General features: G+C 45.3%; 2 protein-coding genes and 1 pseudogene across 2 annotated transcripts; 2 read left to right on the forward strand and 1 right to left on the reverse strand.

Moving 5' to 3' along the window:
- The first annotated feature begins 19632 nt into the window (after nt 1-19632).
- LOC125548436 lies at nt 19633-21910 on the forward strand (annotated as a pseudogene).
- A 6091-nt stretch (nt 21911-28001) lies between these two features.
- On the forward strand, nt 28002-29636 carry LOC125544210 (dihydroflavonol 4-reductase). Its single transcript, XM_048707812.1, has 4 exons — nt 28002-28289; nt 28369-28538; nt 28614-28808; nt 28894-29636. Exons 1-4 carry the CDS (start codon nt 28172-28174, stop codon nt 29473-29475), a joined length of 1065 nt encoding a protein of 354 aa, XP_048563769.1. The 5' UTR covers nt 28002-28171; the 3' UTR covers nt 29476-29636.
- Nucleotides 29637-29789: 153 nt separating this feature from the next.
- On the reverse strand, nt 29790-43508 carry LOC125544209. The gene is made up of 8 exons (XM_048707811.1): nt 42934-43508; nt 36711-40416; nt 36519-36582; nt 36273-36343; nt 36128-36193; nt 35937-36026; nt 30184-30360; nt 29790-30009 (listed from the first exon to the last, which is right to left on the reverse strand). Exons 1-8 carry the CDS (start codon nt 43284-43286, stop codon nt 29974-29976), a joined length of 4563 nt encoding a protein of 1520 aa, XP_048563768.1. The 5' UTR covers nt 43287-43508; the 3' UTR covers nt 29790-29973.
- Between the last annotated feature and the right edge of the window lie 28581 nt (nt 43509-72089).

Below are 72089 nucleotides of genomic sequence, written 5' to 3' on the forward strand. Positions count from 1 at the left end.
TTTCCCCCCACTCACTTCTTTCCAGAGAAACTCCTTCTCTAGAAAGGACCCATTCTTAGCAACAAAGATCTTACCTTTGGATCTGTGGTAGAAGGTGTACCCAATAGTTTCTTTAGGGTATCCTATGAAGATGCACTTCTCCGATTTGGGTTCGAGCTTATCAGGTTGCAGCCTTTTGACATAAGCGTCGCATCCCCAAACTTTAAGAAACAACGGCTTAGATTTCTTGCGAAACCATAGTTCATATGGTGTCGTCTCAGCGGATTTAGATGGTGACCTATTTAACGTGAATTCGGTTGTCTCTAATGCATAACCCCAAAATGATAAAGGGAAATCGGTAAGAGACATTATAGAATGCACCATATCTAATAAAGTACGGTTACGATGTTTGGACACACCATTGCACTGTGGTGTTCCAGGTGGCGTGAGTTGTGAAACAATTCCACATTATTTTAAATGAAGGCCAAACTCGTAACTCAAGTATTCACCTCCGCAATTAGATTGTAGAAACTTTATTTTCTTGTTACGATGATTCTCCACTTCACTCTGAAATTCTTCGAACTTTTCAAATGTTTCAGACTTGTGTTTCATCAAATAGATATACCCATACCTACTCAAATCATCTGTGAACGTCAAAAAATAACGATACCAGCCACGTGCCTCGGCACTCATCGGACCGCATACATCGGTATGTATTATTTCCAATAAGTCATTAGCTCACTCCATTGTTCCAGAGAACTGAGTTTTTGTCATCTTACCCATGAGGCATGGTTCGCAAGTATCAAATGATTCATAATCAAGTGATTCCAAAAGTCCATCTACGTGGAGTTTCTTCATGCGCTTTACACCAATATCACCTAAACGGCAGTGCCACAAGTATGTTGCACTACCATTATCAACTTTGCATCTTTTGGCATCAATATTATGAATATGTGTATCACTACGATCGAGATTCAACAAGAATAGACCATTCATCAAAGGTGCATGACCATAAAAGATATTATTCATGTAAATAGAACAACCATTATTCTCTGATTTAAATGAATAACCGTCTCGCATTAAACAAGATCCAGATATAATGTTCACGCTCAACGCTAGTACCAAATAACAATTATTGAGGTCTAAAACTAATTCCGAAGGTAGATGTACAGGTAGCGTGCCGACGGTGATCACATCGACCTTGGAACCATTCCCGACGCGCATCGTCACCTGGTCCTTAGCCAATTTTCGTTTATTTCGTAGCTCCTGCTTCGAGTTACAAATATGAGCAACCGAAGCAGTATCAAATACCCAGGCGCTACTACGACCATTAGTAAGGTACACATCAATAACATGTATACCAAATATACCTTTGTTCACTTTTCCATCCTTCTTATCTGCCAAGTATTTGGGGCAGTTCCGCTTCCAGTGACCATTTCCCTTGCAGTAGAAGCACTCCGTTTCAGGCTTGGGTCCAGCTTTGGGTTCCTTCATGGGAGCAGAAATTTGCTTGCTATTTTTCTTGAAGTTCCCTTTCCTTCCCTTGCCCTTTTTCTTGGAACTAGTGGTCTTGTTAACCATCAACACTTGATGCTCCTTTTTGATTTCCACCTCCGCTGATTTCAGCATCGTGAAGAGCTCGGGAATTGTTTTTGTCATCCCTTGCATATTATAGTTCATCACAAAGCCTTTGTAGCTTGGTGGCAGTGACTGAAGAACTCTGTTAATAACACTCTCAACTGGAAGATCAATTCCCAGCTGAGTCAAGTGGTCATGATACCCAGACATTCTAAGTTTGTGTTCACTGACAGAACTGTTCACCTCCATCTTAAAGCTATAGAACTTGTTGGAGACTTCATATTTCTCAACCCAGGCATTAGCTTGAAATATCAACTTCGGCTCTTGGAACATCTCATATGCTCTATGGCATTCAAAACGTAATTGAAGTCCCGCTTCTAGGCCATAAAGCATGGCACACTGAACTATTGAGTAGTCATCAGATCGAGTCTTCCAGACGTTCATAACATCTGCAGTAGCTCCTGCAGTAGTTCTATCACCTAGCGGTGCATCAAGGACATAATTCATCTATGCATCAATGAGGATGATCCTCACATGATGGACACAGTCCGTGTATTTGCTACCATTATCTTTCTGTTGGGGAATGTAGTAATTTCAAAAAATTCCTACGCACACGCAAGATCATGGTGATGCATAGCAACAAGAGGGGAGAGTGTTGTCCACGTACCCTCGTAGACCGAAAGCGGAAGCATTAGAACAACGCGGTTGATGTAGTCGTATGTCTTCACGATCCGACCAATCAAGTACGGAACGCACGGCACCTCCGAGTTCAGCACACGTTCAGCCCGATGACGTCCCTCGAACTCCGATCCAGCCGAGTGTTGAGGGCGAGTTTTGTCAGCATGACGGCGTGGTGACGATGATGATGTTCTACCGAAGCAGGGCTTCGCCTAAGCACCGCTACAGTATTATCAAGGTGGACTATGGTGGAGGGGGGCACCGCACACGGCTAAAAGATCAAATCAATTGTTGTGTCTTTGGGGTGCCCCCTGCCCCCGTATATAAAGGAGCAAGGGGGAGGTGCGGTCGGCCAGGAGGAGGCGCGCCAGGAGGAGTCCTACTCCCGCTGGGAGTAGGACTCCCTCCCTTCCTTGTTGGATTAGGAGAAGGGGGAAAGAGGAGGGAGAGAGGAAGGAAAAGGGGGGGGCGCCGCCCCCCTCTCCTTGTCCTATTCGGACTAGAGGGGGAGGGGCGCACGGCCCTGCCCTAGCCGCCTATCCTCTTCTCCACTAAGGCCCACTATGGTCCATTAAGCCCCCGGGGGGTTTCGGTAACCCCTCGGTACTCTGGTAAAATCCCGATTTCATCCGGAACATTTCCGATATCCAAATATAGGCTTCCAATATATCAATCTGCATGTCTCGATCATTTCGAGACTCCTCGTCATGTCCGTGATCACATCCGGGACTCCGAACAACCTTCAGTACATCAAAACTCATAAACTCATAATATAACCGTCATCGAAACTTTAAGCGTGCGGACCCTACGGGTTCGAGAACTATGTAAACATGACCGAGACACGTCTCCGGTCAATAACCAATAGCGGAACCTGGATGCTCATATTGGCTCCCACATATTCTATGAAGATCTTTATCGGTCAGACCGCATAACAACATACGTTGTTCCCTTTGTCATCGGTATGTTACTTGCCCGAGATTCGATCGTCGGTATCTCAATACCTAGTTCAATCTCGTTACCGGCAAGTCTCTTTACTCGTTTTGTAATACATCATCCCGCAACTAACTCATTTGTTGCAATGCTTGCGAGGCTTAAGTGATGTGCATTACCGAGTGGGCCCAGAGATACCTCTCTGACAATCGGAGTGACAAATGCTAATCTCGAAATACGCCAACCCAAAAAGTACCTTCGGAGACACCTGTAGAGCACCTTTATAATCACCCAGTTACGTTGTGATGTTTGGTAGCACACAAAGTGTTCCTCCGATAAACGGGAGTTGCATAATCTCATAGTCACAGGAAGATGTATAAGTCATGAAGAAAGCATTAGCAACAAACTAAACGATCGAGTACTATGCTAACGGAATGGGTCAAGTCAATCACATCATTCTCTAATGATGTGATCCCGTTAATAAAATGACAACTCATGTCTATGGCTAGGAAACTTAACCATCTTTGATTCAACGAGCTAGTCAAGTAGAAGCATACTAGTGACACTCTGTTTGTCTGTGTATTCACACATGTATTATGTTTCCGGTTAATACAATTCTAGCATGAATAATAAACATTCATCATGAAATAAGGAAATAAATAATAACTTTATTATTGCCTCTAGGGCATATTTCCTTCAGTCTCCCACTTGCACTAGAGTCAATAATCTAGTTCACATCACCATGTGATTAACACCCATAGTTCACATCGTCATGTGACAAACACCCAATGGGTTTACTAGAGTCAATAATCTAGTTCACATTGCTATGTGATTAACACCCAAAGAGTACTAAGGTGTGATCATGTTTTGCTTGTGAGAGAACTTTAGTCTACGGGTCTGCCACATTCAGATCTGTATGTATTTTGCAAATTTCTATGTCAACAATGCTCTGCACGGAGCTACTCTAGCTAATTGCTCCCACTTTCAAAATGTATCCAGATTGAGACATAGAGTCATCTGGATCAGTGTCAAAATTTGCATCGACGTAACCCTTTACGACAAACCTTTTGTCACCTCCATAATCGAGAAACATATCCTTATTCCACTAAGGATAATTTTCACCGCTGTCCAGTGATCTACTCCTAGATCACTATTGTAATCCCTTGCTAAACATAGTGTAGGGCATACAATAGATCTGGTACATAGCATGGCATACTTTATAGAAAATATGGTTGAGGCATAGGGAATGACTTTCATTCTCTTTCTATCTTCTGCCGTGGTCAGGCTTTGAGTCTTACTCAATTTCACACCTTGTAACACAGGTAAGAAGTCTTTCTTTGACTGTTCCATTTTGAACTACTTCAAAATCTTGTCAAGGTATGTACTCATTGAAAAAACTTATCAAGCGTCTTGATCTATCTCTATAGATCTTGATGCTCAATATGTAAGTAGCTTCACCGAGGTCTTTATTTGAAAAAACTCCTTTCAAATACTCCTTTATGCTTTCCAGAAAATTCTACATTATTTCCGATCAACAATATGTAATTCACATATATTTATCAGAAATGTTGTAGTGCTCCCACTCACTTTCTTGTAAATACAGGCTTCACCACAAGTCTGTATAAAACTATATGCTTTGATCAACTCATCAAAGCGTATATTCCAACTCTGAGATGCTTGCACCAGTCCATAGATGGATCGCTGGAGCTTGCACATTTTGTTAGCACCTTTAGGATCGACAAAACCTTCTGGTTGCATCATATACAACTCTTCTTAATAAAACCATTAAGGAATGTAGTTTTGACATCCATCTGCCAGTTTTCATAAAATGTGGCAACTTGCTAACATGATTCAGACAGACTTAAACATCGCTGCGAGTGAGAAAATATCATCGTAGTCAATCCCTTGAACTTGTCGAAAACCCTTCGCAACAAGTCGAGCTTTATAGACAGTAATATTACCGTCAGCGTCAGTCTTCTTTTTGAAGATCCATTTATTCTCAATGGCTTGCCGATCATTGGGCAAGTCAACCAAAGTCCACACTTTGTCCTCATACATGGATCCCATCTCAGATTTCATGGCCTCAAGCCATTTTGCGGAATCTGGGCTCACCATCGCTTCTTCATAGTTCGTAGGTTCGTCATGGTCTAGTAACATAACCTCCAGAATAGGATTAGCGTACCACTCTGGTGCGTATCTTACTCTGGTTGACCTAAGAGGTTCAGTAACAACTTGATCTAAAGTTCCATGATCATCATCATTAACTTCCTCACTAATTGGTATAGACGTCACAGGAACCGGTTTCTGTGATGAACTACTTTCCAATAAGGGAGCAGGTATGGTTACCTCATCAAGTTCTACTTTCCTCCCACTCACTTTTTTCAAGAGAAACTCCTTCTCTAGAAAGGATCCATTCTTAGCAATGAATGTCTTGCCTTCGGATCTGTGATAGAAGGTGTACCCAACGGTCTCCTTTGGGTATCCTATGAAGACACATTTCTCTGATTTGGGTTCGAGGTTATCAGGTTGAAGCTTTTTCACATAAGCATCGCAGCCCCAAACTTTAAGAAACGACAACTTTGGTTTCTTGCCAAACCACAGTTCATAAGCCGTCATCTCAACGGATTTCGATGGTGCCCTATTTAACGTGAATGCGGCTGTCTCTAAAGCATAACCCCAAAATGATAGCGGTAAATCAGTAAGAGACATCATAGATCGCACCATATCTACTAAAGTACGATTACGACATTCAGACACACCATTACGCCATGGTGTTCCGGGTGGCGTGAGTTGCGAAACTATTCCGCATTGTTTCAAATGTAGACCAAACTCGTAACTCAAATATTCTCCTCCATGATCAGATCGTAGAAACTTTATTTTCTTGTTACGATGATTTTCAACTTCACTCTGAAATTCTTTGAACTTTTCAAATGTTTCAGACTTATGTTTCATTAAGTAGATATACCCATATCAGCTTAAATCATCTGTGAAGGTGAGAAAATAACGATACCCGCCACGAGCCTCAATATTCATTGGTCCACATACATCAGTATGTATGATCTCCAATAAATCAATTGCTCGCTCCATAGTTCCGGAGAACGGCGTTTTAGTCATCTTGCCCATGAGGCACGGTTCGCAAGTACCAAGTGATTCATAATCAAGTGGTGCCAAAAGTCCATCAATATGGAGTTTCTTCATGCGCTTTACACTGATATGACCTAAACGGCAGTGCCACAAATAAGTTGCACTATCATTATCAACTCTGCATATTTTGGCTTCAACATTATGAATATGTGTATCACTACTATCGAGATTCATCAAAAATAGACCACTCTTCAAGGGTGCATGACCATAAAAGATATTACTCATATAAATAGAACAACCATTATTCTCTGATTTAAATGAGTAACCGTCTCGCATCAAACAAGATCCAGATATAATGTTCATGCTCAACGCTAGCACCAAATAACAATTATTTAGGTCTAATACTAATCCTAAAGGTAGATGTAGAGGTGGCGTGCCGACGACGATCACATCAACTTTGGAACCGTTTCCCACGCGCATCGTCACCTCGTCCTTGGACAGTGTTCGCTTAATCTGTAGTCCATGTTTTGAGTTGCAAATATTAGCAACAGAACCAGTATCAAATACCCAGGTGCTACTGCGAGCTCTGGTAAGGTACACATCAATAACATGTATATCACATATACCTTTGTTCACCTTGCCATCCTTCTTATCCGCCAAATACTTGGGGCAGTTCCACTTCTAGTGACCAGTCTGCTTGCAGTAGAAGCACTCAGTCTCAGGCTTAGGTCCAGACTTGGGTTTCTTCTCTTGAGCAGCAACTTGTTGGCTGTTCTTCTTGAAGTTCCCCTTCTTCTTCCCTTTGCCCTTTTTCTTGAAACTGGTGGTCTTATTGACCATCAACACTTGATGCTCCTTCTTGATTTCTACCTCCACGGCCTTTAGCATTGCGAAGAGCTCGGGAATCGTCTTATCCATCCCTTGCATGTTATAGTTCATCAGGAAGCTTTTGTAGCTTAGTGGCAGTGATTGAAGAATTCTGTCAATGAAGCTATCATCCGGAAGATTAACTGCCAGTTGAATCAAGTGATTGCAGTACCCAGACATCTTGAGTATATGCTCACTGACAGAACTATTCTCCTCCATATTGCAGCTGTAGAACTTATTGGAGACTTCATATCTCTCAATCCGAGCATTCTTTTGAAATATTAACTTCAACTCCTAGAACATCTCATATGCTCCATGACATTCAAAACGTCGTTGAAGTCCCAGTTCTAAGCCATAAAGCATGGCACACTGAACTATCGAGTAGTCATCAACACGCGACTGCCAGGCATTCACAATGTCTGCAGTTGCTGGCGCAGGTGGTACACCTAGCGGTGCTTCCAGGGCATAACTTTTCTGTGCAGCAGTGAGGATAATCCTCAAGTTACAGACCTAGTCCGTGTAATTGCTAACATCATCTTTCAACTTTGCTTTCTCAAGGAACGCATTAAAATTCAACGGAACAACAGCACAGGCCATCTATCTACAAACAACATAGACAAGCAAGATACTATTAGGTACTAAGTTCATGATAAATTTAAGTTCAATTAATCATATTACTTAAGAACTCCCACTTAGATAGACATCTCTCTAATCCTCTAAGTGATCACGTGATCCATATCAATTAAACCATAACCGATCATCATGTGAAATGGAGTAGCTTTCAATGGTGAACATCACTATGTTGATCATATCTACTATATGATTCACGCTCGACCTTTCGGTCTCAGTGTTCCGAGGCCATATCTGCATATGCTAGGCTCGTCAAGTTTAACCTGAGTATTCTGCGTGTGCAAAACTGGCTTGCACCCGTTGTAGATGGACGTAGAGCTTATCACACCCGATCAACACGTGGTGTCTGGGCACGACGAACTTTGGCAACGGTGCATACTCGGGGAGAACACTTTTATCTTGAAATTTAGTGAGAGATCATCATATAATTCTACCGTCAATCAAAGCAAGATAAGATGCATAAAAGATAAACATCACATGCAATCAATATAAGTGATATGATATGGCCATCATCATCTTGTGCTTGTGATCTCCATCTCCGAAGCACCGTCATGATCACCATCGTCACCGGCGCGACACCTTGATCTCCATCTTAGTATCATTGTCGTCTCGCCAATCTTATGCTTCTATGACTATCGCTACCGCTTAGTGATAAAGTAAAGCATTATAGGGCGATTGCATTGCATACAATAAAGCGACAACCATATGGCTCCTGCCAGTTGCCGATAACTCGGTTACAAAACATGATCATCTCATATAATAAAATTTAGCATCATGCTTTGACCATATCACATCACAACATGCCCTGCAAAAACAAGTTAGACGTCCTCTACTTTGTTGTTGCAAGTTTGACGTGGCTGCTACGGGCTGAGCAAGAACCGTTCTTACCTACGCATCAAAACCACAACGATAGTTTGTCAAGTTGCTGTTGTTTTAACCTTCGCAAGGACCGGGCGTAGCCACACTCGGTTCAACTAAAGTTGGAGAAACTGACACCCGCCAGCCACCTGTGTGCAAAGCACGTCGGTAGAACCAGTCTCGCGTAAGCGTACGCGTAATGTCGGTCCGGGCCGCTTCATCCAACAATACCGCCGAACCAAAGTATGACATGACGGTAAGCAGTATGACTTATATCGCCCACAACTCACTTGTGTTCTACTCGTGCATATGACATCTACGCATAAAACCTGGCTCAGATGCCACCTTGGGGAACGTAGTAATTTCAAAAAAATTCCTACGCACACGCAAGATCATGGTGATGCATAGCAACGAGAGGAGAGAGTGTTGTCCACGTACCCTCGTAGACCGAAAGCGGAAGCGTTAGCACAACGCGGTTGATGTAGTCGTACGTTTCACGATCCGACCAATCAAGTACCGAACGCATGGCACCTCCGAGCTCAGCACACGTTCAGCCCGATGACGTCCCTCGAACTCCGATCCAGCCGAGTGTCGAGGGAGATTTTTGTCAGCACGATGACATGGTGACGATGATGATGTTGTACCGACGCAGGGCTTCGCCTAAGCACCGCTACAGTATTATCGAGGTGGGCTATGGTGGAGGGGGGCACCGCACATGGCTAAAATATCAAATCAATTGTTGTGTCTTTGGGGTGCCCCCCTGCCCCCCTATATAAAGGAGCAACGGGGGAGGTGCGGCCGGCCAGGAGGAAGCGCGCCAGGAGGAGTCCTACTCCCACCGGGAGTAGGACTCCCTTCCTTCCTTGTTGGGTTAGGAGAAGGGGGAAAGAGGAGGGAGAGAGGAAGGAAAAGGGGGGGTGCCGCCCCCTCTCCTTGTCCTATTCGGACTAGAGGGGGAGGGGCGCACGGCCCTGCCCTAGCCGCCTCTCCTCTTCTACACTAAGGCCCACTATGGCCCATTAAGCCCCCCGGGGGTTCCGGTAACCCCTCGGTACTCCGGTAAAATCCCGATTTCATCTGGAACATTTCCGATATCCAAATATAGGCTTCCAATATATCAATCTGTATGTCTCGATCATTTCGAGACTCCTCGTCATGTCCGTGATCACATCCGGGACTCCGAACAACCTTCGGTACATCAAAACTCATAAACTCATAATATAACCATCATCGAAACTTTAAGCATGCGGACCCTACGGGTTCGAGAACTATGTAGACATGACCGAGACACGTCTCCAGTCAATAACCAATAGTGGAACCTGGATGCTCATATTGGCTCCCACATATTCTACAAAGATCTTTATCGGTCAGACTGCATAACAACATACATTGTTCCCTTTGTCATCGGTATGTTACTTGCCCAAGATTCGATCGTCGGTATCTCAATACCTAGTTCAATCTTGTTACCAGCAAGTCTCTTTACTCGTTCCATAATACATCATCCCGCAACTAACTCATTAGTTGCAATGCTTGCAAGGCTTAAGTGATGTGCATTACCGAGTGGGCCCAGAGATACCTCTCCTACAATCGAAGTGACAAATCCTAATCTCGAAATACGCCAACCCAACAAGTACCTTCGGAGACACCTGTAGAGCACCTTTATAATCTCCCAGTTACGTTGTGATGTTTGGTAGCACACAAAGTGTTCCTCCGGTAAACGGTAGTTGCATAATCTCATAGTCATAGGAACATGTATAAGTCTTGAAGAAAGCAATAGCAACAAACTAAACGATCGAGTGCTATGCTAACGGAATGGGTCAAGTCAGTCACATCATTCTCTAATGATGTGATCCCGTTAATCAAATGACAACTCATGTCTATGGCTAGGAAACTTAACCATCTTTGATTCAACAAGCTAGTCAAGTAGAGGCATACTAGTGACACTCTGTTTGTCTATGTATTCACACATGTATTATGTTTCCGGTTAATACAATTCTAGCATGAATAATAAAAATTCATCATGAAATAAGAAAATAAATAATAACTTTATTATTGCCTCTAGGGCATATTTCCTTCACTTTCAACTTAACTTTCTCTAGGAATGCATTAAAATTCAATGGAATAGTAGAACGGGCCATTTATCTACAACATAGATTTGCAAAGACTATCAAGACTAAGTTCCTGATAAATTAAGTTCAATTAATCAAATTACTAATGAATTCCCACTTAAATTAACACCCCTCAAGTTATCTAAGTGATACATGATCCAAATCAACTAACCCATGACCGATCATCACGTGAGATGGGGTAGTCATCAATGGTGAACATCTCTATGTTGATCATATCTACTAAATGACTCATGTTCGACCTTTCGGTCTCCAGTGTTCTGAGACCATGTCTGTACATGCTAGGCTCGTCAAGTTTAACCCAAGTATTTTGCTTGTGCAAAACTGGCTTACACCCGTTGTATGTGAATGTAGAGTCTATTACACCGATCATCATGAGGTGCTTCAAAATGACGAACTTTAGCGATGGTGCATACACGGGAAGAACACTCTTATCTTGAAATTAAGTGAAGGGGTCATCTTATAATGCTACTGTCGTTCTAAAGAAAATAAGATGCATAAAGGATAAACATCACATGCAATCAAAAATACGTGACATGATATGGTTATCATCATCTTGTGCTTTTGATGTCCATCTCCAAAGCATCGGCATGATCTCCATCATCACTAGCATGACACCTTGATCTCCATCGTAGCATCGGGGTCGTCTCACCAACTATTGCTTCTACAACTATTGCTAACACATAGTGATGAAGTAAAGCAATTACATGGCGCTTATTGATTAACACAGATGTCATACAATAATTAAAGACAACCCTAAGGCTCCTGCCGGTTGTCGTACTCATCGACATGCAAGTCGTGAAATTATTACAAAAGATGATCATCTCATACATCAACATATATCACATCACATCTTGACCATATCACATCACAATATGCCCTGCAAAAACAAGTTAGACGTCCTCTACTTTGTTGTTGCAAGTTTTATGTGGCTGCTACGGGCAACTAGCAAGAATCGTTCTTACCTACGCAAAACCACAATGGTGATATCAAGTTTGCTGTTTTAACCTTCTGCAAGGACCGGCCATAGTCAAATGTGATTCAACTCAAGTAGGAGAAATAGACACCTGCTAGCCACCTTTATGCAAAACAAGTTGCATGTTAGTCGGTGGAACCGGTCAGTACGTGGACATGTAAGGTTCGTCCGGGCCGCTTCATCCCACAATACCACCGAATCAAAATAAGACGTTGGTGGCAAGTAGTATGAACATCACCGCCCACAACTCCTTTGTGTTCTACTCGTGCATATCATCTACACATAGAACTGGCTCATGGTGCCACTGTTGGGGAACGTTGCATGGAAAACAAAAAAATTCTACGCACATGCAAGTTCTATCCATGGAGATGTATAGCTACAAGAGGGGGAGCACATCTACATACCCTTGTAGATAGCTAAGCGGAAGTGTTTATCAATGCGGTTGATGTAGTCGTACACCTTCACGATCCGTCCCGATCAAGTACCAAACGTACGTCACCTCCGCGTTCAGCACACGTTCAGCTCGATGACATCCTCGCCTTGTCGATCCAGCAAGAGAGGCGACCTAGTAGATGTGTTCTGGCAGCACGACGGCGTGGTGGCTGTGCTGGTGAAGAACAATCTCCCCAAGGCTTTGCTAAGCACAACGAAAACTATAGCGGAGGATAAACTAGAGGGGGGTTGCTGGCACACGTCCTAGTGAATCTTTTTGTGTTCCGGGTGCTAGCCCTACGCTTATATTTATATGTTGAGCCCTGGGGTCGTTTCTTGGATAAAGAGCCTCCTCGAAGTCGGTTTAGCCCGCAAGGCAAGAGTCCTTCTCGGACTCCGGGACCAAACACCATGGTTCCCGGTGTCTATCCCAGACGCCATGGGCCTCGGCGTATGGCCTAGGGTCCCTGGCTTCAGGTCCCTGACCTCTGCAAAACTTTCTTTTGCACCAACCTAAATCCCCATGGGCCTTACCCCTTGGCCCAACCATATCATCCTATATATAAATCTTTACCTCTGGGCCATTCCGGAGCTCCTCATCATGTCCGGATATCATATGGGACTCCAAACAACATTCGGTCACCAACATACTCATATAATACTATATCGTCAAAGAACGTTAAGCATGCGGACCCTACGGGTTCGAGAATGACGTAGACATGACCGAGACGCTTCTCCGGTCAGAAACCAATAGTGGGACCTAGATGCCCATATTGGTTCCTACATATTCTATGAAGATCTTTATCGGTCGAACCTTTAAGACAACATACATACTTAGTTCCCTTTGTCGGTCAGTATGTTACCTGCCCGAGATTCTATCGTCGGTATCTCCATACCTAGTTCAATCTCGTTACCGACAAGTCTCTTTACTCGTTCCGTAATACATTATCTCGTAACTAAATCCTTAGTCACTTTGCTTGCAAGCTTCTTGTGATCCTGTATTACCGAGAGGACCCACGGTTACCTCTCCGTCATACGGAGTGACAAATCCCAATCTCGATTCATGCCAACTCAACAGACACCTTCGGAGATACCTGTAGAGCATCTTTATTATCACTCAGTTATGTTGTGATGTTTGATAGCACACAAGGTATTCCTCCGGTATCAAGGAGTTGCATGATCTCATGGTCAAAGGATTATGTATTTGACATTAAGAAAGTAGTAGCAATAAACTGAACGATCATATGCTAAGCTAACGGATGGGTCTTGTCCATCACATTAATCTCCTAATGATGTGATCTCGTTATCAAGTGACAACACATGTCTATGGTTAGAAAACCTTAACCATCTTTTGATTAACAGGCTAGTCTAGTAGAGGCTTACTAGGGACACGGTATTTGTTTATGTATCCACACATGTGTTTAAGTTTCCGATCAATACAATTCTAGCATGAATAATAAACCTTTATCATGACTAAGGAAAAATAATAATAATAACTTTATTATTGCCTCTAGGGCATATTTCCAACAGTGATCATGCCCCTATCCTTTGGGACTCTGGGATGGGACAAATCCCTAGAGGTAGTAGTTATAAGATGGAGAAACCGTGGCTCCTGAGGGGAGACTTTTCTAGTTTAGTGTTGGGGAACGTAGCATGCAATTTCAAAAAAATTCCTATGATCACGCAAGATCTATCTAGGAGATGCATAGAAACGAGAGGGGGAGAGTGTGTCCATGTACCCTCGTAGACCGAAAGCGGAAGCATTAGTTTAATGTGGTTGATGTAGTCGAACGTCTTCTCGATTCAACCGATCAAGTACCGAACATACGACACCTCCGAGTTCTGCACACATTCAGCTCGATGACGTCCCTCGAACTCTTGATCCAGCAAAGTGTCAAGGGAGAGTTTCATCAGCACGCTGGCGTGGTGATGGTGAAGTGATCCGCACAGGGCTTCGCCTAAGCACTACGACAAATATGACCGGAGGAGTAAACGGTGGAGGGGGCACCGCACACGGCTAAGAACAATTGATGTGTCTTAGAGGTGCCCCCCGCCCCCATATATAAAGCAGGGAGAGGGGAGGAGGCTGGCCTAGGGCGCGCCAAGTGGGGGGGGGTCCCACTTGGACTCCTTGTCCAATTCGGCCCCCCTTTCCTTTTACCGGAAGGGGAAAGGGGGAAGGAGAGGGAGGAGGACAAGGAAAGGGGGGCCGCGCCCCCTCCCCTAGTCCAATTCGGACTCCTTTCCTCGGGGGGGCACCCCTTGTGGACTGCCTTGCCTCCCTCCTATGGCCCATGTGGCCCATATTTTCCCCCGGGGGGTTCCGGTAACTCCCCGGCTACTCCGATACTTTCCGAAACACTTCCGATGTCTGAATACTATTGTCCAATATATCAATATTTACCTCTCGACCATTTCGAGACTCCTCGTCATGTCTGTGATATCATCCGGCACTCCGAACAATCTTCGGTCATCAAAACACATAACTCATAATACAAATCGTCATCGAACGTTAAGCGTGCAGACCCTACGGGTTCGAGAACTATGTAGACATGACCGAGACACCTCTCCGGTCAATAACCAACAGCAGAACCTAGATGATCATATTGGTTCCCACATATTCTACAAAGATATTTATCAGTCAAATCGTAATGACAACATACGTCATTCCTTTTGGCATCAGTATGTTACTTGCCCGAGATTCGATCGTCGGTATCTTCATACCTAGTTCAATCTCATTACCGGCAAGTCTCTTTACTCGTTCTGTGATGCATCATCCCATAACTAACTCATTAGTCACATTGCTTGCAAGGCTTATCATGATGCGCATTACCGAGAGGGCCCAGAGATACCTCTCTGATACCCGGAGTGACAAATCCTAATCTCGATCTATGCCAAACCAACAAACACCTTTGGAGATACCTGTAGAGCATCTTTATAATCACCCATTTACGTTGTGACGTTTGATAGCACACAAGGTGTTCCTCCGGTATTCGAGAGTTGCATAATCTCACAGTCAAAGGAATATGTAAAAGTCATGAAGAAAGCAATAGCAATAAAACTTAACGATCATTATGCTAAGCTAACGGATGGGTATTGTCCATCACATCATTCTCCTAATGATGTGGTCCATTTCATTAAATGACAACACATGTCTATGGTTAGGAAACTTAACCATCTTTGATTAATGAGCTAGTCTAGTAGAGGCATACTAGGGAAAATTTGTTTTGTCTATGTATTCACACATGTATCAAGTTTCCGGTTAATACAATTCTAGCATGAATAATAAACATTTATCATGATATAAGGAAATATAAATAACAACTTTATTATTGCCTCTAGGGCATATTTCCTTCATCCAGTAGCTAGGATTTGGAATGAGCCCACCTCTGGTTCCACTTCCATAGATGATTGGTAGGATAAGCTTAGGAAAATCACTAAGGGGTGGAGCTCTAATGAGGAAGCTCAACTTAGGAGATACAGGAAAATCCTACTAGAAGAATATGATAGATTAGATATTAAATCTGAAACTATGCCCCTCTCTGAAACTGAACTTTCAAGACTGAAGTTCACCCACATTGAGCTTCAGAAAAATTGGTTATAGGAGGCGATTAAAGCTAAACAAAGATCTACAGATAGAGATATCAAGGAGGGTGACATAAACACTAGCTATTTCCATGTTGTGGCCAGCCAAAGGAGGAGGAAAACTGTTATCCACTCCCTGGATGGCCCCCATGGGCCTGTCACTAATACTAAATAAATGTTAGATATATCCAGTAAATTTTGTAAAGACCTATTCAAACTAGAGGACAGGGAGGGGTTTCATTTAAACCCCTATTTTTTCTCTGATGATGAAAATGTCAATAGTGCTAAAAATGAGATTCTATAAGCCCCCTTCTCTGAAGAGGAAGTTAAGAGTGTTGTCTTTGAATCTTATCCAGATGGAGCACCTGGCCCTGATGGGATTCCTTTTTTTCTTTTATCAACATTTCTGGGCCCTTATAAAAAAGGACCTCATGGCAATGTTTGAAGACTTCCATAGAGGAAGGCTTGCTATTCATAGGTTAAATTTTGCCATGCTGACCATCATCCCAAAAGAGGTTGATGCTTCACCTATGAAGAAATTTAGGCCTATTAGCTTGCTAAACTGCAGCTTTAAGATTTTAACCAAGGTTCTAACTAATAGACTAGAAATAAAACCCTTCATAGGCTTATAGCTAGTAATCAGTCTGCTTTTCTTAAGGGGAGGTACATACTAGAGAGTGTGGCCACTACCCATGAGGTGCTTCACTCTGTCCACTCTAGTAAAAGACATGGTCTGATCCGCAAGTTAGATTATGAAAAATCATTTGACAAGGTTAACTTGGAGTTCCTGGAAGAGCTCCTTAAGATCAGGGGTTTTGGTGGGAAGTGGATTCACTCGATCCAGCAAATTACCCATGGGGGATCTGTTGGGGTCAAGCTAAACAACACTGAGAATGACTTCTTCCTGACTGGGAAAGGTCTTAGACAAGGAGACCCCATCTCCCCACTTCTTTTCAATTTAGTAGTAGATGCACTCACTAGGATGTTGATCAAAGCTGTTGGCCACCAGCTAATTGTGGGACTGTGTCCTGAGGTTTATCCTGGGGATATCATTTGTCTACAGTATGCAGATGATACACTATTGTTCCTAGATAACAATATTGAACATGCTAAAAACCTCAAGATGGCCCGGAATTGCTTTGAGCAAGTCTTTGGTATGAGAATTAACTATAGTAAGAGTGAGCTCATCCCTATCAATATGGATAGTGAAGAATTCGGTTGCTTTTTAGAGGCTCTTGGTTGTGCTGGAGGTTCCTTCCCCATTAAATACCTTGGGGTTGCCCTCCACCATGATAAACTGAGAAGGGAAGACATCCAACCTCTAATTGATAAAAATATGAAAATAATTGATGGATGGAGGGGGGAGCTACTCTCCTACAAGGGTAGGCTGATCCCCATTCAAGCATGCCTAGCTAGCATACCTATCTACCTTTTATCCTTTTTCAAATTCCCTAAGTGGGCCATTGATTTATTCAACTCCCAAATGGCAAATTGTTTATGGAATTATTTTGAGGGGCATAGGAAGCTCCATTTAGCTAACTGGAAAATGGTGTGCATGAAAAAAGAGTTTTGTGGGTTAGGGATTCCAAATCTCCAAGATGTGAACCTTTGTCTCCTAGGATCTTGGATTAAAAGATACTATGAGGGGGGAGGAAAACCTCGGAAAGAGATAGTAGATCAGAAATACATGAGGGGAAGACTCAACTTATTTGCCCCTAAATCTAGTCTAAATATCTCTAGGTTCTGGAAAGGAGTTAGATCTATCATCCACGCCTTGAAATTTGGGTACAGATGGAAGGTGGGCATAGGGGACAGAATCAGGTTCTGGGAGGATACCTGGTTTGGCACCTCCCCCCTAGGAGTGCAATTTTGGCCTATTTATACAATTTGCAATGAACAGGCCAAGCGCATTAGAGAGGTGTGGGATGGAGATAACCTTATGCTTACTTTCAGAAGAAATTTCAATGAAAACTCATGGAACAATGGTACCAAATTGTGAAAATTGCACATGGGATTGTGTTTAGCAATGATCCAGACTCTCTTATTTGGCAGTTGGAAAATAAAGGGGTTTATTCTTCTAGCTCTTTGTACCATGTGATTAACTTTAAGGGGGTGCAGCCGCTGTTTATTCTTGCTGTGTGAAAACTTGTTGTGCCCCTAAAAATCCATGTCTTCCTCTGGTTGTTTTCACAGAATAAGCTCATGACTAGAGATAACATGAGGAAGAGACACATCATCAAGCCTCTTGACTGTGTGTTTTGTGCTGAAAACGTATCAAATGTCCACTTGTTCTTTGGGTGCATGGTAGCTAGGAATGTTTGGTCATTTGTTGGTGAGTTCTTCCAAATCCAGATAGGCACGGAATCTGTCGCTCGTTTATGGGTTTCCAATAAGAAAAACTCTAAGTTGAATACTATTAGTTCTGCTGTCCTATGGTGTTTGTGGAAATATAGGAACTCTATGATTTTTAACAACACCATTTGGACTTCCATTACACAGGTTTGGGGTCTGATCCTCAGAATACTCAAATTCTAGGGTGTCTTGTCTCCGGAAGCGGGGAGATCAAAACTGGAGGAGTTTCTGGGAGCTCTGACTAGTTTCCTTCAACAACCCTTGCGGATCACGAGTGGCTGACACTAAGGAAGAATGAAGTTGATGCTCGCTGGAGTATGCTCAAGATCTTAGGAGAAGACGATGGCTTCCAATCCCCTGCCAAGAAGCGAGACCCGATGGACAAAGACACCACAGGCAACCCGGCATCAACTCTCATGGCCTGCTGGTCGCCCCAAGCTGCTTTGGCGCGGCTGTTCAAGTTCGGGAGGTCTAGGGCCCTGGTCATGATGTGAAGGCACCTTGGGGGTGTGTTGCTAGGTTACTTTGGCCCGTGTGTTTATCCCTCCCTGACATGTGTGTCCTGAAGGGGTTTTTAGTTCTCCTCACCCCCCCCCCCTAGTTGGGTTTGCAGAACCTCACATGTTGGGTTTGAGTCCCCTTTTGCCTGTAATGTTGCACTGGATACTGTGGATTTGGTTTCATTCTGGTAATGGAACCGGGGAGAGACCTCCCAGTTCTTCTAAAAAAATCCATCGTGTCATCGGGTAGTTACCCGCCGCCGATGGCCGTCTCGCCCCGTTGTCCTCTACTCCTGCGCCTCGTCCCCTCTCCGCTCCGACGGCCTCCCCTGCCACAACACCTCCTCACCTGCCCCGCTCCGACTGTGGTGCCGGCGCCATGGTCACCTCCTCCCCGCCGTTGTTGATTGGCCACGCCGCCGCAGCTGATTGGTCGCGTCCTCCTGCTACCTCCCATGTGGTGCCGCGCTCCAACCCTCGAACGACAGGATTTGGTCGGAGGCGAGCACATGTCGTCGGCGGTGAGCCCCTATACTACATGCCCGCATCGTCATTCTTCTGCCATTGGGTCACCGGCGGGTGGGCCCCGACAATCCATTCATTAGATTATGGGCCTAAAAGAATTAGAGAAAGAAGTTAACAGGAAGTGAGGAAAGTTGCTTCGAGATAACTTCCCCTAAATTTACGATCGTTCCGTAGAACATGTTTTACAGAAGAAGAAAAACTGGAGGAGTTGTTGGAGTTGCTCTAAGTTAGTTGTGTAGGGGGGAGGTGTGATAATATGGGAGGCACTATTTTGTAAACAAAAACCAAAAAGAAAGGTAGGCTACACCTCCAAAAAATGAAGAAAAATAAATGCTTGGATGTGTATCACTCACTGATACAGTGTACTACTACAGTCACTGATTCGTGTGTTTATTTGCTCCAAGAAAGCAAAACCGAGATGAATCCAAATGCAACACGTACGGCTGTGTGATGCTATTCCGTCCCCTACCCAACCGATGCGACGGTGCGCGAAGCTCCGTGGACGTGTCCCGGCAACTGCAAAGCAAAAGAACATTGCCAGAAACCGTCACGGTCAGAAGCAATAGATGCACGAGATGGAGATGGAAACAGTAGCAGCACCGGCGGCCGGCGGCAGCGAAGGAGCGACGACGGCGTCAGGGGAGTACTGGAGCGAGGCACTTAAGTCGTTCCTCGACCACATCCCCGTCTCCTCTCTCTCCGGCGCGCTCCGGCCCTCTCCCTCCCCAGGTACACGCGCCGAGCACGCATGCCACTCTCTTGCATCCTCATTCTGTGCGCCAGTCCGCTGGTGTCATGGCCGTCTTGGTGTGCAGCGTTGGAGCTCAACCTTGATGCCTGCGTGCTGGACGCCATCGGTTCCATGCGCCGCGCCAATGCGAGCGGATCCGTGATCGTCGACGAGGTCCACCGTAGCCTTAGCAAGTTCGTCGACCGCGACATAGGATACGTTGATTTCCCCAGCCTCGTCTTATGGGCACTCGAGGTAATTCTGCTTTGGCTGTCTGTAGATTATTAGTCGTGAGGTTTTACTGAAAGCCAGGTCTGAGCATCTTCTTCGGCTGCATTGCTTCTTCCTAGGAACTTGACAGGGTGAGCACTGAACGACAAGACAAGAGTTCCGACTTCCTCTCAAGTCTGAAACTGCATCCTCAGATTGCAGAAACCAAGGTACATTTTCCTCTACTTTGCAAACGTGTAGCCTACTGCTGGATGTTCATCGCTGCACTGAAATGGATGTGATCCAATGAAATATATGATTGCTTATGGTCCCGGTTCTTGCTCTGATGAACAAAACAGATTTCATGGTTAGCGAAGCTGTTCCTATGGGAGCCATTCTTCCCTGTTCGGTCCCATGATACGCTCTTCCACGCAATGCTGCTCTTCTCCAAACACCACAGGCTCAATGTGATACCTGTTGTTGAGTCGGTCAACTCCAGTGTTGACGGATTTCTTACTCAAGTACTAAGTTGATGCTCAACGCTTTTGAAGGCAGAATTGAATTATGAAAATAACTGCCAATGAACCGCACTACAGAATGCAGTCATGGAGCCGCTTCTCCAGTCAAGTGGTCTTGAATGGCTCGATAAAATCGCAGATAAACAGCTATCTGAATTTAGGTAAGCCCTGTGCTGAAAATCAAGTACCAAAACTAATTTAGGACCGTTTGTTATCAGTAATGTACTTGCTTGTTGCCAGATTTGCCAATGCGAGCAAGCCTGTTCTTGTGTACTCGGATGAGACTCTGGCCTATACATTTCGTGTTCTTTCGAAGGAGAAGACAGGAGTTGCAGTTATCGACCGAAAAACTCGGCGTTTGATTGGAATGATTTAGTGCAGCGATGTTTACCTGCTGTTGGACGATAGCTCCTTGTTCAGCAACAGAAAGCAAGTTTTCTGCTCTTTTTCTTCTCATCCCACTCAATGTTTGACTGAAGATAACTTTTGGTAACAAATAAAAACTGCACGTTGTTTATCAGGATCATGAGTGCTGAGGAATTCATCTTGCTGAAGAACAAGGATGAAAAATCCAGAACGGGGCATTCATCAGAATCTGATAGCATCCCCAGCCTCAGAAGCAGAGTGCAACAACCTGTTGTAACGAACCGGAGGTCCGACACCCTGAAGCAAGCAATGGAAAATCTAGCAGCCTCGGGAAGCAGCTGCAGCTTCATCGTGGACGAGCAGGGGCACGTGGAAGGAGTCGTGACGCCAAGAGACGTCATCTCTGTCTTCTCCCCGCCGTGCATGGACTCGAGGATCGATGGGGGCACCTTCTTCTCGGCCGCGCTTGAGCAGGCCGGCTGCCGCGTTGAGAATGGACAAATGATTAGGAACTCCTAGGCTCTTAGCTAATGATGATCGGATAGATTGCGTTTCGTTGGGGCAGAGTGCAGATAACTAACTCATCAGTTGATCTGTTTGCTCTTCACTAATAGGAGCATTTGGCACTGTCAAAAGCTACTGTCACTCTGTTCTTTTTGGTTAGTACTTGTTCACAAAAGATAAATCAGCAGTTCATAATGACGGTGGACATAATGTAAGAGGAGGGAATTGGTGGAATCGTTTCTTGTATTGCTGAGCCGGGCAAGTATATATTGTGTACATGTCTTGTAGGACAAAAAGGCATTGTAAAGGCGAACCAACCTGTGGTTGAGATGGTTAGGTGGACAGTGGTATCCCCAACCCACCAGGCTTCGTAAATCTCAAGATGATATGCCGGCTCAGGTGCTCATAAGGGTAGGGTGTGCGTGTGTGCGTTCATAGGGGTGAGTGTATGCGCGTGTATATGAGCGCTTGTGTCTATACTGATGCTAAAAAAGGCATTGTAAAGATAATACAGGAGGGATATGGATCGACTAAGGCAACTTTAACCGATCCCCTATCTGGCGCTAAGAGATGATAAATTTGGTTATCCTCCCTTATGCCGCACCTAGCCGATTCCCTAAACCTCCTAAGGGGGATAAATTATCCTCCACTGCCAAAAAAGCCCTAATCTCCCTAAATATGCTCGTGCCGTGTGCGGCTGAGAAAAACTCCTGCCTCCTCTGTCATACCGCAGCCGTCGCCAACCCCCGCCGCCGCCGCCGATGACCGACCTGGCCGTCGGAAGTGGAGCCAGGACCATTCCTCCACCCCGCCGGCCACCGCAGCCCGCGCCGAAGAAGAGCTTGGGGATAAAAAAAGTCCATCGGGTTCAAGCTCCGGCTACAACCGCGGCAAAGGTCGTCGGGGTGGAGAGCACCTCTCTGGCAACGGCCTGCTGCTCCTTACGGTGCCGAAAGAGCTCGAAAGGCGACGACGACAACATCGGCCCTAGCCGAGGAGGCTGCGAGGAAGAAGAAGAAGAGAAGAAGAAATTGACTCTGTTAGAGATATGATAGGCAAATCAACACGACGAAGAACGAAAAGCAACCAGGGGACACGAGATTTAACATGGAAAACCCCTCCAACACGAAGGGGGGATCACGAGCGCCAGCCAACAAATCTTCACTCTATCGGGGGAGGTTACAAACGCCGGGGATTACAATTGATCAACTTGTCCCGTGCGGCGGCTTACAAAGGATATATATAACACATGTGACCTAGGTCAATACTGATCCGTATTGCCGGGGGGCACCCCCAGCCTACCGGCGACAGGCCTCGCTCCGCCCGCTTGTCAGAAGTTAGCATTTCTTTTTATACTTGAATTTGGATCACAACATAACAGACTCCGATGGCACGTGCGGCATCTCCGACGACACCCACGGGCACAGCTCAGGCGCTTCCGGCGTCGGCAGCCGGTAAGAAAGGTCGCGGCCCCAAGTGCTCGATGAAATGCCTACATGGTAAAAAAAACATGTTCAACATTTCAGCCGATCGGTGATTGTTGGTAGCCAGTGGTGATGTAGTTTCTTTGTTTCGTTGTTGTAGCGTGGAGATGAACACAAACGAATTCTTAGCTTCTTTGGAGTTGTCGGCCACGATGGGACTTGATGAGCTCTACTACGGCTCCATTTGTCACCATTTGGAGGTGGCCCAATACATGGAGCAAGAGGAGGTGGTCGGGGAAGAGGAGGTAGCCAAGGAAGAGGAGGAGGCCGATTAGGTGGTGGTCGTTGGGGAGGTGACCGATGATGAAGAGGAGGTTGTGGTGGTGACCGAAGCAAGCACGCGGCCGTCAAGGTCACACAACGCCAACTACATTGCAAAAGAAGATGTTGCTCTTTGCGATGCTTGGATGAACATCCCCATGGATGCAATGATTGGAACGGATCAAACCAAGACTATGTTTTGGGAGAGAATTGCCGATCAACAACATATACATGCTATGTGTTGTGGTGATTTTGGATCAAACATTGTGTTTGAAGTCATGTCTTTTGGGTGAACTATGCATGTTTTATTTGAAAATTATGATGATGAAACTATATGTTATGACGGTTATGTTATGCATGTTTGGATTTTAATGTTTTAATGATGTATATTGTGAAGTGTTTAAAGTTCATATGACTAAAACAAAAAAGCTATACAAAATATTTTTTTTACTTCACTAAGTTTATGGGACCGGCTAGATGTGGCCACCTATAAATGAGGATGATTTTCCTACACTAACTTTACTTGACCGGAATACTCCACTAACTTATAAGGGATTGTTTAGAGTTGCCCTAAACTGGATAATTAGGATTTAGGAAACGATTTTGAGAAGAACAACACGAATATGAAGCAAAAGTTGTGCCATGTGTGCTACGCGCCCGTCGGCCGATGTACTGAAATTATCCGCCGCCTGAACAGCCGTTGGATCCCTGAGCTGTTAGCTGCCTGAGCTAGTGTATGTGTCCTGCATGCTCCCCTCATTATTCCTGTAACTTGTGCATTGTTGCAGAAACAAGACAACAAACTTGTCCCCTGACCCGATAGAGCTATGCCCAGCTTACCACCGCCGCCAACCCGCTCCCAAAATCAGCCCGCTACCGACGTGCAGGAGCTAAGTTGAACTCTTTGCAACACCATGGTGTACCATATCATGCGTCTCATGCTTGGATCAGACACAAAATCAAGCTCACCGAGGGGCCCTGCTTGGAGAACAGGCGCGGCCTCTACGCCAGCATGATGGCGACGAGCTCCCATGCCGGGAACCCCTTTGACGATTTCTGCAACTGAAGCTATGTTTCTGAGACATGCGTTGTGTTGCAATGCTTTGCCTTGTACGCTCTAACATCATGCGCTCCTCCAACGCTTTCTGCAACCGGGGCTATGTTTCTGAAGCAAGACCCCTGTCGCAGAAGAAAAATATCTTCGTTGTTCAATCATTTTTTCTGAAACAAGACCTTTCTTGCAGAAACTTTCTAAAACTAGGCCCTGTTGCTAAAAAAGACTTCACCACCGAATTATTTTTTATTTCTAAAACAACATCTCTGTTGCAGAAACCATCTGAAACAATACAGTTGTTGCAAAAAAAATTGGCTGCAGAGGACTTGTGAATGCTCGATCAAGACTGATCCGACGGCTATACAGGCGGCGGACTTTGCCCATGCATCCGTCGGCTGAAGGATAGCTTTTTCCTCACAGGAAAGCCTTAAAAATAAATTAGCCAGATAAAGAGTAAAAGTGGGTTCCCCAAAAAAAAGTAAAATTGGGCAGTACGCAATCTCCAAACCGTGAGAAGAAGTCACTCTATGAAACGTCTTGTCTGGCCCCGTCTCACATCTTTGAAATACCAGTAAAATAAATACTGAAATATGGTTTTCAGCTTACTAATACTCCTTCTGTAAACTAATATAAGAGCGTTTAGATCACTACTTTAGTATTCTAAACACTTTTATATTAATTTACGGAGGGAGTACGTTATGAGTTTTTCATCGGCCTCTTGGGGACGGGCGAGGATAAAACTCTTTGCCTCCGCGATGACATTTGGGACCCAGCCGAAAGGGTCTCACAGGAGGAGAATGATGGGCTCGCTCTTGCTTTCCTTCTGGAGGAGATCGATAGAGTTGTGCTCAATATAAAATCGGACACGGCGCCAGGGCCGGATGGGTGGCCGGTCGAGTTTCTCAAAAAAATTGGCCTAACCTTAAGCACCTTTTCTATGCCATTGTGAATGGTTTTGCATTAGGCACCGTCGACCTCGCTAGATTAAACTATGGGGCGATCAGCTTGATCCCCAAAGTAAAAGGGGCTAACGACATAAAACTCTTTAGGCCGATCACCCTGATCAATGTCCCTTTCAAGATTTGCACGAAAACCTACGCATCCTGCTTGGCGCCTGTTGCACAACGGGTGATTAGCCCTAGTAAGACCGGGGTTTTGAAGCATCATAACATTCTAGAAGGCCCTCTAGCGCTTCTTGAAATCGTTCACGAGCTTAAACGAACCAAGTCGAGAGGCATTCTTCTCAAGTTAGATTTTGAGAAGGTCTACGACCGCGTGAACTGGGAGTTCGTGCGTGAGGTCCTCATCAAAAAGGGCTTTGATGGGGGCTTTGGTCACCGTATCATGCACCTGGTGAGTAGTGGACACACGGCGATGACCATCAACGGTGAAATGGGCAATTTCTTTCGCAACAAGCGTGGCCTTAGGCAGGGGGATCTGAGCTCGCCTTTGATTTTCAATTTTGTTGCGGATGCTCTAGCGGCTATGATTAAAAAGGCCAGGGCTGCGGGTCACATTAAAGGGTTAATCTCTGACCTCATTCCCGGTGGCGTGACTCACCTGTAGTACGCAGACGACACGATGTTGTTATTCGAGCCGGACGATCATAGCATTGCTTCGATTAAGTTATTGCTACTAACTTTTGAGATATTGTCCGAGCTAAAGATCAATTTTCTCAAAAGTGAAGTGATCACCATAGGGATGGATGATCGCGAAAGTAGGCGGGTGGCTAACTTGCTCAACTGTAAGCTTGGGAAGTTTCCGATAAAATATCTAGGACTGCCAATTTCGCACAAGAACCTGACCATAGCCGAGTGGGCGCATCTTTATGGCAAAGTGGTGAATCGAGTTAGTCCGTGGAGAGGGAGGTTTATGTCTTCAGCCGCTAGGTTAATTTTGAGAAGTTCATGCCCAGCTTTACAATGGGCTTGTTCCTCCTTGCCGATGGAGTGCATGCCCGGCTTGACACGCCGCACGCTCGGTTCTTTTGGGAAGGAACTGGGACGAAACGCAAATACCACTTGGTCAAGTGGGCTGCGGTATGTAGACCAAAGAAGTTCGGTGGTTTGGGGATCACGAACTCAAAACTTATGAATGTTGCCCTGCTCACCAAATGGTGGTGGCGACTCGCCCAAAATGAGAAGGGTCTCTGGGCGGACATCCTTCGGGAAAAATACTTCCCGGATGGCAATCTGTTTAAAGCCAAGCCCAAGGGATCGTCGTTTTGGAATGGCATCCAAGCAGTGAGACCAGCATTTGCGGTCGGGGCTCACTTTTCAGTCAATAGCGGAAAGTCTACGTGTTTCTGACTGTATTGTTGGAGGGGCCAAACTCCGTTGTGGCAATCACACCCGGAGTTGTATCATCTCGCCACAGACACGCACATTCTGGTAGCTGATGCCCTTAGAGTGCACCCTCCGGCGATATCCTTCCTCGGGACTCTGGAGGCAGGAGAGGCCGAGGAGTGGAATGCACTTGTGGCTAAGGTCGAGGGGAAGAGGCTCAGCCAGGATAAGGACGAGATCTTGTGGAGGCTAACGACTTCACGGAAATTCTCGGTCAAATCCTTATACGAGAAGCTTACGGAGGGGAATGAGCTCGATATGGCTAGGGGGCTGTGGAAGGCTGGCATTCCCCTTAAGATCAAGATTTTTATGTGGCAAATGTTCCGCAATCGCCTTCCAACCTCGGACAATGTGGCCAAGCGCAATGGGCCGGTGAATGGGACATGCGCCATCTGTGGTCTTGGGGAAGACGCTAACCACGTATTCTTCATATGTTGTCTCGCTAGATTTGCGTGGAGTGCGGTCAGAGACACTTTTAATCAGAATTGGAACCCGCAAACTAGCGTCGATATGCTTAACTTGCTATCCGCACAGAGGGGTGCGAATGCGAGGGTAGTTTGGCGCTGCGTAGGGGCGATGCTTTGGTCCATTTGGACCGTGAGGAACAAAATTACTATCAAGCACAAGTTTCCTGCTCACCCCGTTGAGATTCTTTTCAAATGTCATCTTTACCTACAGGCTTGGGCGCCATTGGGGAAGCAATGTGACAAGGATCGCATGATCGAGACGATGGAGCAGATCCAGCTGTGCATGACGAGAGCAAGACTTCAAGAACAACAAGCTTGAGCCTTTTGCGTTTAGTTTATTGGTGTCGCGAACCTTGCTATGAAATATCAACGCGTGTTTGAACTGTTAGCCTTATTTTTACCGAGACGTCGAGCCTGTTGAACTGTTGTCTGTTTGATTTGTAAACCTAAAACTTATGTGAATGCTGCCTTGTGGCTTTATTAATTTAAAACCGGACGCTTCGTGCGTCTATGTTTTTTTTTTTAAAAAGCCTTGCTGAGTGTTTTGAACCACGGCGTCTGCTCTGCCGTCCATAGAGATATGTAGCTGTCGCGGTGTTCAGACCCGTATCTCTCGCTAGGAGATGACCACGTAAAAAAAACAGAAGGAACTGCTTGGCTGAACGGAAGTCACGGCTCAAGCTCCCTCCCGCGTCGCCCATCATCGATCGCCTTGTGTCCGGTGGCTTTGCGGTCTGGCGGCGTGGCGGCCGCGCGCAACAACCAGCAAAATTGCTTGCGGCCTCAAAAAAAGCACTAGGTACCTGTGCTAGAAAATGCGGGGTGAGCGGTCCGAGCCGTCCCACTTGCACCCCTCCTCCATTGTTCATCGGCGCTTCAAACGTAAACCGGTGGGTGCACGTGCGATGCACCTACCTACCTTACTGGTAAATACCCTATTAGGTACCAACGGCACACGATGGCGCTCGCCTCGCGCACTGCCTCTGGAGCGCTCTTGCTTGCTCTCTCTCCCTCTCTCTCTCTTATATATAGTCAACCAAACGAAGCAAGTGGCCAAAGCAGCAGCAAGAGGAAGGCTCTTTGAAAGAAAGCTCAAGAAGGAAGTCGATAGAGAGAGACAAAGGGAGAAACAATGGACGGGAGCAAAGGGCCGGTGGTGGTGACCGGAGCGTCGGGTTTCGTAGGGTCATGGCTCGTCATGAAGCTCCTCCAGGCCGGGTACACCGTCCGGGCCACCGTGCGCGACCCGGGTGAGCCTCCGTCTCTCTCTCTCGACGTGGTAGCTAGCTAGCTTGACCGCATTCCTGATTTGTTTTTTTTTTATGTCAGCCAACGTTGAGAAGAACAAGCCGTTGCTGGAGCTTCCCGGAGCCAAGGAGCGGCTGTCCATCTGGAAGGCCGACCTGAGCGACCAAGGCAGCTTCGACGACGCCATCGCCGGCTGCACCGGCGTCTTCCACGTCGCCACGCCCATGGACTTCGACTCCCAAGACCCCGAGGTAAATATCAATATCCGGGATAGCCACGGAAATACTGCTGCTAGTACGCAGTATCAAAAGCTGAGGTGAATGCAGAACGAGGTGATCAAGCCGACGGTGGAAGGGATGCTGAGCATCATGAGGGCCTGCAAAGAGGCTGGCACCGTGAAGCGCATCGTCTTCACCTCCTCCGCCGGCAGCGTCAACATCGAGGAGCGGCAGCGGCCAGCCTACGACCAGGACAACTGGAGCGACATCGACTTCTGCCGCCGCGTCAAGATGACAGGATGGGTGAGACGACAGCAGAGAGGCTTCTCTTCTCCACCTCTACTTGTTGAAGCAGCAATAATAACATGTGATGAGTCGGGTTTTGCAGATGTACTTCGTGTCCAAGGCCCTGGCAGAGAAGGCCGCCATGGAGTACGCCAGCGAGAACGGCCTGGACTTCATCAGCATCATCCCCACGCTCGTCGTCGGCCCCTTCCTCAGCGCCGGCATGCCGCCCAGCCTCGTCACCGCCCTCGCGCTCATCACCGGGAACGAGGCCCACTACTCGATCCTGAAGCAGGTGCAGCTGGTCCACCTGGACGACCTCTGCGACGCCATGACCTTTCTCTTCGAGCACCCGGAGGCCAACGGCCGCTACATCTGCTCCTCCCACGACGCCACCATCCACGGCCTCGCCACGATGCTCCGGGACAGGTTCCCCGAGTACCGCATCCCGCACAAGTTCCCGGGGGTCGACGACGACCTCCAGCCCATCCACTTCTCCTCCAGGAAGCTCCTCGACCACGGCTTCAGCTTCCGGTACACCGCCGAGGACATGTTCGACGCCGCCATCCGCACCTGCAGGGAGAAGGGCCTCATTCCTCTCGGAGACGCCCCGCCGCCTGCAGCCACCGGCAAGCTGGGAGCTCTTGCTGCGGGGGAAGGCCAAGCCATTGGTGCCGAGACATAATAAGCCAGCACTGCTGCTGCATGAATACTATTCTTGTGTTCGGAATTTGCATGGGCAGAGCCCTGTAACTGGTGGGATATCATGGACTATGAGTGCATCATTTTTTTTCCACCTCGGTAGTAGTATGAAATAAAATTAAAAATGACGCATAAACTTTATCAGTATTATTTTTCATATTCACTACTCCCTCCGATCCAAAATGAAGTGTCGCAGTTTTGAACTAGGCTTCAAAACTGCTGACACTTATTATTATGGATCGGAGGTGGTAACATTTACGCCTTTACTTGGGCTGAATGTTGCTGTTTTTCATGGGATAGAGAACAAAGGATGCTCTATTATTTAATTATTAATCTGGTAGAATGATGGTCAAAATTTGTTCCCCAGAACCACATATTTACATCTCTATAAACGATTGATGATATGGCTATATAGATATTAACCTAATTTCCTGTTCTCCCAGGAAAAGAAAAGAATGAGCACCACTGCCTATCTCCCCTCTTAGCGCTCTGCAGAATTGAACTTGTTCCAAGCTTCCTGCACAACGGAAGCACGATGATTTAGTCTCGATTATTGCAATAAGTAATCACACATCAAATCATAGCCTCCATTAAACATAAAATTCCAGGTTTTTACTAGTTTGGCGTTCATGAAAAAGTCCGCATGTGGTTTTCAACTTTATGCAGTAGTACGTCTTAACAACAAACGCACCTTAAGAAGATCAAACACCTTCTCACAGATGTACTTTTGTCTAATTGTAGCACCCCTTTGTTGTAATTTATCAGGATGGACACAAAGGGTTGCCTTCCTGTATGCTTTCTTCACGGCAGCAGCTGTAATGAGATCTGTGAGGGGAACTGACTGCCAGCCACTGTCTGAACCAAGTATCTGCCCACAAGAAAAGGATTAAAAGTGACTTTTTCAGGAAAGCTTTTAGATATAGTGATTTGACTATGGGTAGTTTAATTCAGCCAGAGTAATTCAAATTTGGTATCACTGCATAAATGATAAGGTACAGAATTGCTCAAGCATGAGTGAATTCAAGTAATTACATCCATGAGAAGATTTTTCTCCAAATGAAGCAGATAAACAGATGAACAACAAGTCAGATTTACAGATGATAACATGAAAATTAAATGGTTTGTAAATTTGATTCAACTGTGCTTCTAATACCTTTCATGCATGGGTAACCTTTCCTTTATTCTATAACACTATATAGTGTGACAATAACTTCAAATATTAACCGTTACATATGCTGCATCCAACGGTTGAGAGATGGCAAATCCGAGCATTATCATCCGTTGGACAAAGTTTCAACACATAGAATTATGCCACTGTGTTCTAATTGAACTCCCACTGTATCATCTCATGTATTCTAGAAGCGTCTTTCCCCATGCTTAGCTGATTCTCTAATTAAAAGAAGAGACAGAACAACCTGGATTCTAGAGGATCCCTTGCGTTATTTGGGCCTTCCACTCTCCACACATAGTCTGAAGAAGACAGATTGTCAGTTCCTTGTGGACAAAGTGGCGGCCAAGCCCCCCCCCCCCCCCCCCCCCCCCCCCCTCCCCCCTGGCAAGGTAACAACATCAACTCGGCAGGTCGATCCGCACTTGTCAAATCGGTCTTGACATCACTTGTGATTTACCACATCACCGCGCTTGATGTGCTACCGGGCACCAAAGAAAGTATCACCAAGATTCAGCGGGCTTTTCTATGGGCGGGTACTGATCAGGTTTCGGGCGGCAAATGCAAGGTGAATTGGAGAACGGTTTGTCGCCCTACAAATCTTGGCGGATTGGATATCCTGGATCTTGACAAGTTTACCTGCGTGCTCAGGCTGCGATGGCTCTGGTTTGCTTGGGTGGACCCACAGAGGGCTTGGGTTGGCCTTGAAATACCTTGTGATGATGAAGACAAATACTTATTCTATGCCGCGATGATGATAACCATTGGGGACAGCATGACCGCAAGTTACTGGCACTCTCCCTGGCTCCATGGACCAAAGCCTAAAGACATTGCTCCGGGCATCTTCGCCCTTTCCAAGCACACCAATTCCTGCGTTGCCAAGTCCTTGCAGAATAATGACTGGGTCAGGCACATAAACCTGTAAGGTGGACTCTCCGTTGCCCGCATCCAGCAATTCTTCGACCTTTGGTCCAAATGCCAAGAGGTCCACCTTTCGTCGGGTACCAGTGATGGCATCCATTTGGAAGTTCACTGCCGATGGATGCTATTCTGCCGCCACCGCTTACCGGATGCAGTTTGCCAGTTTGATCAATTCAGAGATGCCACATATGGTTTGGAAGGTCTGAATTCCACCTAAGATTAAATTCTTCTCATGGCTTATTCTTCAAGATAGGATTTGGACGGCGGACAGAGACCAAACTACGGTCTTTGCCAACTTTGCAAAAGAGAACCTGAAACCGCTGCTCACCTGATGTTCAAATGTGGATTCACTATCAGAGTTTGGAACATAATTTACAATTGGCTGGGAATACAATCGGTGACTCCTAGCTGGAGCAACCTTCAGACAATCAAGCAATGGTGGAGATCTAATGAGGGTAGGCCAGGCTACTCCAGGAAAACCAACAAGTCTTTACAGATGCTCATATGTTGGGAGATTTGAAACGAGAGGAACGCTAGGGTGTTCCATTCCAAAGCTTCCCATCCTACGAGAGTGGCCGCGACGATTAAGGATGAGGCAAAGACTTGTTGCCGGGGCTAGATTCTTGGGCGATTTAATTCCGGGAGAGTGATCCCTTTTGTTCGGACCTGCGTCGTCCTGTAACCTTAAAAACATTGTCTTACTCCTTAATTAATGAGATGAGGCAAAGCTTTTGCCTCCGTTCCATGAAAAAAGTTGGGATAGAGTTGGATCTTGTCCAATATGATTCGCAGGAAAGGAAATTAATATCGGGATTGTATTTTTTAATGCTATTATGTATCTGATGACCTGCAAAGCACGTATAATTTATCAGTTACTTGTAAAGATTGGAGCCCCATTCACTCATCTCCCATGCTTTTTCCTCTCTATTCTGACGGGTGGGGCCAGCAAACCTACAAAGACAACAGCAACAGAGCCCTCCCGAACCCCCCTCCTTTTGTCTCACATCACCCAATTACCTCCTGCTGTCTCCCACTGTCATGACCGGCATATACTACAGCCCAGGCTTCCGCGGCGCCCCAGTTTATCTTATCGTTATTAGGGGCTTAGCCCAGTTATCGTATTTGGAGATTATATAAACTCATGTACCCTCCCCCCCCCCCCCCCCCCCCCCCCCCCCCCCCCCCCCCCCCCCCCTCTCTCTCTCTCTCTCTCTCTCTCTCTCTCTCTCTCTCGCGCGCGCGCGCAACGGCGGCGGCACCCCAGCGACCACGCCTTCCTCCACGCCATCCCTCCTTCCACCCCTACAACCTAAGACCACGCCCTGGCAGGGACCCGATTCCTACCAATCCGGTATCAGGTGTCTCAGGCTTGATCATGTCCGCGCCACCGCCCACCCCCTCCCTCCCGCTGCCGATCGCATCCTCGTCGCCGATGACCACCGTGGCCAGCACGCCGTCCCTGACCGGGCCGGTCTCCTCCGCCGCCTGGACGCCACCCGCGCCCGCCCCCGCCGTGCTCACCTCGGAGGAGATAACAGCGGCGCTCCGGGACCTGACTCAGGCGGTCCAGGGCATCTGCACCTTCCTCGCGGGGCACTATGGGCTGCCGCCGCCCGCCCCCCGTCACCACCATCACGGGGCCGCAGCAGCTCCCGTGGCAGCCGCCACCACCGGCGACTTCCGTCGCATCCATCATGCCGCTGCCGCAGCAGCCGCCGCCACCGGCGATCTCAGGGCTGGGCCTTCCGTTGACGGCGCCCGGGGTGCCCATCCACCAGGTCTGTTTCCCCCCGTCGCCATCTCCGCCACCGGCCTGGCTCGCCGGGTCCATCGAGTCGGTCTATACGATGGCCTCAAGATAGCCGCACGTGATGTCACCGCCGGCGCCGCCCCCGACCATGCAGTTCGGCGGGTCCTCAGGTGCCGCGGGTCCCTATGATGGTGTGGACAGGCCCCTTTTCCATGGCTGTACTCTGCAGCCCGCACACTCGGCGCCGTCGCCCTCGCTGTTCCGCGCGGATGACACATACCCGCCCGTCGTCCATGCCCAGCCACCGCCGAGATTCTCCAAGCCGGAGTTCACGACCTACGACGGCACCGTCGACCCCATGAATTGGCTCGACCAATGCGACCAATTTTTCAGGGGGCAGCGCACGCTCGCGTCCGGCCGCACCTGGATCGCCTCCTATCATCTACGCGGCGCCGCCCAGATGTGGTGTTACGCCCTCGAGCAGGACGAGGGCGGCATGCCGCCATGGGAGCGTTTCCACGATCTGTGCCTCTTGCGCTTCGGTCCCCGCCCTCCTATACGCGGGAGCCGTCTGGCGAAGCTTGGGCGCCTTCCGTTCCTTACCACAGTGCAAGACTTCGCCGACCGCTTCCAGGCACTGGCGTGCCACGCCCCCGGCGTTTCGGCTCGTCAGCGAGCTGAGCTCTTCGTCGGCGGCCTACCGGACCACATCCGCGTGGACGTGGAGATGCGCGGGCCACAAGATCTCCAGACGGCCATGTACTACGCCCGCGCGTTCGAGCGCCCCGTTGTGGCCATGCAGCAGGCACCACCGCCCCAGGCCGCTGGGCTGCCGCCCTGGCCGGAAGTTCCCGCGCAGGGTCGGCTTGCTCAGGCTTCCGTGGCCAAGCAACTCAAGCGTCGCTGCCAAGGGTTGTGCTTCAACTGCGACGAGCCCTACGTGCCCGGCCACGTCTGCCCGCGACTCTTCTACCTAGAGGCTGCGGACTACATTGAGGAGGACGCTGCCGCCGCCGGGCTCGGCGACCTGCCCGCCCCAGCTGACGCGGAGGTGTTTGGCGCCCGTTAATCACCTCGAGTAGTTCCGCAAGCGTTTCCCCGCCTTCCAGCTCGAGGACGAGCTGTTTGTGCAGGCGGGGAGAGATGTTATGACCGGCATATACTACAGCCCAGGCAGTTAGGGGCCTGGCCCAGTTATCTTATCGTTATTAGGGGCTTAGCCCAGTTATCGTATATGGAGATTATATAAAATCATGTAAAGACTCGTTTCAAGTTAAGCAGAAGCAATCATATTTGCTCGGCTTCCTGAAGGGAGCCGGGAGACCTAACCCTAGCCGCCGCCTCCTGCGCCCTCTCTCTCGCGAGCGCGCACGCAACGACGGCGCCCCAGCGCCGGCGACCACGCCTTCCTCCATGCCATCCCTCCTTCCACCCCTACAACCTGAGACCACGCCCCGGTAGGGATCCGGTTCCTGCCACCCACTACCAATGCCAGTCGTGCCAACTGCCAAAACTCATCTAAGCTAGCATACAATGTTTTCGAGTAAACCAAATTACACCTTGCTAGATTGGCATGTGGGGAAGAGTGTATCTATTTATTGTGAAGGTTGTTCGACCCACATGTGAACTTACCACCAACTCTAATCTTTATAAGTAGGAAAGAAATGAAGCAGACAAAAGGATAAGCAACAAATAAAATATTAATAAATCATACCATAAAAATTAAATGGTTTGTAAATTTGATTAAACTTGGCATCTACTGTAATATCTTTCATGCATTGGGTAATATATGTTCAGAATAGACTTCTAAAAGCTATAACAAACTGGAAAACTGTCCTCTAAAGCTCTCGACTACTCACCATACACAGCCTTCCCGGTTTAGACATCTATCTTCTGGATAAACTGGATAAGTGGATATGTATACATATATTCCACGACCAAACTGTTACTCCATAGTTTTCGGGTAACATATTATTTTAGCTGAAGGAGATTCCGTACCAGATTTCTGTGATAGTGTTTCTTTGTATTGTGCAATAATTCCAAACCCAACTAAATTCAAAATTTACTGAATTGAGTTGTCTAGAACTTCTTGTGTTTTCATCATGGATTTACAGTGTCCCATACTGATTGATAAACTCAATATTTTCTACCATTTACCCAAAAATAAATTAAATTGCAAGAATGTTACGATGTTTGATTTTCATATTTTCCTTTCAGCTTATGTGGTTAATCAGTTATGCTTAGTGCATTACAGTACTTTCTGGTACTACTGTAACAGCATAAGCATGTAAAGGAAACTGTTAGGTATAATTCCATAAAAAGTGGAATTACAGAAGTTGACTTTAGAGAGTTGTGTTGTGGATGTTTTGAGTCATTTCTTAAGCTGATCATTTCTGTAACTGAGTAATAAGTGGAAGCTCCCAACTCTCAAAGTCATTTCTTAAATTTCCTGAAATCAATTTAGCACAGAATTTATTGGAAGTCAAAAGTAATATATATTCTAAAACTGAAAATGGACATGCGAAAGGTATACAAGGCTCAGCGAAATTTATAAGCAACAAAGAAAAATGGTTGAAACAGAAGTCATGTAAGTCAAAATACGTACATATTGCAACGTAGAGAGCAATGCTCGTAGATTTCCTTCCTTTCCATTTGACCATCTCTTGACTTCAGGATCAAGGAATTCAGCCAATCTCTGTATCAAAGATATATGAACACCAGATTGCAGAAGAAAAGACTATTAAGAAACAGTGCAATATGTTTGCCTTCCTGGTGAGTGATAACTTATTGTCTTACGTGTTTTTCTGTTTGCTCCCTCTGAGCCAGCATGTCCCGCATATTCTTTTCGGCTAGAGCTTTTTCCTGAAAATTGGTGATGATGAAACTACCAATAGATGTCAAGACTAACAAGTGAAGGAGAAAACAAAACATCTGAGTATACCGCTCGTTCAGCTGTCCGTTGGTGCCTCTCCGATCTTGCTTTGTGTCTTAGCGCTGATTCAAACTCAGTTGCTGTAAATAAATGCCAAAACATTCAAATAAGGCAAAGAACATAAAGTTCCCACAAATCATCATCACATAACATACTGTAAAAAATATTACAGGAAAAGGTTACGATGACATGACAAAAATTGTCCCCCCTTATACAGGGAAAAAGGTTAGAAACACTTCTGGATATCAGCAGTACCTTGATTACAAGAATCTGTGCTTCTTCCATGGTCGTTAGAAGCTGTCTTCTGAAATTGTGTGTCCTATTTATTATCCAGCATCAAGACCAAGGATGAGAAATTACTTAGGGCATCATTAGTAGCTGCTTAGAGTAAATAAAAAAATAGTTTGGTAGCTGTGCCAAAAAGTCTTTTGTAACAACATCAGTTACCTGATTAGTAGCCTTAAAACTATCTTTGAATGGGACCCTGGCCTTTTCTATTCGCTCCTTAGCATCTGCAGCAGCCTTTGCCTTTTCAATTGCCCTCTCTCGAGCTTCTGCAGTTGCTCTCTCAACTGCTGCACGTTCCACTTTTATTCTAGCTTCTCTAGAAGCCTTCTCTGCAACTGCCTCATCACTTGCCTTCTCTTTAACTCGTGCTTCTGCAGACGCTCTTTGTCGTGAAGAGGTAATCCTTTCTAATGCTATTCTTTCAGCCTTTGTACGAGCCTCAGCGAATGCCCTCTCATGAGCTTCTCTGGTAGCCCTCTGAACAGCAAGCCTATCTTTTGCCCGCTCCCTCTCCCTCTCCTTCTCTTCTAGTTCTCTAATTGGTTTCTCCTTACTTTGTTCTTTTTCCATTTTGTATTCCCTTTCTTTATCTTTATCTGGTCTTAGGGAGACATCCTTTTCAATTTCAATTTCTGCCTTTCTTATATCATCTCTCCCTTCAATTCTCTGGGCATCAGAGGTCTCTTTTCTTGATTTCTGAACAAACTTTGATGCACTACCCTCTCCAAAAGATTGCTGATCCTTCAAATTTACACTCGATATTTTGCCTTTGCCATCTCCTTCACTTTTGCCGCCTGTCTTTTTCCCTTGTAACGCTGTGTCTCTTATTGTCGAATATTCACTATCTGCTTTTATGCAGTTCTCTTCAAGATTTACAAGGAAAGATATGCTTTCTTCAGACGTCAGAGCAGAAATAGATTCAGCATTTTGAGGCAAGTGATGCATGCTAGTGCATGCTTCTGAGAATGAAGCATGCATATCTTTAGAACATGTGGTATAATTATTGTAATCATCGGTGATAACTTCAGCTCCAGAATGAAGTACATTACCCACCCTATTATTCTTTGCAATTATTTCTGCATATACATCATTTAGTCCTCTGGTGGCACCAGTTTCCGTGGATGTCTGGCCTTCCGCCGTATCATGGTTTAACGTTTTTTCCACCAGTGTCGTCTCACTGTTCCCTAACAAGGTATTCTTTGCTTCTTTTCCGTTACCATGGGATACAAAATCCTCAATTGTATCCATATTGTTTGCCAACTCTTGAGGTTCCAATAATGACTCCTGAGATTCTGGGAGTTGATCTGAGTGTTTGGCAGAAGTAGCACATGTTCTAACATTGTTTTCCATCAAGTCACTGTCTGCCACAAATACATTCAGCACCTCTGCTTCGTCATTTTCATCAGCATCGGTATCAGAAGTAACACTAGTTTCCTTTTCAGGAGATCCCGCATCCCAGTATACATCTTCATCTTGGGAATCTTCATGCAGGCTTTCTTTCTCCTCAATTACAAATCTCTCCATTTCTTTATGGATGAGCGTTTCTGAAGGTAGTTCAGTTATTTTTTCTTGTTCACTTTGCAGGCATGCTTCATCAACAAAACTGAACATCTTGTCTTCCTCATAAGTTTTAGCCTCCCTGTGAACTGTATTTGACAGCTTTGGGGACCACTGGTCTTCGTAATATTCTGCAGGCTCTTCTAATGTGGCTACTTTCGCTTGAATCGTCTCAATTTCATCAATGATAGGAACTTCCGGATGTTCATCTGATATTTGATTCCTTGCGGAAGTGCAAAGTGTCTCATCAGCACATGGAATCTCAAGTCCCTCTTTATTGTTGTTTTCTTTGTCATATTTTCCTACTGGTGGAGTTTCTTCAGTACTAGCATCAGAACAATTTTGGTTACCATTGGCATGACCTACCGGTATACAAACCTTCAAAGACAAACTGGATGTATCTGGAACAACATGCAGCTTTGGAGGTATGCCATTCATACATGAAGCCTCAAATATCCCATCATCATCATGACCTTTTGGAGAATTGCTTTGCCCTACATGTTCTTTGATATGAGAATCGTTTGTTTCTTGGTATACCACCCTTTCCTCCCATAGTGAACCTTCAGGAGCTGTAGGAGCCTCATGTTCAACCACTAGAGCAGCTGTATCATCTGCTATAAGATTTACATGTAACGTTCCCAGCTCTGTTATTTCATTACAACCCAACAATTTCCCATCTCTTTCCAAATCACCTGCATTAACCCCTTCTTTTACTTTCTCAGAATGGCCATGCTTAGTGAAGGGATTTGTTGTTGGACCATTATCACCTTCACATGCAGCTGTGCTAGTTGCAGATTTCCGATGATGGCTAACCAGATCGTAGAATTCAGCATCTGATGCCCACTTGCCTAGTTGATCAACTTTACTGTCACTTTGTATTATCTGCTGAGGCTTCCCTGGAGATAGAACCCCTTTTCCGTCTTGATAACAGTCAGCTATCTTAACTGCACTACTGCCTCTGTGTTTATCCAGGAAACTTAGATTCTCATAGTTTTCCTCTTCTGCTAACTTTCTTGAGGTCAGCTTCTCTTCAAATATATTCACCTCTTCAGGACTCTTATCTTCCTTGATTTCTGTCGATTTTGTGCCTCTATGATGACCTGGCCTCTTCCGAAGTTTAAAACTGTCCCCTTTTCTCTCCATCAGTTCTTTTGCAGCTTTTAACCTCGCTTCAGCAAAATCCATTGCTTCCTTTATAGCATCAGCAGCAGCAGAGTTAGGATTGACCTCAGAATCTCTGTCAGATTTACTTTCCTTGTTATTAAGAAAATTAGATGGTAGGATTGATGGTGGCTGTACTTTGATGGGCGGTGTTTGAATATGGGTGTTGGACACCCTTAAGAATGGATAGTCGGGGGAAGGCACTTCCTCACTTGATGCTGAATGAGTGCTAGATCTCTTGTGGTCCTTTTCATCTTCATAGAGATTTTCAGAATTGAGAAGACAAGTTGAGATATTTTGCTTCACATCCGTTGCTTCCTTTATAGCATCAGCAGCAGCAGAGTTAGGATTGACCTCAGAATCTCTGTTAGATTTACTTTCCTTCTTATTAAGAAAATTAGATGGTAGGATTGATGGTGGTTGTACATTGATGGGCGGTGTTTGAATGTGGGTGTTGGACATCCTTAAGAATGGATAGTCTGGGGAAGGTACTTCCTCACTTGATGCTGAATGAGTGCTAGATCTCTTGTGGTCCTTTTCATCTTCATGGAGATTTTCAGAATTGAGAAGACAGGTTGAGATATGTTGCTTCTCATCCGTTACAGCATCACCATTTACAGGGAGTTGTGGTGGGCTAGTCTCCTTATTTTCATCATTAGCAGTTGCACCATTGCTCTCCTCACTTGATGCTGAATGAATGCTAGAGCTCCTGTGATCCTTTTTATCTTCATAATGATTTTCATAAATGGGAAGGCATGGAGAAATATGCTGCTTCTCATCAGCTACAGAATCACCGCTTGCAGGGAGTGGTGGTGGGCTCATCTCCTTATCTTCACCATTAGCAAGTGCACCATTGTCCATTACTGGAACATGATTCGTTGCTGAATCATTTGACAAATTGCAAGAGTCAACCACGTAACTTATTGAAGGCTCCACCATGCAAGTAGTCATTTCAACTAGATCATCTAGCCTTCCCCTGGTTGCCTTATTATATGACATGTTGAACTGTTGTTCACCATCTGGAGGAAAGGAGATTGGAGAAAACTGTTCCTCATCAAACTGTTGGTCATAGACCACATTTGGATAGTGTTGATAGAGTAGAGATGGCTCAGAATCCATTTCAGCAGATTCTTTTCTGATTGATGATCTGTAGAATTGAAAATAATGAAGAATGAGTCAGAAACAAAGCGTGTGCATTCGCTTTTTCCAATAGTAATGGAAACAAGCTTCTGTCAAACAAATGTAAAGAAGATGATGACAACACAACATTCGCAAAGCAAGTTGTCAGGTATGCCACATGCATAACACGTGCTGCTTAAATGAAAACAAAGGATTTAACTTGTGCACTCGACCTCGGTAACAGTTGAAGGATTGATCTTACAGCAAAAATGGTTAATAATGAACAGGCTCAAATCCACAAGTAATGGTTTCACATTGATTTTGAAGCCCTGTCAAGAACAGATTTCAGGAAATAAAATCCTACTTATTTGTTTTCTTGCGGGGGAAAATCCTGCTTGTTTAAATCAAAACTCAAAAGATGACACAGATGATGTGATATCTGGGCCCGGGCAGCAATTCAACACTAACAGTGTGCTTCCATTAAATCTACGTGCTTCCATGGACCACATGGAGCTGATTGTTGGCTGTAGGCTCTATGCATGAGTAGCAGCCGATGGAGTTCATCCACACACGTGGGCAATCATGAACTAACAAATGTAAGAAAGAATTTGCACTGTGGGTCAAATTACAAGATCTATATATGGAAAGCAAGTATGATTGGCCTGGTCCAAGCATTACTAATTTACACAAAAAGGGGGTATGAAAAGGCCAGGGGATGTGGGATTTCCGATAGAAGCCGAATAATCAAGCCGCTTGCCAACAACAACAACAACAACAACAAAGCCGTTAATCCCAAACAAGTTGGGGTAGGCTAGAGGTGAAACCCATAAGATCTCGCGACCAATTCATGGTTCTGGCACATGGATAGCAAGCTTCCACGCACCCCTGTCCAAGGCTAGTTCTTTGGTGATACTCCAATCCTTCAGATCTCTCTTTACGGACTCCTCCCATGTCAAATTCGGTCTACCCCGACCTCTCTTGACGTTATCCACACGCTTTAGCCGGCCGCTATGCACTGGAGCTTCTGGAGGCCTGCGCTAAATATGCCCAAACCATCTCAGACGATGTTGGACAAGCTTCTCTTCAATGCCATTAGTGAAAAATTGCTCCTACTCAGTAATAACTACTTTTGCTTTAAGATCTGTAAACACTTTAAGGTGGACTGCCCAAGCAAATTCTAACCAACTTAATCTCACATTAAAGGCCAACTTGGCATATTTGTTTTGTCCTATAGAAGAAACAGAATAAAGTTTGATATTTATTCTAAAAAAGGAATAAAGTTTGATATTCCTTCATGGCTTTAAGAGAGAGGTTACCAATTAGTTCATATGTGAAGAGAATTAGAAATGGCCAAGCAAAAGCACCTTTAAGAGTCACCACTCGCCAAAATGCTAAAGGCACCCTATTAGTCTATGAATCAGCTTGGTGGCAGTTGGTTACCTTCAGCAAGTTAAAGTGGATATTCATGGCATGGGAGTTAAGAGACAAGCATTTGTATTTTGGAAGATCCAACAAATTCCCAAGTGGCAAACCTTCATAAGTTGACTAGTACCACAAATATGTGAGGCCCTTGCTCAAAATAGACAAAGGAAGTCAGTCACATTTTACCACGGAACTACTGCTAAATTAGGCGGTGAATCGCAAATAAAATGCAGGAGCAGTAAGGGGAGAATTTGGTGGAAAAAGGGGTGAATACACTACATGAATAGATCTGATAGATAAATGTTTCCTTAGGAATCATGTGCTATTTCCAATCTGATAATATCTTTCCGTGAAATTGTAGTCTCCATATAGTAACTTTTAATTCATAAGTGACCATCACTGAGACGAACGTCTCACAGAAAATTCCTAGCAACAAGTACACGTACCACGCATGTGACTGATTATACTAGAAATAAGCCCTGAACAGCAGCATCTGAAATAAGATCTGAAGGTGGAGTTATGGTTTGTGCGTAACCACCCAAATTCTTCTAGTTCAAACCAACTGGAAAGGTGAGGAGAAAAGGCACCACTTGGCCCAAAAGGAATCACCTTTCTGCAAAAGAAGTGCACCCAAAACAAACAGAGGTACATATAGCGTAGCTAAACTATCCAATCGCATAGTTCCACAGTATGCATGGAGCTTAAATGGTGACAAAAGTTAGCATCTCTACCCAGCAGAGGCATTATAGTACACGTAGCTCGCAAATGACATGCCACCACACTCACCGAAAGACAAGCAGAAATTGAATAAAATCTTATAAAGGAAAAATAAAGCTACAAAGTGGTCGTGTATAGGTATAGCAACATTTGTCCTAAAAAAGCGGTGGCATTGACGCGTCATATATCGCGTAGGAAACATTCTGGGATACACGAGGAATGGCTTTATGGTGTCCAGTGTCCACCCCACGGCTCGTCGCCTCTAAACCACGATCAAACAGGGCCTAAAAATGGCGTGGAAGGCCAGCATTCTTATCCCCAAAACACAGAGCACGCAACAGTAGCACAGCGAGGGTCATAGAGAAGAAGAAACGCAAAATTCCAAGAATGAGCACAGAATCCATACCTCGAGCTCCCGCTCCATGACTCGATCTCGTCCGGCATTCCCTCCGGCTCCGCGAACATGTCCTCGTACGGCGCCGCGTACTCCCCGAAGCCGGCCCGCGTGAAGATCTCGCCGTACCTCCCCGCGCCGCCGTCGCTCCCCGCTGACGCCGGGGGCAGGTCGAGGTACGGGATGGAGCAGGAGGCCGCGACGCCGCCGAACACGTCCGCGTAGTCCGCCGGAGCCCCTGCGAGAGGGGGCGCGAACCGCGGGCCCCCGCCGAACACGTCCCCGTACGTGGCCGAGTCCGACGCCTTCCTCCGGTGCCTCCGCGCCCGGTGCCGCGGTGGCGGTGCGGTGGCGAGGTCCTCCATGCGGGCCTCGCGGCGAATTGGAGAATGGGGGGAGAGGGGAGCAGGCACCAGCAGTCCAGCAGGCAGCAGGCAGCAGCCTCGCGTCGCACTGATTCAAATAGCTTTGCTACGCTACGAGTAGAATTTGGGTTCGAGTACGGGGGGAGGAGCGGAGCTTGGGGCCTGGGGCGATTTGGGAAGTGGGCGCGGGGGGACGAGTGGTAGGTCGAGCCGGCGCCTGTAGAGCTCTTTTGTTTTCTTTCTTTGTTTCTTTTTTGATTGATGATTGGTGACATGGTTGTGCCGGTAGAGAATCCGCGTATATTTTGGGTCGACACATGGTGGAGCCCGGATGTCCAGTCACCAGCGTCCTCGCCGTCGGCCCAGGGAAGGCCAGGTTGTCTTGAACAATTTACTGGAGAGGCGACTTGACTTCTGTCCGGCAGCGGCCCCACCACACCTACTTCTACTGCAACTCACATACTGTAAAAAGAAAACTGCTCCTACTGTATGGCAACAGCTTTTCGTTTCGGCTCCCAGACTACAATTTCACTGCTCAGAATAGATCAAGAACAAATGGGTAAAACTTCAGCTCACTTGTGTGTTTAATGGCATCTTGTAATCAATCAAATATACTAACATCACTTTTCTCGGCCATGGTTGTTGTCATCACCTTCCCTCTTCCTTTCTCCGCAACATCCAGCAGCTACAAAGAACATGCCAAGAGGTTCATTGTAATACCACAAATGGAACGGAGTTTCATATCTAGCATGAACATTGCTGGAAATTTTGTATATCCTTGCGGATCTTACTAGTTGTTGCCACTCTAGCAAAGCACTCATGCTGGTAATAAATTAGACTTTTGAAAAGCTTTTCACTCACTTTCCAAGGCCTCGGTAGCAAAGCTCCTACAATATAGAGCACCCCCCCCCCCCCCCCCCCCCCGCGCGCCAACCCAAAAGAAAGCTCAAAGGTTGGATACACGATATTATCTCAAATGGCAAAAACAGTGATCCTACTAAAATGGAGTTCTAGATGCATGGATCAACTGTAAGAATCGGCTTCCTCAAGGTGATCCTCTCTACCCCTATCTCTTCATTATGGTAGTTGGTCTGCTTCAACAACTTATATCGCACAATCTACATACCGAGTATCTATGTCACGTAATTTTTACTCATCTACCATCTACGATGCTTCAATTTTCGACAATACTCTAATCGTCGCAGCCGCTTCACCTTCAGCTGCTTCATCCCTCAAAGCCCTCCTCAAGGAATTTTCTCTCTCAAGTGGCCTCACCATCAACTTAACTAAAACAAGCTTTGTACCCTTACGCATTGACCAATCTAGCGCGACCACCATCGCAAACATCCTAGACCGTTACGTTTCTTCTTTCCCTCAAATTTACCTGGGCATCTCCTTGTCTCCCATTCGCCTGCCACCAAATAACTTTCATCCAATACTTGAACGCTACAAAAAGTTCCTCGCCGGTTGGCGCGCTAAGCTCCTTGCCAAAGGAGACCTCCTAATCCTTATCATAGTTGTTCTATACTCACTCTTAACCTACTCCATGTACATTTTTCAAATCCCCAAAATTTTCTAAAAGCTATTCATGCGCTTAGATGTGCCTTCTTTTGGATGGCTGAGGACACCTGCTAGGGAGCTCGGTGCCTCATAGCTTGGAATAACGTTTGCAAACCTAAAAAGTATGGTGGTTTAGGAATTAGAAACTTGCACATTCAAAATATTTGCTTACTAATGAAATTTGCTGTTAACTATCACATTCCAGATTTTTTTTCCCCAAATATGGTATGTTAAATTTTTACAGTGAATAAAAACTTTTCTAGGAAATACCTATGGTTGCCTAGGAATGCTTGTCAATGACTTTGATTTATTTGATTGTTTGCCTAGAAGGATGAAAATCCAAATGCCACTAGTGAAACCCTAGCTAGCTTTGGTAGAGACCAAGCCATTTTAAAATATTGTTGGGCAAAACGCTAACTTAAATAAGTCCCAAGAATATCAAAGCCAAAATGATTCCCCTAAAAGAATTTGAGTTGGTTTTATTTTGAAATCATTTCAAAGGCCAAAGGGAATTATTCAAAAATAGTTTTGTATTTTATTTGGCAGGAAATAATATATCATAAGTCCAAATAATAGTCTTAGCCCTCTACCATTTTCCAGATTGAATTTGAAACACTTTTGGTTTTGAAACCAAGTTCGAATTCAAAATGAAAATGTAAGTGCAGTAAAAATATGTCCATTTTGTCCCAATGAAATGTTCAAACATTTCTAAATATTCCATTTGGAATTTAGAAAACAATTACTGTTTGAAGAAAATTCAAATTCAAATTCATTTGAAAAAGACACAGCAAAACAGAAAAGAAAAAGGAAAGACCAAACAAAAAAGGATAAGACAAAAAAGGGCCCAACTGGACCAGCCAGCCGAGCCGAGGCCCCACTAGCCAGCCCAGCTCATCCCGCGCCCCTCTCTCTCTCTCTCTCTCTCCCACTGACTGGTGGAACCTGCGCGTCAACACCTCTTCCCAACCTCCGGCACCCAAGCATGCACATCGCCCCGCAACAGTCGTGCACGCCTGCGCCCACGTCTCCCACGTCCATGCGCTCTGGCCGCCCCAGCGCCACCGCACCTATTTAAACCCAGGACCCCCTCTCCATTTCGCCCAACCTCACAGCCCACATTGCCGTCGGCGAGACCCCCGAGCACCACCTCTGACCTAGCCACCTTCGGCCAATTTTCCGAACTAACATAGAGTTGCCCGAAACACTTTTCCCACCGCCGCAAACTTCTGTTCTTCCACGATCCCATCTGGAGGCCTTTTCTGGTACTCTTCCGAAAGGGGAATCGATCACGGAGGGCTTCTGCATCATCCTTGCTAACTTCCGATGATGCATGAGTAGTTCACCACAGACCTACGGGTCTATGTCTAGTAGCTAGATGGCTTCTTCTCTCTCTCTTTGATCTTCAATACCATGTTCTCCTCGATCTTCTTGGAGTTCTATCCGATGTAATCTTCTTTTGCGGTGTGCTTGTTGGGATCCGGTGAATTGTGGCTTTATGATCTGAATATTCATGAGAGGTAATTGAGTCTTTTCTGGATTTTATTATGCAAAATTATTATATATTTGTATTTCTCTTCAATCTATCCATTTGGTTTGGCCAACTAGATTGATTTATCTTCAGTGGGAGATGTGCTTTGTTATGGGTTCAATCTTGTGGTGCCCAATATCCCAGTGACAGAAGGGGACAAGACACGTATTTGTATTGTTGCCATTAAGGGTAAAATGATGGGGTTTATTCATATTGATTGGGTTTACTTTGTCTACATCATGTCATCTTCCTTAAGGCGTTAATCTGTTTTATGAACTTAATAGCATAGATGCATGCTGGATAGCGGTCAATTGGTGAAGTAATAGTAGTAGACGCAGGTAGGAGTCGGTCTACTTGGCTCGGACGTGATGCCTATATACATGATCATTGCCTTGGATATCGTCATAACTATGCGCTTTTCTATCAAGTGCCCAACAGTAATGTGTTCACCCGTCGTATGATATGAGTTCGAGAGAGAAGCCTCTAGTGAAAACTATGGCCCCCGTGTCTACCTTAATCATATTACAAAACCAAAATTCATTTTCTGCAATTTTATTTCTTTTATTTTGTTTTGCAATTTATCCATCTACCTATACAAGATTTAATCCTTGCAGGTAACGAGTTCAAGGGGATTGACAACCCTCTTACCCGTGTTGGGTGCAAGTATTTGCTTTTGTGTGTGCAGGTGTTATTCATGAGGCTTTGTGTGATTCTCCTATTGGTTTGATAAACCTTCGTTCACACCGAGGAAAATACTTATCTCTATTGTACTGCATCTCCCCTCCTCTTCGGGGAAAATCCCAACGCAGCTCACAAGTACCAGTCCGAGGACTACATCGGTGCATAGACACATCAAAAATATCATCATGCATGATTGCCTCTAGGGCATATATCCAACAAGGGTGTCATGTAGCCCGACAAGTTTGACCAGTCATTGGCGTCCTGGCCGTTCTGGCCTTGCAGGTGTTGGATCGTCTGCTGGTACATGGTCCTGGTGTTTCGGAGCCCGAACGGCCCTCTTGGGCCAGGGTTTGGTGGTGAAGATGCCACGAGGGATGGCGAAGAAGCCGATGCAATCTGAGGGATCAGCGGGACGCACATACGAAGATCGTCGTGGTTGCTGATGACGAAAGCCACGACGTTGATGTAGATCATGTAGAAAGGGTGGTGCGGTGGGTTGATGTTGACCTAGCCCGCCCAGTCGATGGTGAATGTGACGGAGCCAAATGTTAGGCTCTCTCGTGGCGGGAGGCCACTTGAAGCTGAGGAAGATCCGATCTGAGATCGGTCTCCAGCCGAAACAACCCATTGAGGGAGTCCTGGATTAGGGGGTCCTCGGACAGCCGGATTATATACTTTGGCCGGACTGTTGGACTATGAAGATACAAGATTGAAGATTCGTCCCGTATCCGGATGGGACTCTCCTTTGCGTGGAAGGCAAGCTTGGCGATTCGGATATGTAGATCTCCTCCCTTGTAACCGACTCTGTGTAACCCTAGCCCCCTCCGGTGTCTACATAAACCGGAGGGTTTAGTCCGTAGGACAACAACAATCATACCATAGGCTAGCTTCTAGGGTTTAGCCTCTCCGATCTCGTGGTAGATCAACTCTTGTAATACTCATATCATCAAGACCAATCAAGCAGGAAGTAGGGTATTACCTCCATCGAGAGGGCCCGAACCTGGGTAAACATTGTGTCCCCTGCCTCCTGTTACCATCCGCCTTAGACGCACAATTCGGGACCCCCTACCCGAGATCCGCCGGTTTTGACACCGACATCGGTGCTTTCATTGAGAGTTCCACTGTGTCGTCACCATAAGGCTTGATGGCTCCTTCGATCATCGGCAACTGTGCGATCCAGGGTGAGGTTTTTCTCCTTGGACAGATATTCGTATCCGGCAGCTTCGCACTGCGGGCCAACTCGCTTGGCCATCTGGAGCAGATCGAAAGCTACGCCCCTGGCCATCAGGTCAGGTTTGGAAGCTTGAACTATACCGCCGACATCCACGGAGACTTGATCTTCGATGGATTCGAACCCATGTCAGGTGCGCCGCACAGTCACGATGAGCATGATTTAGCTCTGCCGTCAGACAGTGTTCGGGAGATCACACCTGTAACTACTCCGGCCCTCAATCCGGAACAGATCGTGCCATCCGAGGACGGGTGGATGGACCCCGCTACGGAGGCCACACACTCAGCGGCGATAGAGCCAAATACTGACTTCACTTCCTACGAGACTTGTGTTGCCGGACCTTTGGATTCGTCCCTGGCCACGGTCTCCAAACTGCCTGCGTCCGTACCTATCAAATCTGATTGGGCGCCGATCACGGAGTTTTCCTCCGCGGATATCTTTCAGCACTTGCCCTTGGGTGATGTGCTAAATTCATTAAGGTCTCTCTCCTTGTCAGGAGGCCCTTGGCCGAACTGCGTTCGGCTCGAGTGGGAAGCGGACGACGAAGAAATTCGTTCCCCACCCACCACCCACTTAATAGCCACTGTCGACGACTTAACCGACATGCTTGATTTATGCTCTGAAGACATCGACGGTATGGACGACGATGCGGGAGACGAATAGGAACCACCGCCCGCAGGGCGCTGGACTGCCACTTCATCACATGATGTATACATGGTGGATACACCCAAAGAAAATGACGACAAGGAGCGGGAGGAAGCAGCGAAGGACAATTCCCTCGAGAAGCAACCAAAGCGACGGTGTAAGCGCCGCTCTAAATCCCGCCCCGGCAAAATAGCGATAGTAGTGCAAGAAAGAGTAACACCCCGGTCGACCCCAAAGGAGACAACGACCACATGAACCTCGCGGTGGAGCAGGGTGAACCAGCGGACGGCGAACATAGTACGGAGCCGCTGTCCGGTCACGACGACCCCGAGGGTAAAACTCATCAATCTGTCTCCGAAGACATGAATAGTCCGGACGGCGATGCACACATCATCCCTGAAAGACACTTGGAACAAGAGAACCTTCATAAAAGGCTCATAGAAACCGCACGGAGCCTGAAGAAGCAGAAGCAAAGGCTTAAGACCGCGCAGAATACGCTCAACAACAGATGGAATAAAGTGCTTGACACAGAAGAAAAGTACGGCGGTAATCGCCACACAATAAGCTTTCCAAAGCGCAAGTTGTTGCCTGAATTCGGCGACGAGGCCTTAGAGCCCACTCGGTCGGAAAATAAAACTGCAGATCAATCGGACCGACCACCCCGTGGTTGCGACAGGGCGGCTAACGATGACGTACACAAGTCAGCACACAACCTACGTGAGGACCTACACAAAAAGCCAGTTTGACCAGGTCCATTTACGGACCTAGGAAGCACGTTTCGGCACAAAATCATCACCGCCCAAATGACTATACTGACAGAGTATTAGTTCGGAATCAAAATCGAACACTACAACCGTCAGACACGCCCAAATACAGGGGTGTCGCGCACCCCCTATGCTTCACCGACGAGGTACTGGACCATGAATTCCCAGAACGATTCAAGCCCGTGAACATAGAGTCATACGACGGAACAACAGACCCTAGGGTCTGGATTGAGGACTTTATCCTTCACATCCACATGGCTCGTGGAGATGATCTCCACGCCATCAAATACTTACCCTTAAAGTTAAAAGGACCAGCTAGGCACTGGTTGAAAAGCCTCCCCGAAAACTCAATTGGAAGTTGGGAAGAGCTCGAGGACGCTTTCAGGGCTAATTTTCAAGGGACCTATGTCCGACCTCCGGATGCAGACGATTTAAGTCACATAATTCAACGACCCAGAGAGTCAGCCCGAAAGCGTTGGAACAGATTCCTCACTAAGAAGAATCAAATTGTCGACTGCCCGGACACCAAAGCCTTAGCGGCTTTCAAACATAGTGTCCGGGACGAATGGCTTGCCAGACACCTCGGCCAGGAAAAACCAAGGACAATGGCAGCCCTAACAAGCCTTATGATCCGCTTTTGCGCGGGCGAGGATAGTTGGCTGGCCCGCAACGGCACCAGTGAACCAAGCACATCCGAAGTCAGGGATGGCAATGGAAAACCACGACGCAATAGAAGCAAGCGTCGAAGCAATGAAGTCAGCCCAGACAATACGGCGGTAAACACCGGATTCAGGGGCTCTCGGCCTGGTCAATGGAAAAAGCCATTCAAAGGCAGCAGAGATGGACCGTCCAGCCTAAACAAGATTCTGGACAGATTATGTCAGATTCACAGCACCTCCAATAAACCTACAAAGCACACCAACAGAGAATGCTGGGTCTTTAAGTAGGCCGGCAAGCTAAACGCCAAACATAAGGGGAGGGAGACACCAAGTGAAGACGAGGATGAGCCTCACCAACAAAACACTGGGGACAGAAAAAAATTCCCACCAGAAGTCAAAACAGTGAACATGATTCACGTGACGAAGAGGAGGAGCACACGCGACTCCGAGACGTACGCGCCATAGAGCCCGTTACCCCCAAGTTCAACCCTTGGTCGGCCTGCCCAGTCACTTTTGATCGCAGGGATCACCGGACTAGCATCTGGCACAGAGGATTGGCCGCCTTGGTACTAGACCCAATAATTGACGGATACCATCTCACTCGAGTCCTTATGGACGGCGGCAGTAGTCTTAATCTGATATATCAAGACACAGTCCGCAAAATGGGGATAGACCCAACAAGAATCAGCCAAAGCAATACTACCTTTAAAGGAGTAATACCATGCCCAGAAGCCCGATGCACGGGCTCTATAGTACTAGAGGTTGTATTCGGTTCTCCCGACAACTTCCGAAGCGAAGAATTAACCTTCGACATCGCTCCATTCCGAAGCGGCTATCAAGCACTACTCGGAAGAACAGCCTTCACTCGTTTTAATGTAATACCGCATTACGCTTATCTTAAGCTTAAGATGCCCGGTCCACATGGCATCATCATAGTTAGCGGAAACTCAGAGCGTCCCTTACATGCGGAGGAAAGTACGGCGTCTTTCGCAGCCGAACACTGAACGACCCCTCCAACCGGAATAAATGATCGGTCATCAAGACCGCGGACACGGCTAGACGAGTCCGGCGCACCCCTCGCTATAACAGTTCAGACAAACCCGAGATTGGGTCGATGGATATACCCTCATAGGTGGCGCTAGGGGCTTCCCGCATGTAAAAAAGGACTATAGTTCAGTTTGACCTTACTTAGATTGAATTTCAATAGTCTATTAAAAATATCCAATTTTCCGCATGTAGAATTTCACCTGGGTTTTTCTCTCTTGCAGATGACAATCGTGCTACACCCTTCCAGGACACGGCACAACGGAGACACAGGCGCAGACGTGCAGCAGGGCCCCGCTCAAAGGTTTCTTTCTAGATTAAGACCCTGTGTAAACCTTTCTCACTGTCTCTTGTTGCCTCACGCCCTCCGGATACTTAGCACAACCGAGAGGGATGCTGACGTTATTGGCATTTTTGCCACGTTGGACTGATGCACATACCTGGAAATTTAGGGTTCATTATTAAGGGCTTTGCTCAGCCCAGTATATGTTGTAAAGTCCGAATACCTTAGGGAGTGTTCGGCGTCGCGAGTTTGGCCTTATATGCATCAGCTCCGAATCATGTCTTTGGTCAAATGTTGGGTTTGCCCGGCTCCCGTGTTTTGCTACCTTACGTTCCGCTCTATCGGCTAAGGTGGCACCGGGAGAACTACTGCGATTGTGCCCTGGTTCATCTGGATAAGCACCTCAATAGAGAAAGCTGAAACCTGACTGTCATGATAAAGCGCGAGACTAGTCAACCACTTGAGGACTCAGCGGAATCTTCGTGATTCCTCCGCATTAACGAAGGACCGGTTTCCCGGTCAGTATGTACGCGCACCGTATTCGGATAAGCGCGGAAGTACCAGGGGCTATATAGTAGCCCCATTGTCAAACTCCTATGGCTAAGTGAAAGTGTTAAAACAATATAGTCCGATTGCCTTGTTCGTCGCGCTATCACCTCCTTAATGGACCAAGACATTGGATCAAGTGTGAATACACGCTTAACACCCCCGCGTTATATGCGTGGGGGCTGAAGCCGACAACTGCAAACTTTCAGGTTATATACATACATAAAACGGCCGCACAGGAGGCATCATAATACTTTCAGGCAAAAGTATAAACACAGCCTTTATAATCCAAATAGCATCGGTTTTACAATTGGGACACACGTCACTCGAACATGATACTCTTCGAACACTGAGCCTCCATTAAACGAGCGCCTTCTAGGACTTCTTCTAAATAGTGCTTGATGTCTACTACACAACCTTCTTCTTGTAGACGTTGTTGGGCCTCCAAGTGCAGAGGTTTGTAGGACAGTAGCAAATTTCCCTCAAGTGGATGACCTAAGGTTTATCAATCCGTAGGAGGCGTAGGATGAAGATGGTCTCTCTCGAGCAACCCTGCAACCAAATAACAAAGAGTCTCTTGTGTCCCCAACACACCCAATACAATGGTAAATTGTATAGGTGCACTAGTTCGGCGAAGAGATGGTGATACAAGTGGTATATGGATAGTAGATAATGGTTTTTGTAATCTGAAAATATAAAAACAGCAAGGTAACTAATGATAAAAGTGAGCGTAAACGGTATTGCAATGATATGAAATAAGGCCTAGGGTTCATACTTTCACTAGTGTAAATCCTCTCAACAATACTAACATAATTGGATCATAGAACTATCCCTCAACATGCAACAAAGAGTCACTCTAAAGTCACTAATAGCGGAGAAAGAACGAAGAGATTATGGTAGGGTACGAAACCACCTCAAAATTATTCTTTCCAATCAATCCGTTGGGCTATTCCTATAAGTGTCACAAACAGCCCTAGAGTTCGTACTAGAATAACACCTTAAGATACAAATCAACCAAAACCCTAATGTCACCTAGATACTCCAATGTCACCTCAAGTATCCATGGGCATGATTATACGATATGCATCACACAATCTCAGATTCATCTATTCAACCAACACAAAGGACCTCAAAGAGTGCCCCAAAGTTCTACCGGAGAATCACGACGAAAACGTGTGCCAACCCCTATGCATAGGTTCATGGGCGGAACCCGCAAGTTGATCACCAAAACATACATCAAGTGAATCATGTGGTATCCCATTGTCACCACAGATACGCACGGCAAGACATACATCAAGTGTTCTCAAATCTTTAAAGACTCAATCCGATAAGATAACTTCAAAGGGGAAACTCAATTCATTACAAGAGAGTAGAGGGGGAAGAAAACATCATAGGATCCAACTATAATAGAAAAGCTCACGATACATCAAGATCGTATCACCTCAAGAACATGAGAGAGAGAGAGATCAAACACATAGCTACTGGTACATACCCTCAGCCCCGAGGGAGAACTACTCCCTCCTCATCATGGAGAGCACCGGGATGATGAAGATGGCCACCGGAGAAGGATTCCCCCTCTGGCAGGATGCCGGAACGGGTCTAGATTGGTTTTCGGTGGCTACGGAGGCTTCTGGCGGCGGAACTCCCGATCTAATCTCCGTTCTGAAAGTTTTAGGGTACGACGATATATATGGGTGCGGGAAGTACGTCGGAGGAGACACGGGGGCCCCACGAGGCAGGGGGGCGCGCCCTAGGGGGGGCGCCCCCACCCTCGTGAGCACCTCCCATATCTCCTGACGTGGAGTCCAAGTGTATCTGGTGGCTTTCATTCCAAAAATAACTTCTCCAGTTGATTTCATTCCGTTTCGACTCCGTTTGATATTCCTTTTCTTCGAAACACTGAAATAGGCATAAAACAGCAAATCTGGGCTGGGCCTCTGGTTAATAGGTTAGTCCCAAAAGTAATATAAAAGTGGATAATAAAGCCCAATATTGCCCAAAACAGTAGATAATATAGCATGGAGCAATCAAAAATTATAGATACGTTGGAGACGTATCAAGCATCCCCAAGATTAATTCCTGCTCATCCTCGAGTAGGTAAATGATAAAAAAATTGATGCAGAGTGCTACTTGGCATAATTTCAATGTGATTCTTCTTAATTGTGGTATGAATATTCAGATCCATAAGATTCAAGACAAAAGTTCAATATTGACATAAAAACAATAATACTTCAAGCATACTAACTAAGCAATTATGTCTTCTCAAAATAACATGGCCAAAGAAAGCTATCCCTACAAAATCATATAGTCTGGCTATGCTCTATCTTCACCACACAAAATATTTAAATCATGCACAACCCCGATGACAAGCCAAGCAATTGTTTCATACTTTTGATGTTCTCAAACTTTTTCAATCTTCACGCAATACATGAGCGTGAGCCATGGACATAGCACTATAGGTGGAATAGAATGGTGGTTGTGGAGAAGACAAAAAGAGAAGATAGTCTCACATCAACTAGGCATATCAATGGGCTATGGAGATGCCCATCAATAGATATCAATGTGAGTGAGTAGGGATTGCCATGCAACGGATGCACTAGAGCTATAAGTGTATGAAAGCTCAACAAAAGAAACTAGTGGGTGTGCATCCAACTCGCTTGCTCACGAAGACCTAGTGCATTTTGAGGAAGCCCATCATTGGAATATACAAGCCAAGTTCTATAATGTAAAATTCCCACTAGTATATGAAAGTGATAACATGAGAGACTCTCTACTATGAAGATCATGGTGCTACTTTGAAGCACAAGTGTGGTAAAAGGATAGTAGCATTGCCCCTTTTTATTTATTTTCTATTTTTTTGCCCTTTTTTTTGGGACAATGCTCTATTAAATGATGATCATCACACTTTTATTTACTTACAACTCAAGAATTACAATTCGATACTTAGAACAAGATATGACTCTATATGAATGCCTCCGACGGTGTACCGGGTTGTGCAATGACTCATGAGTGACATGTATGAAAGAATTATCAATGGTGGCTTTGCCACAAATACGATATCAACTACATGATCATGCTAAGCAATATGACAATGATGAAGCATGTCATCATAAATGAAACGGTGGAAAGTTGCATGGCAATATATCTCGGAATGGCTATGGAAATGCCATAATAGGTAGGTATGGTGGCTGTTTTGAGGAAGGTATATGGTGGGTGTATGGTACCGGCAAAAGTTGTGCGGTACTAGAGAGGCTAGCAATGGTGGAAGGGTGAGAGTGCGTATAATCCATGGACTCAACATTAGTCATAAAGAACTCATATACTTATTGCAAAAATCTACAAGTTATCAAAGCAAAGTATTACGCGCATGCTCCTAGGGGGATAGATTGGTAGGAAAAGACCATCGCTCGTCCCCGACCGCCACTCATAAGGAAGACAATCAATAAATAAATCATGCTCCGACTTCATCACATAACGGTTCACCATACGTGCATGCTACGGGAATCACAAACTTCAACACAAGTATTTCTCAAATGCATAACCACTCAACTAGCATGACTCTAATATCACCATCTCCATATCTCAAAACAATTATCAAGTATCAAACTTCTCATAGTATTCAACACACTCATAAGAAAGTTTTATTATTCTTGAATACCTAGCATATTAGGATTTTAAGAAAATTATCATGCTATTTAAGACTCTCAAAATGATATAAGTGAAGCATGTGAGTTCATCTATTTCTTCAAAATAAAACTACCACCTTGCTCTAAAAGATATAAGTGAAGCACTAGAGCAAATGACAAACTACTCCGAAAGATATAAGTGAAGATCAATGAGTAGTCGAATAATTATGCAACTATGTGAAGACTCTCTAACATTTAATAATTTCAGATCTTGGTATTCTATTCAAACAGAAAGCAAATCAAAATAAAATGACATTCTAAGAATGGCAAACATCATGTGAAGAAGCAAAAACTTAGGATCAACCGGTACTAACCGATAGTTGTTGAAGAAGAAAGGCGGGATGCCAACCGGGGCATCCCCAAGCTTAGATGCTTGAGACTTATTGAAATATTATCTTGGGGTGCCTTGGGCATCCCCAAGCTTGAGCTTTTGTGTCTCCTTAATTCCTCTCATATCAAGGTCTCCCTAAATCTCAAAAGCTTCATCCACACAAAACTCAACAAGGACTCGTGAGATAAGTTAGTATAAACTATTGCCAAAACCTTATCATACTCTACTGTAGCAAATCACTAAAATTATTATTCAACATTGCATACTAAAAGTCTCTGCATATTTAATAGTCCCATCCTCAAATAGAATCATTAAAGATGCAAACTTATGCAAACAATGCAAACATAACAGCAATCTGCCTAAACAGGATAGTCTGTAAAGAATGCTGTAACATCCATACTTCCCTAGCTCCAAAAATTATGAAAGAAAATTCCCACTGTATTAAATTTATCAGATCTTAATATGCAAAAGGTTTCAACATTTTATCACATTCTGACTTTTCTAGGGAATTATTGCAACAGCGGTAAACTTTCTGTTTTCAAACAGCAACATGTATACTTGTAACATAGGCATAGCAAAGGCTATCAATGCCACTTTTATTGGAATAAAAGATGCAAAACATTGTTCTAAATAACAGCATGTAAATCGTAACAAAATAAATTGACGCTCCAAGCAAAACACATATCATGTGGCGAATAAAAATATAGCTCCAAGTAAAGTTACCGATGAACGAAGACGAAAGAGGGGATGCCTTCCGGGGCATCCCCAAGCTTAGGCTCTTGGCTATCCTTGAATATTAACTTGGGGTGCCTTGGGAATCCCCAAGCTTAGGCTCTTTCCACTCCTTATTCCATAGTCCATCGAATCCTTACCCAAAACTTGAAAACTTCACAACACAAAACTTAACAGAAAACTCGTAAGCTCCGTTAGTATAAGAAAATAAATCACCACTTTAAGGTACTGTAATGAACTCATTATTTATTTATATTGGTGTTAAAACTACTGTATTCCAACTTCTATATGGTTTATAAACTATTTTACTAGCCATAGATTCATCAAAATAAGTAAACAACACATGAAAAACAGAATCTGTCAAAAACAGAACAGTCTGTAGTAATCTGGATCAAAAGTATACTTATGGAACTCATAAAATTCTCAAATAAATTGCTGGACCTGAGGAATTTATCTATTAGTAATCTTCAAAAAGAATTAACTAAATATCACTCTCCAAATAAAAATTGCAGCAATTCTCGTGATCACTAAAGTTTCTGTTTTTGACAGCATGATCAACAAGACTTTCCCCAAGTCTTCCCAAAGGTTCTACTTGGCACAAACACTAATTAAACACATAAAAACACATCTGAACATAGGCTAGATGAATTATTTATTACTAAACAGGAAAAAAAAGCAAGGAACTAAAATAAAATTGGGTTGCCTCCCAACAAGCGCTATCGTTTAATGCCCCTAGCTAGGCATGATGATTTCAATGATGCTCACAGAAAGGATAAGAATTGAAACATAAAGAGAGCATCATGAAGAATATGGCTAGCACATTTAAGTCTAACCCTCTTCCTATGCATAGGGATTTTGTGAGCAAACAATTTATGGGAACAATAATCAACTAGCATAGGAGAGCAAAACAAGGATAACTTCAAAATTTTAAGCACATAGAGAGGAAACTTGATATTATTGCAACTCCTACAAGCATATGTTCCTCCCTCATAATAATTTTCAGTAGCATCATGAATGAATTCAACAATATAACCAGCACCTAAAGCATTCCTTTCATGATCTACAAGCATAGAAAATTTACTACTCTCCACACAAGCAAAATTCTTCTCATGAATAATAGTGGGAGCAAACTCAACAAAATAATTATCATGTGCGGCATAATCCAATTGAAAACTAAAATCATGATGACAAGTTTCATGGATATCATTATTCTTTATAGAATACAAGTCATCACAATAATCATCATAGATAGCAACTTTGTTCTCATAATCAATTGGAACCTCTTCCGAAATAGTGGATTCATCACAAAATAAAGCCGTGACCTCTCCAAATCCACTTTCATCAATATAATCATCATAAATAGGAGGCATGCTTTCATCGTAATAAATTTGCTCATCAAAACTTGGGGGACAAAAATTATCATCTTCATCAAACATAGCTTCCCCAAGCTTGTGGCTTTGCATATCATTAGCATCATGGATATTCAAGGAGTTCATACTAACAACATTGCAATCATGCTCATCATTCAAATATTTAGTGCCAAACATTTTATAGATTTCTTCTTCTAGCACTTGAGCACAATTATCCTTTCCATCATACTCACGAAAGATATTAAAAAGGTGAAGCGTATGAGACAAACTCAATTCCATTTTTTTGTAATTTTCTTTTATAAACTAAACTAGTGATAAAACAAGAAACTAAAAGACTCGATTACAAGATCTAAAGATATACCTTCAAGCACTCACCTCCCCGGCAACGGCGCCAGAAAAGAGCTTGATGTCTACTACACAACCTTCTTCTTGTAGACGCTGTTGGACCTCCAAGTGCAGAGGTTTGTAGGACAGTAGCAAATTTCCCTCAAGTGGATGACCTAAGGTTTATCAATCCGTAGGAGGCATAGGATGAAGATGGTCTCTCTCGAGCAACCCTGCAACCAAATAACAAAGAGTCTCTTGTGTCCCCAACACACCCAATACAATGGTAAATTGTATAGGTGCACTAGTTCGGCGAAGAGATGGTGATACAAGTGGTATATGGATAGTAGATAATGGTTTTTGTAATCTGAAAATATAAAAACAGCAAGGTAACTAATGATAAAAGTGAGCGTAAACGGTATTGCAATGATAGGAAATAAGGCCTAGGGTTCATACTTTCACTAGTGTAAGTCCTCTCAACAATACTAACATAATTGGATCATAAAACTATCCCTCAACATGCAACAAAGAGTCACTCCAAAGTCACTAATAGCGGAGAACGAACGAAGAGATTATGGTAGGGTACGAAACCACCTCAAAGTTATTCTTTCCAATCAATCCGTTGGGCTATTCCTATAAGTGTCACAAACAGCCCTAGAGTTTGTACTAGAATAACACCTTAAGATACAAATCAACCAAAACCCTAATGTCACCTAGATACTCCAATGTCACCTCAAGTATCCGTGGGCATGATTATACGATATGCATCACACAATCTCATATTCATCTATTCAACCAACACAAAGGACCTCAAAGAGTGCCCCAAAGTTCTACCGGAGAATCACGACGAAAACGTGTGCCAACCCCTATGCATAGGTTCATGGGAGGAACCCGCAAGTTGATCACCAAAACATACACCAAGTGAATCACGTGGTATCCCATTGTCACCACAGATACGCACGGCAAGACATACATCAAGTGTTCTCAAATCTTTAAAGACTCAATCCGATAAGATAACTTCAAAGGGGAAACTCAATTCATTACAAGAGAGTAGAGGGGGAAGAAAACATCATAGGATCCAACTATAATAGCAAAGCTCGCGATACATCAAGATCGTATCACCTCAAGAACACGAGAGAGAGAGAGATCAAACACATAGCTACTGGTACATACCCTCAGCCCCGAGGGAGAACTACTCCCTCCTCGTCATGGAGAGCACCGGGATGATGAAGATGGCCACCGGAGAAGGATTCCCCCTCCGGCAGGGTGCCGGAACGGGTCTAGATTGGTTTTTGGTGGCTACGGAGGCTTCTGGCGGCGGAACTCCCGATCTAATCTCCATTCTGGAAGTTTTATGGTACGACGATATATATGGGTGCATGAAGTACGTCGGAGGAGCCACGGGGGCCCCATGAGGCAGGGGGCGCGCCCTAGGGGGTGCGCCCCCCCACCCTCGTGAGCACCTCCCGTATCTCCTGACGTGGAGTCCAAGTGTATCTGGTGGCTTTCGTTCCAAAAATAACTTCTCCAGTTGATTTCGTTCCGTTTCGACTCCGTTTGATATTCCTTTTCTTCGAAACACTGAAATAGGCATAGAACAGCAAATCTGGGCTGGGCCTCCGGTTAATAGGTTAGTCCCAAAAGTAATATAAAAGTGGATAATAAAGCTCAATATTGCCCAAAACAGTAGATAATATAGCATGGAGCAATCAAAAATTATAGATACGTTGGAGACGTATCAGTGCTCGACCGAGACCCGGCCTACGCCGGACCCTGGGTTGCAATAGCGGTGGCATCCATCTCTGCCCAGTATGTCTTAACACGGGCAAGAGCCATCCGCGCACCCTCTATGCACGCCAACCTCTTTACGGCATCGATATGCTGCACAACATCAAGGAATCGTTGCACTAAACAAAAATAACTATTCGGCTTTGGTCCTTCCGGCCAAAGATGATCCACGACAGACCCCATGGCAAGCCCGGACAACCTATGGAACTCAGCCCACTCGGCCATTTTCTCATTTAACAGGAGCGGACGTGTCGGAGCACTGAACTGCGACCAGAACAATCTCTCTACTTCGTGATCTTCTTGATCTTTGAAAAACTCAGTCGCATCAGCAACACTCATTGCCAAGTCCACATACGCGTCTACAACACTCCATAATCGATCCAGAGGGGCATACTTCGGATCTCCGAACTTCGTCCACAACAAAAAGGGCTTCCTAGCCGTGATATCTCCGGCTTGACGTAGCTCCTCCTTTGCCGCTCTGATTTTAGAACGGGTTTCCTTGGCTGCCTCCACGGCTTTCTTCAGGTCCGCCGCTCTCGTTTGGATTTCCTTTTCAAGAAGCCCATATCGGTCGGCGGCATCTTTCAGCTCATCAGCCATCTTGGCTATTTTATCTTCGTTGTTGTGATGAGCAGCCTGTTCGGCTCTTAAGTCTTCTGCCGCCTTTAGGGTGGCCGCATCACTCCTCCTGGCTTATTCCTTGGCTCGGGCAAGTTCCGCCCGAAGGGTCTCAACGGCGGCAGCTCCATCTGTAGTCACAACATATTATAGATACTAGCATCATGCTCCTCTTAATATTTGTTGACCACCCGAAAATACATACCCTGTGCCTCATCAAGCCGCTTGTTCACAAGCGCAATGTCGGCATCTGTCGCATCAAGTTGCCGGCTCAAACCGGCAAACTCAGCAGTCTGGCCAGCCACCGGACGTCAGCCGTCTGCACATGAAAGCAGCACGATTATTTACCTGGGACTATGATCCTCTATTTGCTGCCCCTAGACAGCAAACCAGAGTCTCAGGGGCTACTATCTGTATAGAGCACACCTAGCGTGTGCGGTACCGTCAATTTTTTTTATATATTACTTTGCGTACCTCAAAGCCTCTTAGCAGGCTCGTAGAAGCTTCATGCAACCCACTTGTGGCGGATGAGATCCTCTCAACCACCGTACTCATTAAAGTACGATGCTCCTCTGAAATAGCCGCTTTCTCCAAAAGGCTCATCAGTGTGTCCGGTTGCCCACCGGACAGTCCCAGACTCTTTTTGTTGCTCTCCATAGGAGACGAATATTCTGGATTGCGGGTGGCCGAAGGGTTACCTTCTGGCCTCGGCGGATCAGGAGAAACCCTCTGTGATGACACCTCAGGGTCGTCTGTCCCAGGAGGCGGGGAGGCAGGGAGAGGCGTTTCACTCTCCATCATCTCTGGAAGAAGATCCCCCGAAGACGAACTCTGCTGAGAAGGGCTACGAGCCGGACTGCAAGATATATGTCCCGGTTATTGCCCTCGGAGATAAAGTAGGATATATTTACCAAAATTACTCTTGATTCACTTACAGCTTGGTGGAGGGCTGGCCCCCTTGCGGGCACTGTGCGGTAAGGACGCCCTCCGGGGCATTGCCTCCTGACGGAGATTTCTTCCCTCGTTTGGAACCTTTCGTTTCCAAGTCGTCAGAGACAGTCCTTTTCCTTCCTTGGGGGGAGGGGATTCTAGATTCTTCTCCCCGATCATCCTCCTTCATGGAGACGCTAATTCCCCCGGTTTGGACGAGTAATGCGTGAGGCTCGCTTTCGGCTTCTTTATTCCTCCCTTTATCTTCCCCTGATGGCACTTGATAAAGTGCGTGCTCGAGCATCCTGGCTAGTACAGGATCCAGGGAGCCTTCGGGAAGGGGGGCCGAACACCTGATCATCTTCGCCTTTCTTATCCAGTCCTGGCCAAGATCGATTTTCTCAGAATGATGTTGTGACAAATAAAAAAACAACATGTTCGGCCGCAGAATTACTCACCTGGGTATCTGGACGATTGCAGTTGAGACCCGCATCCTCGGTGGTGTCCGGACACTTTATTCGTGCTTCGAAGAACAATCCATACATCTCTTCGAGCGTCATGCCGAAGAACAGCTGAATAACTCGCGGTCCTTCCGGGTTGAACTCCCACATATGGAGAGATCGATGTTGGCATGGCAGGACCCGACGAACTAGCATAACTTGCATTACTTTGACGAGACCGACATCCCTCTTGAGGAGATCTCGGATGTGACTTTGCAATGTCGGCACGTCATTAACCGCCCCCCAGTCTAGCCCCTTATTGACCCATGACGCCAGTTGTGGTGGGGGCCCGAACGAAAGGCGGGGGGAGCCACCCACTTAGTACTTCGGGGAGCTGTAATGTAAAACCACTCCCGCTGCCATAAGTTGGATATCTCCGGGAAGGAACCCTTTGGCCATGGGGCATCGACGCCTTTGCTTATTGTGGCATCTCCGCATTCTGCGTGTCGCCCATTGATCATCTTCGGCTTCACATTGAAGGTCTTGAGCCATAAGCCAAAGTGTGGGGTGATGCGGAGGAAGGCCTCACATACGACGATAAACGACGAGATGTGAAGAATGGAATCCGGAGCTAGATCATGGAAGTCGAGCCCATAATAGAACATGAGTCCTCTGACGAAGGGATCAAGGCTAAAGCCTAGCTCTCGGAGGAAGTGGGAAACAAATACGACACTCTCGTTGGTTTCGGGAGTAGGGATGACATGCCCTCGGGCAGGCAGCCTATGCAAGATTTCGGCGGTCCCTTAGCTTCTTGATGTCCTCCTCTGTGACGAAGGAAGCCATCCACCGGCCCTAAAGGTTGGACCCAAACATGATTGAAGGTCCGAAGCGTTTCGCCTGAGCCTTGGGTGTTGGAACTCGGGGTGGGGGAAGGGAAGGATTGAGCGCGAGAAGAAAAGGACAGGCTTTGGCCCCTTTATAAAGAGGGCAAATATCAAGCGTCCTCCGCGTGGCCGTTTGGAACTTGCCTAAAATCGAGGAGTCGTACTAACGAGCATAATTGGGTTACCCACACCAATCCCGTGATAAGGGGACATGATCTCTACTTCGACAAGACGTACCAATAAAACTGCCTCGCAACACGTGCCGTGGCGGGCAGGGAAAAACGGTTCGAATAATGACCAAGGCCATGGCGTGATGTCACATTATGAAAAGATGTCAGTAGATTAGATTTGTGGAAATATTGTACTCTCTACGGTGGTATGTGGAATTTGTTTTGCAGAGCCAGACACTATCCTTGTGTTCAAAATCCTCTATGGAGTATTCGGAGGAGGAACCCGCCTTGCAATGCCGAAGACAATCTGCGCGCCGGACTCGTCGTCGTTGAAGCCTGGTTCTGGGGCTACTGAGGGAGTCCTGGATTAGGGGGTCCTCGGACAGCCGGATTATATACTTTGGCCTGACTGTTGGACTATGAAGATACAAGATTGAAGATTTCGTCCCGTGTCCGGATGGGACTCTCCTTTGCGTGGAAGGCAAGCTTGGCGATTCAGATATGTAGATCTCCTCCCTTGTAACCGACTCTGTGTAACCCTAGCCCCCTCTGGTGTCTATATAAACTGGAGGGTTTATTCCGTAGGACAACAACAATCATACCATAGGCTAGCCTCTAGGGTTTAGCCTCTCCGATCTCATGGTAGATCAACTCTTGTAATACTCATATCATGAAGATCAATCAAGCAGGAAGTAGGGTATTACCTCCATCGAGAGGGCCCGAACCTGGGTAAACATTGTGTCCCCTGCCTCCTATTACCATCCTCCTTAGACGCACAGTTCGGGACCCCCTACCCGAGATCCGCCAATATTGACACCGACACCCATGCCTGGCGCGGAAATTGATGATGTAGATTTCTCTCAGTACCTTCGGTAGGGTACCTTGCATAGCTCGAAGTTACAGATCGGAGGCCGCACGGGGATTTACCCATGTTTGGGCCTCCATGGTGGAGTAATGCCCTACCTCCTACTTGATGTTATTCATTGATGGTGGAATACCTCGTGTGAGGGTTTACAATGGGGTGGATGAGATACTACCAAGATTTGTTCTACTAGGGATTAGGTCGAAATGAGAGCCCCCTAGCCTCCTGATAACCCACAAGTATAGGGGATAGCAACAATTTTTGAGGGTAGAGTATTCAACCCAAATTTATTGATTCGACACAAGGGGAGCCAAAGAATATTTGAAAGTGTTAGCAGCTGGGTTGTCAATTCGACCACACCTAGAGATTAATTATCTATAGTAAAGTGATCAGTAGCAAAGTAGTATGATAGTTTTCATAGTAGTAGCAATAGTAATATTAACAGTAATAGTGATAGCAATGATTTTGTAGCAAGCGTAATAGTAACAGCAGCAGTAGTAACTTAGCAAGAACAATATAAGAGAAATTCGTAGGCATTGGATCGGTGAATTCTTTGGATGATATTCATCGTATAACTGTCATAACCTAGGGCGATACGACACTAGCTCCCGTTCATAAATATAATGTAGGCATGTATTCGGTAAATAGTCATACATGCTTATGGAAAGAACTTGCATGACATCTTTTGTCCTACCCTCCCGTGGCAGCGGTGTTGGGAATCGTTGCATGGAAAACAAAAAAATCTACGCATACGCAATGATCTATCCATGGAGATGCATAGCAACAAGGGGGTACTACAGAAAAAAGACACATCCGTGACATTTTGGGCCGAACGAATTTTTTTCCTGTCATGCTTATGACACTTCTATGTCGACAATTGTGACAGAACCCGGTATCATCATAGATGTGGGGGGCTACTTCTATGACAGAAAATCATGATAGAAAATGGGCTTTTCGTCCTGGGCGGGCCGGAGACGCAGCTGCATGACATTCTTTGGGTCGTCGATGACGGAGAAAACCATGGTAGAAGCGAGGGCGAGGAAAATATCGGGGGAGTTCCCGGTTACAGCGGGTGGTCGGGGGCCGAGTGATGCGCGTTTCTCTTGTACATACGCGCGTGTGTGCGAGGCATTGCGCTCTAACTGAACCCGAGTGATTGCACTGCAGGCTACGCATTACTGAACCCGAGCAATTGATCGATCCCTTGTTGTTAACTGAACCTGAGTGATTCCTTCGCTACTGCTGCTAACTGAAGCCGATCGATGCTGCCTCTTAATGAATAGTGAGCGTTGTTTGGGGGGGATGGATGAACAGTTCCCGGTAGGGAGTTAGATGAATAGGACCACGTGGTAGTAGAGGTTGTTGCCGCTGGATGAACAGGACCCCTATCGATCGAGTCGGTGGATTGATAACCCACAAGTATAGGGGATCACAACAGTTTTCGAGGATAGAGTATTCAACCCAAATTTATTGATTCGACACAAGGGGGCCAAAGAATATTCTCAAGTATTAACAGTTGAGTTGCCAATTCAACCGCACATGAAAGACTTAATATCTGTAGCAAAGTATTTAGTAGAAAAGTAATATGGAAGCAACGGTAATGATGGAAAAAGTAACAGTATTGGTTTTGTAGTGATTGTAACAGTAGCAACGGAAAAGTAACTAAGCAAAGATCAATATGTGAAAGGCTCGTAGGCATCGGATCAGTGATGGATAATTATGTCGGATGTGATTCCTCATGCAACAGTTATAACATAGGGTGACACAGAACTAGCTCCAATTCATCAATGTAATGTAGACATGTATTCCGAAAATAGTCATACGTGCTTATGGAAAAGAACTTGCATGACATCTTTTGTCCTACGCTCCCGTGGTAGCGGGTTCCTATCGGAAACTAAGGGATATTAAGGCATCCTTTTAATAGAGTACCAGAACAAAGCATTAACACTTAGTGAATACATGAACTCCTCAAACTATAGTCATCACCGGGAGTGGTCCCGATTATTGTCACTTCGGGGTTACCGGATCATAACACATAGTAGGTGACTATTGACTTGCAAAATAGGATGAAGAACTCACATATACTCATGAAAACATAATAGGTTCAGATATGAAATCATGGCACTCGGGCCCTAGTGACAAGCATAAGCATAGCAAAGTCATAGCAACATCAATCTCAGAACATAATGGATACTAGGGATCAAACCCTAACAAAACTAACTCGATTACATGATAAATCTCATCCAACCCATCACCGTCCAGCAAGCCTACAATGGAATTACTCACGCACGACAGTAAGCATCATGAAATTGGTGATGGAGGAAGGTTGATGATGACGATGGCGATGGATTCCTCTCTTCCGAGCCTCGAACGGACTCCAGATCAGCCCTCCCGAGAGAGATTAGGGCTTGGCGGCTGCTCCGTATCGTAAAACATGATGAACCCTTCTCCTTGATTTTTTTCTCCCCGAACGTGAATATATGGAGTTGGAGTTGAGGTTGGTGGAGCCTCAGGGGGCCCATGAGATAGGGGGCGCGCCCCCACCCTCGTGGACAGGGTGTGGGCCCCCTGGTGTTGATTCTTTTGCCAGTATTTTTTATAAATTCCAAAAATATTCTCCATGAAGTTTTAGGTCATTCCGAGAACTTTTATTTCTGCACAAAAATAACACCATGGCAATTCTGCTGAAAGCATCATCAGTCCGGGTTAATTCCATTCAAATCATGCAAGTTAGAGTCCAAAACAAGGTCAAAAGTGTTTGGAAAATTAGATACGATGGAGACGTATCAACTCCCCCAAGCTTAAACCTTTGCTTGTCCTCAAGCAATTCAGTTGACAAACTGAAAGTGATAAAGAAAAACTTCTACAAACTTTGTTTGATCTTGTTTTTGTAAATATGTAATGCCAGCATTCAAGTTTTCAGCAAAGATTATGAACTAACCATATTCACAATAACATTTAGGTCTCATGTTTACTCATATCAATGGCATAATCAACTAGCGAGCAATAATAGTAAATCTCGGATGACAACACTTTCTCAAAACAATCATAATATGATATAACAAGATGGTATCTCGCTAGCCCTTTCTGAGGCCGCAAAACATAAATGCAGAGCACCTCTGAAGATCAAGGACTGACTAAACATTGTAATTCATGGTAAAAGAGATCCAGTCACAGTCATACTCAATGTAAACTAATAGTAATGCATGCAAATGATAGCAGTGCTCTCCAACTGGTGCTTTTTAATAAGAGGGTGATGAGTCAACATAAAAGTAAATAGATAGGCCCTTCGCAGAGGGAAGCAGGGATTTGTAGAGGTGCCAGAGCTCGATTTTTGAAATAGAGATGGATAATATTTTGAGTGGTATACTTTCATTGTCAACGTAACAACTGAGAGATCTCGATATCTTCCATGCTACACACATTATAGGCAGTTCCCAAACAGAATGGTAAAGTTTATACTCCCCACCACCAACAAACATCAATCCATGGCTTGTCCGAGACAACGGGTGCCTCCAACTAACAACAATCCTGGGGGAGTTTTGTTTGCAATTATTTTAATTTAAGCATGGGACTGGGCATCCCGGTTACCAACCATTTTCTCATGAATGAGGAGCGGAGTCCACTCCTCGTGAGAATAACCCACCTAGCATGGAATATATAGACAACCCTAGTTGATACATGATCTATTCGAGCATACAAAGCAGAATTTCATTTGAAGGTTTAGAGTTTGGCACATACAAATTTACTTGGAACGGCAGGTAGATACCGCATATAGGAAGGTATGGTGGACTCATATGGAATAACTTTTGGGGTTTATGGAAGTGGATGCACACGCAGTATTCCTGCTTAGTACAAGTGAAGGCTAGAAAGAGACTGGGAAGCGACCAACTAGAGAGCGACAACAGTCATGAACATGCATTAACATTAATCAACACTGAGTGCAAGCATGAGTAGGATATAATTCACCATGAACATAAATATCGTGGAGGCCATGTTGATTTTGTTTCAACTACATGCGTGAACATGTGCCAAGTCAAGCCACTCGAATCATTCAAAGGAGGATACCACCCTATCACACCACATCACAACCATTTTAATAGCATGTTGGCACGCAAGGTAAACCATTATAAACTCCTAGCAAATTAAGCATGGCATGAGCAGCTATAATCTCTAATTGTCATTGCAAACATGTTTCATACATAATAGGCTGAATCAGGAACGATGAACTAATCATGTTTACAAAAACAAGATAGGTCGAGTTCATACCAGCTTCTCTCATCTCAATCAGTCCATCATATATCGTCATTATTGCCTTTCACTTGCACGATCAAACGGTGCGGATAATAATAATAGTGCATTTGCATTGGACTAAGCTGGAATCTGCAAGCATTTAATACAAGGAAGAAGACAAGGTAATATGGGCTCTTGGTTAGATCCACAATAATGCATATGAGAGCCACTCAACATTTTCATCATGGTCTTGTCCTCTCGACCCCTAAAGAAAAGAAAAGAAACAAAACTATTTACACGGAAAAGCTCCCAACAAGCAAAAGAAGAACGAGAAATCTTTTTGGGTTTTCTTTTTAATTACTACTACTACAAGCATGGAAAGTAAACTAGTTAAAAGCTACAACTATTTTTTTGTTTTTTCTTAAGGTTTTTCAAACACACAAGAAGAAAGCTTAAAAAGAAATTAAACTAGCATGGATAGTACAATGAAAAAGTATGAGCACCGACAACTGGAATGAGTGTGTGAACATGAATATAATGTCGGTGAGAAATACGTACTCCCCAAAGCTTAGGCTTTTGGCCTAAGTTGGTCTAGGGCCATGGCCGGCTTGGTGGATATCCAAAGTTGTATCTAGGGTCGTACTGAGATGCAGCAGCTACTACCTGACGAGCAGCAGCTTGGAGGCGAGCTACCTCCGTCCTCCTCTCGTACTCATTCGCCTCCTCCCTGGTTATAACATATCTCCTTTTTGCCTGAAAGTCAAAGAAAGTAGGAGCAGGGAGGGCAACATGGACGGTGCGTCGTCTGTCAAAGATTAGTCGGTACTGGAGGAACTGATCGTTCCTCTCAAGAAACTGGTGGCGAACCATAGCCTCGTAATCTAGATAAGCAGGAGGCAACTCAATATCATTTCCGTGTATGGGTATATCAAGATAGTTAACTACACGAGTTGCATAAATTCCACCAAACAAATCTCTACTTATACTGTTGTGATGCAACCTACGTGCAACAATAGCCCCCAAGTTATATTGTTTATCACCTAATACCACACTCTTTAGGACACTAAGATCTGGAACGCACATGTGACAAGCCTCATCTTTCCCGTTAATGCATCTACCAATGAAGAGAGCAAAATAATGTATGGAAGGGAAATGAATGCTCCCTATGGTAGCTTGTGTGATTTCCCTAGATTCCCCCACAGTAATACTAGCAAGAAAGTCTTTATATTCAGATTTGTGAGGTTCACTAACATTGCCCCAGTGCGGGAGTTTACAAGCAGTATTAAAATCTTCTAGGTCCATGGTATATGATTTATCATAAAGATCAAATAAAACAGTGTGAGAATTGCGCGAGGATGTAAATTTAAACCTTCTCACAAATGAATCAGTTAGATAGAGGTATTGCCGACACTTATCTGACACGAAGCTCTCAAGATCAGCGTTACGCACATATGCGTCAAATTCATCCTTGATGCCTTCCTGGACCATGAACTCCTCTGACGGCCATTCAAAAGGCCGCACTTGAGCTTCCCTTGGTAGTTCATTGTCCGACTCACGTATCGCGAGCCTTGGGCCTTGCTTCCTTGAGGAACCACCTTGGTACATTTTCCTAAACGTTTTTCTTCCTCTGAAAAATTTCTGAAATTTTTAGTGACTCAAAAAATAAAAGTGAACCAAACTTAACAATATTGATAGCAACTACTCCTACAAGTGCCTAGAGGCCATATCATGCATTAAAACTACTTTTGACCACATAAATTTGACATGCAAGCTCAAGAACAGGGTCACCTAAGCAGCAAAAAATTGTAACAAATAAAGCATTAGAACAGAAACTAATTGGACCATTGGAGGAGTCACATACCGAAGAACAATCCTCCAACGCAGTTTTGTGAATGGAGCTTTGAGCAAGGAGATCGAAAATGGTAGCAAGATGAGCTAGAACTCGGGTTTGAGCTGGTGGATGATTTTTTATGGAGGAAGACGAAGTGTGTGGGTGCAATAATAAGTGGAGGGGGCCCACATGGGGTCCACGAGGCAGGGGCATGCCCTGGACCCTCGTGGCCAGGTGGAGTGGCCTCTAGGTGTGTTCTTAGTGCAAGTAATTCTTAAATATTCTACAAAAAATCATAAAAAATAGGACATTTGGATAACTTTTATTTTCAGGGTATTTTTATTGCAAGGATAATTCAGAAAACAAACAAAAAAATAATACTATTTTTACTTTATTTAATCTAAATAACAGAAAGTAAAAGGAGGGTACAGAGAGTTGTGCTTTCTAACTTCATCCATCTCATGCTCATCAAAAGGAATCCACTAACAAGGTTGATCAAGTCTTGTTAACAAACTCTTTTCGAATAACATGAAACCGGAGAATTTTCGAATAACACTAGGTTACCTCAACAGGGATATGCACATCCCCAACAATAACAATATCATATTTCTTCTTGACAGTAGGAAGAGGGAATTCAAAACCTCCAATAGTAATCGTTGAAGTTTTTCCAATAGAATTAATATTGTGGACTTGAGGTTGTTTTCTCGAAAAGTGTACCGTATGCTCATTACCATTAACATGAAAAGTGACATTGCCTTTGTTGCAATCAATAACAGCCCTTGCAGTATTCAAAAAGGGTCTACCAAGGATAATCGACATACTATCGTCCTCGGGAATATCAAGAATAACAAAGTCCGTTAAAATAGTAACGTTTGCAACCACAACAGGTACATCCTCACAAATACCGATAGGTATAGCAGTTGATTTATCAGCCATTTTCAAAGATATTTCAGTAGGTGTCAACTTATTTAAATCAAGTCTACGATATAAAGAGAGAGGCATAACACTAACACCGGCTCCAAGATCACATAAAGCAGTTTTAACATAGTTTCTTTTAATGGAGCATGGTATAGTTGGTACTCCTCGATCTCCAAGTTTCTTTGGTATTCCACCCTTAAAAGTATAATTAGAAAGCATGGCGGAAATTTCAGCTTCTGGTATCTTTCTTTTATTTGTAACAATATATTTCATGCACTTAGCATAAGGGTTCATTTTAAGCATATCAGTCAAATGCATACGCAAAAATATAGGTCTAATCATTTCAGCAAAGCGCTCAAAATCCTCATCATCCTTTTTCTTGGGTGGTTAGGAGGAAAAGGCATGGGTTTCTGAACCCATGGTTGTCGGTGTCAAAACTGGCGGATCTTGGGTAGGGGGTCCCGAACTGTGCGTCTAAGGTTGATGGTAAGAGGAGACAGGGGACACGATGTTTACCCAGGTTCGGGCCCTCTCTATGGAGGTAATACCCTACTTCCTGCTTGTTTGATCTTGATGAATATGAGTGTTACAAGAGTTGATCTACCACGATATCGGAATAGCTAAACCCTAGAAGTCTAGCCTGTATGACTACGGTATTGAGTATCCCCCTCCGGACTAAGTCCTCCGGTTTATATAGACACCGGGGGATCTAGGGTTTACATAGAGTCGGTTACATAAGAAGGAA

The sequence above is a fragment of the Triticum urartu genome, chromosome 3 (assembly GCF_003073215.2).
Source record: "Triticum urartu cultivar G1812 chromosome 3, Tu2.1, whole genome shotgun sequence".
In the NCBI taxonomy this organism is placed as follows: Eukaryota; Viridiplantae; Streptophyta; class Magnoliopsida; order Poales; family Poaceae; genus Triticum; species Triticum urartu.

Excerpts from the sequence above, each read along its gene's own strand:
- LOC125544209 (XM_048707811.1), bottom strand. The coding sequence starts at position 43,286 with ATGGAGGACCTCGCCACCGCACCGCCACCGCGGCACCGGGCGCGGAGG. Across the intron at positions 36,344-36,518 it reads CACAGATTCTTGTAATCAAG|CAACTGAGTTTGAATCAGCG; the intron begins GTACTGCTGATA and ends ATTTATTTACAG. Across the intron at positions 30,010-30,183 it reads AGGTGTTTGATCTTCTTAAG|GAAGCTTGGAACAAGTTCAA; the intron begins GTGCGTTTGTTG and ends TCCGTTGTGCAG.
- LOC125544210 (XM_048707812.1), top strand. The coding sequence starts at position 28,172 with ATGGACGGGAGCAAAGGGCCGGTGGTGGTGACCGGAGCGTCGGGTTTC. Across the intron at positions 28,290-28,368 it reads GGCCACCGTGCGCGACCCGG|CCAACGTTGAGAAGAACAAG; the intron begins GTGAGCCTCCGT and ends TTTTTATGTCAG. Across the intron at positions 28,809-28,893 it reads GCGTCAAGATGACAGGATGG|ATGTACTTCGTGTCCAAGGC; the intron begins GTGAGACGACAG and ends CGGGTTTTGCAG.